The 72,089-nt window shown below is 47.4% G+C and overlaps 2 protein-coding genes across 2 annotated transcripts; both read left to right on the top strand.

Annotated features, from left to right (window-relative positions):
• The first annotated feature begins 7,473 nt into the window (after window positions 1-7,473).
• On the top strand, window positions 7,474-11,362 carry LOC123070973 (WD repeat-containing protein 13). Its single transcript, XM_044494413.1, has 12 exons — window positions 7,474-7,733; window positions 7,835-7,935; window positions 8,158-8,218; window positions 8,317-8,461; window positions 8,560-8,697; window positions 9,305-9,444; window positions 9,620-9,667; window positions 9,928-10,038; window positions 10,118-10,296; window positions 10,373-10,494; window positions 10,709-10,785; window positions 10,870-11,362. The coding sequence occupies exons 1-12, from the start codon at window positions 7,512-7,514 to the stop codon at window positions 10,978-10,980; spliced, it is 1,455 nt and encodes a 484-aa protein (XP_044350348.1). The 5' UTR covers window positions 7,474-7,511; the 3' UTR covers window positions 10,981-11,362.
• Window positions 11,363-36,205: 24,843 nt separating this feature from the next.
• Window positions 36,206-37,726, top strand: LOC123065757 (BTB/POZ and MATH domain-containing protein 1-like). The gene has a single exon (XM_044488978.1). The coding sequence runs from the start codon at window positions 36,374-36,376 to the stop codon at window positions 37,463-37,465; it is 1,092 nt and encodes a 363-aa protein (XP_044344913.1). The 5' UTR covers window positions 36,206-36,373; the 3' UTR covers window positions 37,466-37,726.
• The last annotated feature ends 34,363 nt before the right edge of the window (window positions 37,727-72,089 follow it).

The raw sequence follows: 72,089 nt of genomic DNA, 5'->3' as shown, positions 1-72,089 counted from the left end.
GGCGCGAGCCTCGGGAGTTTCTCCTGCGATGGGAGTATGCAGGGCATCCATGTTCCGACGATGAAGATCTTCCCTCTACACGGAAGTGAGCGGCTCAGGCTGATATTCCTCGTGGACCTGCGCGGGGTCGCCTCCACCGTCTATCCCGTCGGTGCGGGGGAAGCCAGGAGGGCTACAAGGACCGTTGACCATCAGAACCTCCACCGCCGGATCACTGCTGTCGCACTCGGATGCAGTCTCTATGGAGCCAGTCGACAGATCGAACAGGAAGTAGAGAGATTCGTCGGGCTCGATTGCCGCGACCTGGGTGATGGCCGATTGGCGAGCCACTACGTGTCTCACCCACCGCTGAAGCCTCGACCGACCAGAGCGCTTGCGCTGGCGGGCGACAGGAAGGGAGGACGACACGGGAGTCGACCAATACGGAGTCGACGGTTGCCGCAGTAGGACGCCGCGGACACACGCCCGAAAATGCGTCGCACCGCGGACGGGGAGCGCGTCGATGTCGAGTGGAGCCTCCTAGAGCCAAGCGGAGTCGTCGGCGATGAAAGTGAGCGCGCCGAAACGGATCTCGCGGCCCTCGACCAGAACTCCAGCAGAAACCATGATGAAGGCAATCGGAACAATTGTAACTTCTCCAAAAATCACTAAGACACCTGCCCCACGGTGGGCGCCAACTGTCGTGGTTCTAAGTCTGACAGTAGAATGGGGGTAGGTATGGAGAGGCAAGATCCTAGCTATGGAGCAGTTGTACAGACAAGGGATTTATGAGTTCAGGCCCTTCTCGGAGGAAGTAACAGCCCTACGTCTCGGAGCCCAGAGGCGGTCGACTAGATTATGTGTGCGTAGGTTACAGGAGTGCGAAAACCCCTTACACTGAGGAGGGGGGTGGCTTATATAGTGTCTGCCAGACCCCTCCGGCCCTCAGTTATGCTGGGTTTAAAGTACATAAAGGATGGGCGTTACTGGTAACGTCCTACATAAAGTGTCATCATGACCATAAAGACTACTTAATTACAGACCGTTTGGTTACAGTGTGGCTCTTGATCTCCTAGTGGTCGAGTGAGTCTTTATGGTCGAGTGTCTTCGAGTCCGTCGAGTGGATTCCCTCTTGGTCGACTGGAAGGCGGTAACGCCCCGGATTCGATGCGCCAGGTGTCCGCTAGTTATTCGCCGTCGTTGCCATGCCATCTTTTCAGGGGTGTTAACCATGTATTTTTGTGAGTTGTGTGCTGAGTGAATCAAGCTTGTTAAGTAGGGTAGTTGCTGTTGCTGTTTTCCTGACAGATTCTGTTATATTTTGTTTCTATGTTAACATGCTTCCACTAATCATTCTATGCATAATCTGGAGATGTCCTATAAACATGTTTTGATCTACATGTCATGCTCTATCCATTCATGCCCTTGGTTGCAATTATAGCCTGCTGGAACATGTTGTAATCTTGCTCCAAAGTTGCTTGAAAATGTTGTTTGTCAGCCTGTTAACATTAAGTTCACTTGTTCCCATGTGTTTTCCTAGTGATCCATGCACCCTATGACCTTGCTCTTGCCATGCTTAGCTTCATAAACATGCCTTCTTACTGTTGGTTGCCTTGCCATGCCATGTATTGCTCTATAGTGAGTGGTTCGAGCTCATGAACATGCCTACTTATCGTTGTATCTGCCATGTTCAAATCTGTAATATAACTTGCCATGTTTACATGGGTGCCATCATATTTTCCGTGCCCTTTTGGCTCATGGTCAGTAAGGGACTTTTGATATACTCTATTAGTAGATTCATGCCATGCCTTTGTTTGCCATGATAAGTTCCTGTAACATGTTGTTTGATAGCTCTAAACATTGCAACCTGATGTTATTTCTGCTAAAGTTCGAAACTGTTATTATTTGCAATATCTCCATGTCCTTTTGAGCATGTTCTAGTTGTTTCTGGAGATAGCTCAGTGTTCATGTTTTGTTATGCTTTACGTGTACTTCATGCCCATGCCTTTTGTTCTTATGTTGGGGTGCTGTAGCATGTTGTCTTGATGCTTGTAAGATGCCTAGTTGCTGTTATGGACAGATTGTTGCTATGACTTGTAGTGTGCATGTGTTGCCCCGTTGCTCCGTTTTGAGTGTGCTTTATATGAAACTTGCTTGTTTTTGCATGTAGCTTCATATTATCATGTTGCATCCTTGTTTTGAGGTGTTTGCTTGATGTTTGTATGCATTTTGCATCAATGCCATGTTTAACTTGTTTTGCTCATATCTTCTAGGCCGTAGCCCCGAATCTAATGAACTTTATATGTAACTTGACTAGAATTTCGTGTAGATCCTCTTGGTGCTCTTTAACTTGCTGTTTAACAACTTCAACATAATGTTTATTCAGTTCTGGACCAATTTCGAAATTTGCATATGAGGACTTACCGAAATTGTTATATGTTGTTCCCGGCCTCATTTAAACTTGCCTTGATGTGTTGTTCTTGTTTGCGTCTTCTCTTGCCATGAATAGCTTCATGTAGCTTGGTCATGCATCATGCTTGTTGTGCATCATGTCTTGTTCATGTGTGGTGTGTTTACCATGTTGTGTGCTTCTTCTCGATAGTTCCCGTTTCGTTGCGATCGTGAGGATTCGTTCGTCTACGATTGGTTCGGCTTCATCCGTTCGTCTTCTTCATGGACTCGTTCTTCTTCCTTGCGGGATTTCAGGCAAGATGATCGCTACCCTGGATCTCACTACTATCATTGCTATGCTAGTTGCTTCGTTCTATCGCTATGCCGCGCTACCTATTTACCTATTTATCCAGCCATCCCATATTGCCATGAACATCTAATCCTTTGACACCTTTCCTATGAAAACCGTTGTTTGGCCATGTTACCGCTTTGCTCAGCCCCTCTTATAGCGTTGCTAGTTGCAGGTGAAGTTGAAGATTTCTCCATGGTGGACAGGATTTTGGTTGGGATATCACAATATCTCTTATATTATTAATGCACCTATATATTTGGTAAAGGGTGGAAGGCTCGGCCTTATGCCTGGTATTTTGTTCCACTCTTGCCGCCCTAGTTTCCGTCATACCGGTGTTATGTTCCCGGATTTTGCGTTCCTAACGCGGTCGGGTGATTTATGGGACCCCCCTGACAGTTCGCTTTGAATAAAACTTGTCCAGCAAGGCCCAACCTTGGTTTTACCATTTGCCTCACCACCACCTATACTTTTCCCTTGGGAGTCGCTCTCTCGAGGGTCATCTTTATTTTAGCCCCCCCGGGCCAGTGCTTGTCTAAGTGCTGGTTCGAACCGAGTAGACTGCGGGGGCCCCTCGGGGCAACTCGAGGTCTGGTTTTACTCGTAGGATGTCTCATCGGTGTTGCCCTGAGAACGAGATATGTGCAGCTCCTATCGGGATTGTCGGCACATCGGGCGGCTTTGCTGGTCTTGTTTTACCATTGTCAAAATGTCTTGATGTACCGGGATTCCGAGACTGATCGGGTCTTCCTGGGTGAAGGTCTATTCCTTCGATGATCGCGAGAGCTTGTCATGGGCTAAGTTGGGACACCCCTGCAGGGTTTAAACTTTCGAGAGCCATGCCCGCGGTTATGTGGCAGATGGGAATTTGTTAATGTCCGGTTGTAGACAACTCGACACCAGATCCGAATTAAAACGCATCAACCGTGTGTGTAGCCGTGATGGTCCCTTCTCGGCGGAGTCCGGGAAGTGAACACGGTTTTTGGGTTATGTTTGACGTAAGTAGGTGTTCAGGATCACCTCTTGATCATTGCTAGCTTCACGACCGTTCCGCTTGTTCTCTTCTCGCTCTTCTTTGCGTATGTTAGCCACCATACTTGCTTAGTCGCTGCTGCAACCTCACCACTTTACCCCTTCCTTTCCCATTAAGCTTTGCTAGTCTTGATACCCATGGTAATGGGATTGCTGAGTCCTCGTGGCTCACCAGATACTTCCAAAACCAGTTTGTAGGTGCCTATGTTACCGAGAAGGTGACGCAACCAAGCTCGAGGAGGAGCTCGATGAAGATCTTGCCCTTTGTGTTGTTTCGCTCTAGTTGATCAGTAGTGGAGCCCAGTTGGGGTCGATCGAGGACTTTTGTCGCATTTGGGGTTCTTCTTTTATTTTGGTTCTGTAGTCGGACCTTGATTGTATCTGGATGATGTAATGCTTTATTCATGTAATTGTGTGAAGTGGCGATTGTAAGCCAACTATGTATCTCTTTCCCTTATGTATTACTTGGGTTGTGTGAAGATTACCTCACTTGCGACATTGCTTTCAATGCGGTTATGCCTCTAAGTCGTGCTTCGACACGTGGGAGATATAGCCGCATCGAGGGCGTTACAAGTTGGTATCAGAGCCGACCCTCGCGGTTACACGGATGGTTGCGGACAGGTGTGCGGTCATGTTGTTCATGACGTTTGTGACCCGTCGTGGCACACGGCATGGCACATGTACCGGACTGGATGCACAGACGGTTGTGCCAAGAGGGAACGTTCCTGTGGCCCGACGAGGACGTCGGTTCCTCTGAGTGTGGGTGTATGTGATATCCTAGCTTATTAGGGATGATAGACTACTCATATCAATAAGGAATTCCTTCTTTTCCGGGAGCCCATTCGGACAGAACTCCAAAGTTAAGCGTGCTCAGCTTGGAGTAGTTTCAGGATGGGTGACCGACCGGGAAGTTGCTCCCGGGTGCGCACGAGTGAGGACAAAGTGCGCAGAAAAGACTAGTATTGATCTGTGGGGCCAGTCTAGATTCCGCCAGGAGTAACGACCACCGGCGGGTGTGTCCGGGGTGTTACAAAGGCAGCTTCTTCTAAAGATGTCCTTGGGGAGGGTACCTTGGACAGAGTCATGACCCTACCCTAGGTACATGACTTCATCACCCCCTAATCCAGGACTCCCTCACCGGGATCTGTCGTTCCGTCATATGCCTCTATGTTCACGAGTTTGAAACCCTGTTGAAATTCGTGGTCCAGTACCTCTTCGGTGAAGCACAGAGGGTGAGCAGCTCCTCTGTATCTGTACATGTTGTGGCATGCTGTCGACTGTTGTTGTGTCCGGTGTTTATTCCGAACTGGTACTCGAGTAGTATGATCGTTTTGGTGACCATAATCCTTCGCCGGAGCGTGTCCTCTAGATCCGTAGATGGACCCGGTCGCGCCGGCCTTTTTGTCCAGTAGCTCGCGTAAATCGTGTGCGGCGTCAGTGACTACTTTGTTGCGGTTATGAAGTGGTTTGTCCGGCCTACTGGCCATATTGTTCTTCGGTGGAACGGCCTCATCGTCGAATTCTGGCAGCAGCTTATGCTTTGGATAGCTCTTTGTGTGGCGATCGTCGCCATATTTTTCTTTAGTGTCTAGCACTGTATTCCATCTGCGATTGAGCATTTCCTGGGCGGCCTTAAGCCTTTGCTTCTGCTTCTTTAGACTTCTCGCGGTGGCCATGAGCTTTCTGTGGAGGTTATCTCGTTCCAAATGTGTTTTCGGGATGATGAATGCATCGTCGTCCGGACTGTGCTCCTCTCCCGGGGCGGGTTAATGGGTTCGGCCCTCGGTATCACTATGATCGGGCGTCTGATCCGGGCTGTTTTCAGCGTGACCTGGCCCATCCTGCTCCATTGCTGGGTCCATATGGTCGTTGTTGCCTTTGGAGTTGTCTGGGGTGTCGATCCTTCAAGCGCTGTTATCGCTGTTTTTACTGTGGCTGGACTTAGAGCGGCGTCTGCGCCATCGTTTTGGCTTTTGTCCGGGGCTTTTATCCTCCGTTTTATCGCCATCGTCCTCCTTAGGCGTGTCCACCATGTATATATATCGTATGATGAGGTGGCAGTCCAGCGCCCCGTGGGTGGTGGTTCTGAATCGTCTCCTGCGCCGATGTCCATGCCGTCGGTGTCATCAGAGTCGAAGTCAAGCATGTCTGTTACGTCGTCGATAGTGGCTATGAAGTGGGTGGTGGGTGGGTAACGAATTTCTTCGTCGCCTTCTTCCCCCTTGAGCCGGACATAGTTCGGCCAAGAGTCTTCTGACAAAAAGAGAGACTTTAGTGAGTTCAGCATGTCGCCAAAGGGCGAGTGCTGGAAGATATCCGCAGCGGCAAATTCCATTACCGGAGCCTGGCCAGAATCGGCGGGCTCGGGGGCGCGCGGTCTGGGACCTACAACCGGACACAAGTCCAGGGGTCCGGAGACACAGGCTTCCTTGGGGATGAAGTCTCTGTTCGGCTCTTCTGCCGATGAGTGTGCGGCCTCCGGGGCGGAGTCCATCCACCCATCCTTGGACGACGCAATCTGCCCCGGATTTAGGTCCGGAGCTCCTGCGGGCGCGATATCCCGAGTATTGTCCGACAGCACGTCTAAGCCGTGCTCATCGTGACTGTTCGGCGCTCCTGGCGTAGGCCCGAATCCATCGAAGATCAAGTCTCCGCGGACTTCGGCCGTGTAGTTCAAGTTTCCGAATCTGACCTGATGGCCGGGGGCGTAGCTGTCGATCTGCTCCAGATGGCCAAGCGAATTGGCCCGTAGAGCAAAGCTGCCGAACACGAAGATCTGTCCGGGGAGAAAAGTCTCACTCTGGACCGCGTTGTTGTTGATGATTGAAGGAGCCATCGAGCCTTGCAGCGACGACACAGAGGAACTCTCAATGAAAGCACCAATGTCGGTGTCAAAACTGGGGATCTCGGGTAGGGGTCCCGATCTGTGCGTCTAAGGCTAATGGTAACAGGAGGCAAGGGACACAATGTCTTACCCAGATTCGGGCCCTCTCGATGGAGGTAAACCCTACTTCCTGCTTGATTGATCTTGATGATATAAGTATTACAAGAGTTGATCTACCACGAGATCGTAGAGGCTAAACCCTAGAAGCTAGCCTATGATGATTATGATTGTCCCTCTAAGGAATAAACCCTCCGGTTTATATAGACACCGGAGGGGGTTAGGGTTTACACAGAGTCGGTTACAAAGAAGGAAATATAATATCCGGATCGCCGAGCTTGTCTTCCACGCAAAGGAGAGTCCCATCCGGACATGGGACGAAGTCTTGAGTCTTGTATCTTCACGGTCCATTAGTCCGGCCAAAGTATATAGTCCGGCTGTCCGGATACCCCCAAATCCAGGACTCCCTCAGTCGTCGCTAGGTTGTCTATGGATCTGGATGTAGTTTTTATTATTTGTGAATTTCATTGTTCTGACATGATTTTTTTGAACCGTTGTACTGTCATGATTGAAAATGAATAGATCGAATTTTTTTTAAAAAAATAGACTTAGTATTGACACTCATGTTGTATTGGATTTATTTCTGTTTTTCCTGCGAATGTTAATGTTGAAGACCAGGTTTGGACAGGAGCACGAGCCGGACACTCCCAACGCCGGTGTGCTCACGGACAAGAAAAATAGGAAAAAGAAGTGAAAAAAAAACACTTTGCCAGCTCAGGCCCCGTACGCCCGCCCGAGATCCAAAGCCCCCCTTTCCCTGATCTCTCCCCGTCGCGCGCGCCAGCTCGCCGGCGCGCACGCACGCACGCGGCCGTGGAAATGGCGGACGACTCTACGGCCACCGCCTCCGCCTCCGCCCCCGCCCCCGCCCCGGCGTCGCCGTGCCCGGCCCCCTCCCGGCCCACGGACCCCGACTTCCTCAGCTGCGTCCTCCAGCCCCCGACCCCCTCCTCCTCAACCTCCCGCCCCGACCCCGACTACGCCGCCCTCCGCCGCCTCCTCCTCCGCCGCAAGTCCTCCTCCGCGCTCAACCACCGCATGGTACCCGCCCCTAGATCCCTCCTCCTGCCATTGGCATCATGTTCGTTTTCATGCGTCGGGGACAATGTATGATTGGATGGATTGCTATGGGGATGCTGCAGGAGTGGCGGTGCAACGGCAAGGGCTACATCGCCTACCGGAACTTCCTCCTCCGCCGTATCGACGCCGCCTCAAGCAGCGCCCACAGCACGCCCAGCAACAGGTGACGCCTCTGATTGCTCTGTGCTTCAGTCGCCTGACACGCCCCTACCTTAGACGAAACGAGACCAAAACGTTGCTAAGTTTGTGTACGGTGCTGTAATTAATGTAATTTCGAAGTACTGCTCATGCTTGTCAGCTAGTTTCTTCTCAAGCCCAATCGTTTAAGCATGAAGTGATAGTACGAAAGGTGAAATCTAACATCTTGGGCTTTCTGATTGACCAGTGGGAGGTGGTTTGCTAGCCCTACTACATTTTCTGAAGCAGACAGCTGGAGTTCTATCAGGGTTTGTTCTTCTAGTTTTTCACATGAAGCTTGTTCTGTTCCTGAAGAAGTGTGTGTACACATGTTGCCGTGAAGTCTGATGTTACTTCTTTGCCGCAGGACCTCAGAAGTAACAGCGGTAAGTTAAGCCGCACCTTGAGTGTCAGCTCAAAGCATAGTGAACCTGAGCGCCATGTCAGATTCGCCGAACCTGCATACTCGTTTGTTGGAATGCATTGCATCTTTGACAACTGCAAAGCATCAGGTTATTTGCTCGTAGTCATGCTAGACAGTGTCTTCTGTGTCAATGATGAAGTATTCTCCTATGAGCTAATTGAATAGTATCGATTTTACCCTTGGCAGTTACCGTATTGCAATTTGGCCGCACGAATTCAGATCTGCTTGCTTATGGTTCATCCGATGGCAGTTTGACGGTTTGCCAGGTTTCTGAGCCACCCTCTGTTCTTCAAAAATTAACAGGACATTCAAAAGATATCACAGGTTAGACCACTTAATCGTATTTGTAAAACTATCTCTTTTTTTTGTATATCTACCTTCACTTTTACTTTCAACAAATTATTTGGTTTCAAGGGTTAAGAAAACTGAGATCTCCACCTAGTAGCATACATTCCTATGTGCATAAAATCTGCATAGGACCATGTCCCTTGTGTCATGCCATCTCCTGGTGTTTATGGGCTCAGTAACCAAGAACTACTTACTTAGGCCATGTAATGTTACAAAATAACTTTGTAGTTCTCATGCAAGTTAATGAAGGCTTGCTATGCATGCCCAAAGCTTTTGGTTCCCACTGCTGTCACATTTAGCAAACATACTGATTCGTTAATTGTGGTTTCCTGTTATAAATAATACATTCCGCTCTGGTCAAGAGGACAAACCCTAGTGCTGAGCATATAGAATCATTATGCACAGAAGTAATACTATAACTAAATGAATTTGGGCTTGTGATAGCTAAAATGGTAGTGCAAGACTAGAAAAGATATGATATTGTATGTACTTTGTGAATGTAAGCGAAGCATGATCAATTCAACCTGTACTTTCCTGTCTATTCCCGTATCTTGAGTTTATTATTATTCTAACGGCATTACAGATTTTGATTTTTCATCTAATAACCAGTACATAGCTTCATGCTCCATGGATAAAACTGTGAGAGTGTGGGAGATCTCTAAAGGCACTTGTATCAGAGTCGTATATGGAGTTTCTTCCCAGCTATGCATCTGCTTTCATCCCGTAAGTCCAAACTTAGCAGAAAAGTATGATTGTTATTTTTTCCTATTCCTTTCACCAATGATTTTTGCTTGCATCTGCAGTGCTAATAAGTCACTATTCCTTTTACAATAACCAACATAAATTATCTCTCGTATCATATATTTACTGGTGGTTCCTTTCAAACACTTTATTGCAGGTGAACAATAATTTGCTGTTAGTTGGCAATGCAAACAGGGAAATCAATGTAAACTTCCTGCTCTGTCGCTCTTACAATCTATATACAATAGTATGCTTTTGCATATGTTGCTTGTTGGCTGGTCCTCTGATCAATTTTCTGTTGTACAATAATAAGAAAAATGATGTTTGTCTGTTCTGGTATTTATCAGTGAAAATGATGTACCTGTTGTCCGTTAAATAATTTTAAATCACATCAACCTTTGTAATCAGAAACATTTCCATCAATTGCTTTAACGGCCGTGTGATCCAATTTTCTTTCCAATCTAGGCAATTAATTTTAGTACTGGGAGAGTAATCAGCAAACTCACCTGTGACAATGCGGTTACAGCGTTGGATATCGACCACACTGGTCAGCTTATTTTTGCTGGTGATGCGCAGGTATCAAATAATTTGATTTGCTAAATATTAATGTGGAATTTAAATTTCATAGTTTTGAATTGGTGCTTGAAATGTGCAGGGTTACATATACACTATTAGTGTGAACTCTCACACAGGGTCTTTATCTAGAACTCATAAGAACAAGAGTTGTAAGAGCAAATCTTCCATTACAACCATCCAGTACCGTACCTTCTCTCTCGTAGCACGTTGTCCAGTACTTCTCTCTTGTGCTCAAGATGGAAACCTGTATTTCTTCAGGTGTGTACTTTATTACAGTCCATCCTGTTGTGGCTTCCACTTTTATCTCACCAGTATTCTGTTATTGGCATTTCAGCATTGCAACAAATTCCCATGGATACTTGACTCTCATATGCTCTCTAAAATTGGCTTCACCAGTGCAGAATATCCGTGCTTCTTTCTGTCCACTTCTTTCCCTTGAGAAAGGGGAATTCATAGGTGAGTTGGAACTGTTTGTAGTTGCTTTTTTCCGAGAAACCATAGTTCTTGGCTCTGGTTAGCTGAAACTTAAGCGGTTTGCACCGAAATACACCATCTGTCATTCACCAGTCGCAACCCTTTTGTCTACCGCCTATAAGACAAATGCATTCCTGAACTTTTGAAAATTAAATAAATAAATGTAGCTGACTTGTATTTTCTTCTGACTATGAAGTTACTGGCAGCGGAGATTCGAATGTTTACTTCTATGATTTGGCTCGGCCAAAGAATTCATGTGTAAATAAACTGCAGGTATGCTTAGTGTCCCTATACTTTTTGCATCTTAAAATTTGGTTACAAGTTGAGGTATTGATGAAGCCATTTACATCCCTGAAGGGACACGGCTCTCCAGTAATGGGAGTAGCCTGGAATCACGGGGAAAATTTGCTCGCCTCATCCGATTCAGACGGTACAGTTATTGTATGGAAACGAGCAAAAACTAATTAGAGTGAACGCCACATCTCGAGGATGCTTGTATACAGCAATTGTAGAGGCTGATACATTGTCCCAACAGAGGCATTGCCTAGCGCGCATTGTACCCGCCACCATGTTGTTTGTAACATACCACAAGGCCTGGGCAAGAAGATGGACCGGCCTTCGATTATATTTACAGAAGTATAGGTCTCCCAGTAGAGTGTAAATCATTTTTTCCCCGGTGTATCTTGTATCATTTCATGCTTTTGCCCCCAATTACATTGATTTTGTTGTTCAATACTGAAAGGTATAGTGGAAATAGTACCCTGGGTTTTCAAATCCGTTTGGTGCATCATGATGTTGCTCTTCAAAACAAAGTTTATGAACTGAAATGGATTTGCTGCATTATTCGACATGTTCAGCATTACCGAGTTCCATTCTGATGGTTGCGATTTACTCAGTATAATTCAAGTTACCAACACATCTAACATATGTATGTACCGTTCACAAATTGGCACGTTTAGTAGGATAAAGTTACGTACTCCCTCCGTTCCAAATTACTCGTCGTGGTTTTAGTTTACTTCCTTCGGTTTCACTTTTTGGGTCCTTGCAAAGGACCCTCTAGCCACCACTGCCTGCGCGTGATGGAGCAGGCTTTTTCATAAACAGTTTTGCTAAGTCTCAATCGACTAAGACTTCGTTAATTCTTAGTCGATGCTATATCCATAAGATTTACATTGAGATGCATGCTATTTTTTTTTCAATTTTTCTTTATCTCTTTTGCATGTTATGTCACTTGACCGAGACTGTTAAATCTCAGTCGACTGAGACCTAGCCACACCCTTTCATAAAAGGAACGAGAGCACCGGCATGGCCTGCGCTTTGGTGCCTTAAGGCACCTGGCTTTGTGCCTAGACATGTGGGCCCAACAAGTGGCTAGCCCACGTGTCAGGGACCCAAAGGCAGGTGCCTTTATGGCACTGAAGCTGCGTCGCACCTGCATGGGTATGATCCCTGTCTCTGGTACACTAGCCCATGTAACTTTTAATTTGACCGTTGAACTCAGATCCGTTTTCATCATTAGCCCATGTAACTTTTAATTTGACCGTGGGAATTCAAATTTGTTTTTATCATTAGATTATTTGTGGCGAGTTCTTCAAAACTACTTCCTCCGTTCCTAAATATAAGTCTTATATTTAGGAACGGAGAGAGTAGATCCCACATGGGTATGTTTTGATTTTTTTCTCAAGAACAACTTTGGTGCTATGGCGGCAATTTCTTTTTTAAGGGAAAAGCAACACTTTATTTCATCACAAACAAGGAGTCGTCTATTACATCCGAAATAATAAAACTAGGGGAGTATCAACCTAGAAAACAGTAGAGTAGAAGTAAAAAAGCATGTCTAGCCAACTTGTCGTGCCGTCGACGACAAGGCGGAGTGCGGCGCACTGATGGTCCTGGGGAGGGAAGGGGCGAGGCCCGCGAGCCTATGAGCTAGGGCACGGCCCCTTCTCTCTCTCTCTCTCTCTCTCTCTCTCTCTCTCTCTCTCTCTTCCGTTTGTATGGGGAAGGAACAAAGGAATCGACAAATCAGACGGTTACATGGTGCAGGATCAACAATGGAGAAGGTGACCGATCTGGGCACCCCATCGATTGGCCGATGCTGAGTATTGCGCTCTCTCTTTTTTGAGAATGCTGCTCTTTTTGTTTACGGAAATGTTAACGCCCACACGTGTGGGCGTTAACCACTCCGTCCACACGCAAGCATCGCCGTTGGTTTCGTTTTGCACGAATCTTGGAGCAAAAGGGCTGGTTTTCGGCGCCACGTAGGATGATTCTAGTATGCGGTGTGCGAGTGGGTTCGCCCGCACGGTAGTTGCCATCTCGCGGTCAGCGGTTGCCACTGAGGGGCGTGCGGTGGAACTGCCATGCGCCCGCACGGCACGGTCCGACCGCAGTTGACGTCAAACACGTCGCACACCCCTCCACCCTCTCCCTCACGGTTCCATTCACTCCCCCCCGCGTCGCATTTACTGGCACAACCCACTCGCATTACAGTCCACTGGAGGAGAAGGCGAGGGGAGAAGGCGACGGCGGAGGCGGGACAGTCGACGGTGTTCGCGGGCGTTGGTGGTGCTCGTCGGAGCGGAGCGGCGTCGCCGAAACGCGTGCGGGTCGAAGGTAATGCTCGCTTCATCTATCGCATACCCTCCCTGATTTTGTTCCCCTCTTTCCTCCCTGTTCGATTTCTAGATCCATTCCTATAAATTCCGGCGATTCGGCGGTGCGCCGGCGTTCCCGCCGCTGCGGCGGTGCGCCATAGTTGTGTGCCTGCCGTTGCTTCGTGGGAGTGGGCAGTTTCGTTGCCGCCGCTACGGCGACATCGTCGGTGAGGCTATGCCTGCTCGTAGGCAACGCATTAGTCTTGCATTTGGATTTTGAGAGTTGTCCGCCGGGTTGTTTTGGTGCGGATTGGTTCGAAATTTGGGGTTGCAGCCATTTCGCGCGTGAATTGTAAGGGTGATTTTGAGGTTGAAGCAGTTGCCATTGAAACCTAGATCTAGTCTAGTTTTGGGGTTGAAACTGCAGACTGTGGTGAAATTGGCAGTATGATTGAACGTGAACAAATGTGCGGCAACTAAACTACCTGAAGAAACGTGGTAGTTGCCACAAACGTGTTCTCCCATGTGGCAACAGATTTCCGAAAATGACTGTCATAGTTGCCACCCCAAAACGAGGTGGCAACTATTTTCATTGAACTCCTGTGGCAGTTGCCACACGCATGCTCTTCCCATGTGACAAATTTTAATTCTGCTGAACTTGTACGATAAGTAACCAGAAAAAATATGCTTTCTGAATGTGGCAACTATGGCAGTATGACCGAACGTGAACAGGTGTGTGGCAACTAGACTACATGAACAAATGTGGCAGTTGCCACAAATGTGTTCTCTTCTGCGGCAACATATTTTCTGAAACTGACTGTCATAGTTGCCACAAATGTGTTCAAGCTCACACACAAGGGGGGCAACTAAATTTTACTGAATGAATGAGATAGTTGCTCTTTTAACGAGGCAAACTGTTTTTTTGCTTAATTTACATAATAGTAACCTCAAACATTCTTTTTCATTTGTGAGACTTGTTTTTTTTCTGAATTATTTGCGACAGTTTCCATACTTTGATAGTTGCCACAATCGGTAGCACTGGACGGAATTAATGTGCACATCGAGTGGGCGTGTTTGCCACTTGGATTTTGTATAATCATGTTGCAATACAGTATGTGAACACAATGTCTGTTGCCACAACACAGATATGACAATGTGGCAAACTGGCTGCATAGTATGGCAACCACATTTGCATTCAAATAGTTAACATTTTTTCTGTTAGGTGGCAACTGCTTACCCATTGCATTTTACATTTTCGCCATTAACAATTTGGTCTATTCCTACATCAGCAGAATGGCTCGTGGCGATCATCAAAGTGATGATGACGATTTCATGGATCCACCTCAACGTAACCGGGCAACTGGACGGAGAAAAGAGGGCAATGAGGTAACTGTCCGCACACCCGCCCCCCTCCTCCTGATTTATGTTATTTGTTGGCACCTAGATCTTTTTTATAGTCGTCCATCATGAACTAAATTTTCATAACATTGCAAAAACATGGCAACAACTCAACACTTCTGTGTTTGTTTTTTGCAGAAGAAGAAACGTATTCGCAACAGAGCCTCCCAGGAACGTCTGACCGTGTTGATTGACAAATTCACTGACGATCAAAAGGGAGCTGCTGCTGAGATGGGTATGCAGGTTCTGATGGATGTCCGGTGCACGAACCTTGTCAACCCGGTATGCGACTGGCTTGGTGAGATATACGATCCCGCCTCCAGGGAATTCGTGATCCCGGGACGGGGAAGACTCTCACTGAATGAGGAATCCGTGTTCTGCACTTTGGGTGTGCCTCGGGGACATATCAAAGTCCCGTACAAGGTTAATAATGAGATCGAGGAAGAGCTGTTCGCCCGTTTGTTTCCTGGGTTGGAGGCAATGCCGAACACGTCTGTACTGGCAGATTCTCTGCAGGCCATGACGACGCACGGAGAAGTTTTCAAGATGAAGCTACTCATGTACCTCATATCAGCTGTTTTCGTGCCGACCACTTCTCTTCGCCCAAGCAACAAATGTTTCCCCATCCTGGTGAATGATCCATGCTTACTACTGCCAGTGTTTTCGTTGCGTTTCTTTCCGTTTGATTTCTGACGCGGCAAACTTTTTTGCCCTGAAAATTTTGTGTGGTGCAGGCGAATCTGAAAAACGTGAAGAATATGAACTGGTGTAAGTTCATTGCCGACTTTCTCCACGATGCTTTCAAAAACAAGATGTACCAGAAGGGTTGTCGCCTGCATTTAATGGTATTTATTTTTACCAGGTCTCTGTGTGAACTCTTTGTTTATAACGCACTTTCATTCATGCATGACAATCTGGTCACAACAAGATGGCAACTGCCATAGCGACAATGTGGCAACTGCCATAATGACAACGTGGCAACTGTCATACTGACAATGTGGCAACTGCCTTCATATTAGCATGGCAACTGCCATCACAGTAGGATGGCAACTGCCATCACACTTTGATGGCAACTACCACATACATATTATCGTTGGATCATACATTATCCTGCTCTCTTTTTTAAACTACAAATTACCCATGATGGCAACTGATATTTTCTTTTCTTTGCAAAATTGTTTTTAAATCAGCTTATGTATGTCGACTGTCTTGATCTGTCCACCGTGGATTTCACTGGGGTAGGAGGCCCGCCGCCTACGCACAAGTTTGCTGTTTCTGCGTGGACCATCAGCGCTGTCAAGGCTGTGCTTGCTGCAGACAGGGCAACTGATGGCACGTATGGAAAACTACAGGTTAGTTTTTGTTTATGTCTTTTTTTCACACGGCATGCTTACAAATTTGACACGACGCAACCGTCCATGGTTTATAAGGCATGCTTACAATTTCTTTTTTTGTTTTTCATAGCTGATGGCCAAGCATGCTATAGACTACAGCGTGTTTGGGGGGCCTCAAAAATTTGAAAAGTGGATGGACGTGCACTCAGCTCCGTCTTGCCCTTCTGAGGTAATCAAAATGTCCACATCCATGGTTTGCCGTGGATTACATGTTGATGTTGCGGAAGTGACTTCAATACGGGTTGTTTGTTGATGCTTCTTGTTTTCGTGGACAGGCGAGGGCACCAGTTGAGCATCTAATTAGGCAGTTTGCTTCCGGAATGACCGGATTGCTCGGGAAGTTGGTCGAGGGGTGGACATCCCTCAGTGCCTCTGACAGCGACGCGGTTGCGAGGCACTTCACTTCATTTGTCCCAGAATGTACACACCGGCCAACCGGTTGTCGTGGCCGATACGACTACAACAGTTCCCAAGAGCCCGGCGACACACAAGATGATGTAGACGGAGACGCTGGCCTCAGCAAGGATGACGACGACGACATGGACAATGTGCATCAGGACACGGATGACGATGAACAAGCTGAAGTTCGCAGAGGCGGCAACAGGGGCAAGGATGCAACAGATGCCCCACCACCGGAGAAATTGAAAGAACAGACGGCTGCGAGAGGCCAGGGGGTGTTGCCATCAAGGAGGGGGAGGGCTCCAGATGATGTTGGGCAGGGTTCTCATGGCAAGAAGTCCAAGACGGATCCCATAGCTGCCAGGAGGAGGTTCGACTTTCAATTTTTAGTTTTCCGATGTGTCTATTTTCTTGGAACAATCTCATCCAATTTTCTTTGCACTTTTCTGTTGTCAAGCGCGGCAACGGGTTTGTTGTCTGACATTTGCCACCTTGCCTTTTTCCCTCCATCTGTTATTTTTGCAGCGAGCCGACCGCTGGTGGACGAGCAGTTACAAAGAAACAGGCGCCAAAGCCAACCCGTGCTTCTGATCGCTTGAACAAAGGTGCCCCCATTGCTGGTGACACCCCTTCCACCAGGTTGTCTCCTCGTACGACGACGACCAACACCGGGGATCCTGTTGTGTTGCCAGACATGAGGAAGCCAGTCAAGAAGTATGTTAATCAATGTGCTTTCATTTTCATATTGTTTTTTTCCCTTCAATTTTCCAATTCTTTTTTGTTCAGCTTTGTCACATGATCTTCTTTCACCGTCACCCACGCGGCAACCTCTCTTCCCCCAAATGATTTCTTCCTTCAATTCTTTTTTTAGTTTTACGGCAACTCATATTTGGTCTTCACATGGCAACTGGCATCTAGTGCAACTGGCATCTAACCCTCTACCTCATGGGCAACTGCCATTTTTTACCTATGGCCTTGTGAGCTCATCCCATACACAGTTTTCAAATTGCATTCCTGACAGAACATACATCAGTTTTTCATTCTTCAATTTTTGCTAACATGGCAACTACTGCTGAATGGCAACTGCTAACCAGGACACATGGCAACTCAAGTTCCCATTACATGGCAACTACCAACTTTCCACTTGTTTTTCATTCACTTTAAGGTTTCTACCATTTTTGCAAAACATATTTTTGCTCATTTTTTTCAAACCTTTCTCATGTGATTTTTTTCTTTTTGCAGGGTTAAGAAGACTACTACGCGCGGGGCCAAGCATAGGATAAATGATCCGCTTGAACGACTACATTCAAAGTTGTCAACTGGGGGCAACTCAAATGTACATGAGGCACCCGTCGACAATACTGCTGCTGCACCGATGACTGCTTCCACCAACCCTGATGCGAGTGGCCGACCATCTCCGCCGGCTGCGGATGCCCAGGCTAGAACAACAGGCATCCGTACATCGGGAAGTGATGAGTCCATATTGTTGGGGAACGTAGTAATTTCAAAAAAAATCCTACGCACACGCAAGATCATGGTGATGATATAGCAACGAGAGGGGAGAGTGTTGTCTACGTACCCTCGTAGACCGAAGCGGAAGCGTTGACGCAACGTAGAGGAAGTAGTTGTACGTCTTCCCGGTCCAACTAATCCAAGCACCGTTACTCCGGCACCTCCGAGTTCTTGACACACGTACAACTCGATGACGCACCCCGATCTCCGATCCAGCAGAGGTGCGGGGAGGAGTTCCGTCAGCACGACGGCGTGGTGACGATCTTGATGTTCTACTGTCGCAGGGCTTCGCCTAAGCACCGCTACAATATGCCCGAGGTGTAATCTTGTGGAGGGGGGCACCGCACACGGCTAAGGAACGATCTCAATGATCAACTTATGTGTCTAGGGTGCCCCCCTACCCCCGTATATAAAGGAGGGAGGGGGAGGCCGGCCGGCCCCCTTGGGGCGCGCCAAGGGAGGAGGAATCCTCCTCCTAGTAGGAGTAGGATTCCCCCTTTCCTACTCCTACTAGGAGGGGGAAGGAAGGGGGAGAGGGGGGAAAGGAAAGGGGGGCGCCGCCCCCCCTCCTAGTCCAATTCGGACTAGAGGGAGAGGGGGCGCGCGGCCCACCCTGGCCGCCCCTCTCTCTTCCCTTCTTGGCCCATGTGGCCCATTAACTCTCCCGGGGGGTTCCGGTAACCCCCCGGCACTCCGGTTTTCTCCGGAAACTTCCGGAACCTTTCTGGTGTCCGAATATAGTCGTCCAATATATCAATATTTATGTCTCGACCATTTCGAGACTCCTCGTCATGTCCGTGATCACATCCGGGACTCCGAACAACCTTCGGTACATCAAAATACATAAACTCATAATATAACTGTCATCGAAACCTTAAGCGTGCGGACCCTACGGTTCGAGAACAATGTAGACATGACCGAGACACGTCTCCGGTCAATAACCAATAGCAGGACCTGGATGCCCATATTGGTTCCTACATATTCTACGAAGATCTTTATCGGTCAGACCGCATAACAACATATGTTGTTCCCTTTGTCATCGGTATGTTACTTGCCCGAGATTCGATCGTCGGTATCCAATACCTAGTTCAATCTCGTTACCGACAAGTCTCTTTACTCGTTCCGTAATACATCATCTCACAACTAACTCATTAGTTGAAATGCTTGCAAGGCTTAAGTGATGTGCATTACCGAGAGGGCCCAGAGATACCTCTCCGACATTCGGAGTGACAAATCCTAATCTCGAAATACGCCAACTCAACAAGTACCTTCGGAGACACCTGTAGAGCACCTTTATAATCACCCAGTTACGTTGTGACGTTTGGTAGCACACAAAGTGTTCCTCTGGTAAACGGGAGTTGCATAATCTCATAGTCATAGGAACATGTATAAGTCATGAAGAAAGCAATAGCAACATACTAAACGACCGGGTGCTAAGCTAACTGAATGGGTCATGTCAATCAGATCATTCAACTAATGATGTGATCCCATTAATCAAATAACAACTCTTTGTCCATGGTTAGGAAACATAACCATCTTTGATTAACAATCAAGCTAGTCAAGTAGAGGCATACTAGTGACACTCTATTTGTCTATATATTCACACACGTATTATGTTTCCGGTTAATACAATTCTAGCATGAATAATAAACATTTATCATGAAATAAGGAAATAAATAATAACTTTATTATTGCCTCTAGGGCATATTTCCTTCAGTCTCCCACTTGCACTAGAGTCAATAATCTAGATCACATCACAATGTGATTAACATCGATAGTTCACATCATCATGCGATTAACACCCATAGTTCACATCGCCATGTGACCAACACCCAAAGGGTTTACTAGATTCAGTAATCTAGTTCACATTGCTATGTGATTAACACCCAAAGAGTACTAAGGTGTGATCATGTTTTTCTTGTGAGAGAATCTTAGTCAACGGGTCTTACACATTCGGATCCGTTATGTATTTTGCAATCTTCTATGTCTACAATGCTCTACACGGAGCTACTCTAGCTAATTGCTCCCACTTTCAATATGTATCTAGATCGAGACTTAGAGTCATCCAGATCGGTGTCAAAACTTACATCGACGTAACCCTTTACGACGAACCTTTTGTCACTTCCATAATCGAGAAACATATCCTTATTCCACTAAGGATAATTTTGACCGCTGTCCAGTGATCCACTCCTAGATCACTATTGTACTCCCTTGCCAAACTCAGTGTAGGGTATACAATAGATCAGGTACACAGCATGGCATACTTTATAGAACCTATGGCCAAGGCATAGTGAATGACTTTCATTCTCTTTCTATCTTCTGCCGTGGTCGGATTTTGAGTCTTACTCAATTTCACACCTTGTAACACAGGCAAGAACTCTTTCTTTGACTGTTCCATTTTGAACTACTTCAAAATCTTGTCAAGGTATGTACTCATTGAAAAAACTTATCAAGCGTCTTGATCTATCTCTATAGATCTTGATGCTCAATATGTAAGTAGCTTCACCGAGGTCTTTCTTTCAAAAACTCCTTTCAAACACTCCTTTATGCTTTGCAGAATAATTCTACATCATTTCCGATCTACAATATGTCATTCACATATACTTATCAGAAATGCTGTAGTGCTCCCACTCACTTTCTAGTAAATACAGGCTTCACTGCAAGTCTGTAAAACTACATGCTTTGATCAACTTATCAAAGCGTATATTCCAACTCCGAGATGCTTGCACCAGTCCATAGATGGATCGCTGGAGCTTGCACATTTTGTTAGCACCTTTAGGATTGACAAAACCTTCTGGTTGCATCATATACAACTCTTCTTTAATAAACCCATTAAGAAATGCAGTTTTGACATCCTTTTGCCAGATTTCAAAAAATGTGGCAATTGCTAACATGATTCGGACAGACTTTTAAGCATCAATACGAGTGAGAAAATCTCATTGTATTCAACATCTTGAACTTTGTCAAAAACCTTTTTCGACAAGTCTAGCTTTGTAGATAGTAACACTACTATCAGCGTCTGTATTCCTCTTGAAGATCCATTTATTTTCTATGGCTTGCCGATCATCGGGCAACTCCACCAAAGTCCACACTTTGTTCTCATACATGGATCTCATCTCAGATTTCATGGCCTCAAGCCATTTCGCGGAATCTGGGCTCATCATCGCTTCCTCATAGTTCATAGGTTTGTCATGGTCAAGTAACATGGCCTCCAGAACAGGATTACCGTACCACTCTGGTGCGGATCTCACTCCTTTTTACCTACGAGGTTCGGTAGTAACTTGATCTGAAGTTACATGATCATCATCATTAGCTTCCTCACTAATTGGTATAGTAGTCACAAGAACAGATTTCTGTGATGAACTACTTTCCAATAAGGGAACAGGTATAGTTACCTCATCAAGTTCTACTTTCCTCCCACTCACTTCTTTCGAGAGAAACTCCTTCTCTAGAAAGGATCCATTATTAGCAACGAATGTTTTGCCTTCGGATCTGTGATAGAAGGTGTACCCAACAATTTCCTTTGGGTATTCTATGAAGACGCACTTCTCCGATTTGGGTTCGAGCTTGTCAGGATGAAACTTTTTCACATAAGCATCGCAGCCCCAAACTTTAAGAAATGACAACTTGGGTTTCTTGCTAAACCACAGTTCATATGGTGTCGTCTCAACGGATTTAGATGGTGCCCTTTTAACGTGAATGCAGCTGTCTCTAATGCATAACCCAAAAACTATAGTGGTAAATTCGGTAAGAAATATCATAGATTGTACCATATCCAATAAAGTACGGTTATGACGCTCGGACACACCATTATGATGTGGTGTTCCAGGTGGCATGAATTTGTGAAACTATTCCACATTGTTTTAATTGAAGACCAAACTCGTAACTCAAATATTTGTCTCCGCGATCAGATCGCAGAAACTTTATTTTCTTGTTACGATGATTTTTCCACTTCACTCTGAAATTCTTTGAACCTTTCAATTATTTCAGACTTATGTTTCATCAAGTAGATATAACCATATCTTCTCAAATCATCTTGTGAAGGTCAGAAAATAACGATACTTGCCACGAGCATCAACACTCATTGGATCGCATACATCGGTATGTATTATTTCCAATAAGTCAGTAGCTTGTTCCATTGTTCCGGAGAATGGAGTTTTAGTCATCTTGCCTAAAAGGCACGGTTCGCAAGCATCAAATGATTCATAACCAAGTGATTCTGAAAATCCATCTTTATGGAGTTTCTTCATGCGCTTTACACCTATATGACCCAAACGGCAGTGCCACAAATAAGTTGCACTATCATTATTAACTTTGCATCTTTTGGTTTCAATATTATGAATATGTGTATCACTACGATCGAGATCCAATGAACCATTTTCATTGGATGTGTAACCATATAAGGTTTTATTCATGTAAACAGAACAACAGTTTATTCTCTTACTTCAGTGAATAACCGTATTGCAATAAACACGATCAAATCATATTCATGCTCAACGCAAACACCAAATAACATTTATTTAGGTTCAACACTAATCCCGAAAGTATAGTGAGTGTGCGATGATGATCATATCAATCTTGAAACTACTTTCAACAAACATCGTCACTTCACCCTTAACTAGTTTCTGTTTATTCTGCAACTCCCGTTTCGAGTTACTACTCTTAGCAACTGAACCAGTACCAAATACCGAGGGGTTGCTATAAACACTAGTAAAGTACACGTCAATAACATGTATATCAAATATACCTTTGTTCACTTTGCCATCCTTCTTATCCGCCAAATACTTGGGGTAGTTCTGCTTTAAGTGACCAGTCCCTTTGTAGTAGAAGCACTTAGTCTCAGGCTTAGGTCCAGACTTGGGCTTCTTCACTTGAGCAGCAACTTGCTTGCCATTCTTTTGAAGTTCCTTTCTATCCCTTTGCCCTTTTCTTGAAACTAGTGGTCTTGTTAACCATCAACACTTGATGTTCTTTCTTGATTTCTACCTTCATCGATTTCATCATCATGAAAAACTCGGGAATCATTTTCATCATCCCTTGCATACTATAGTTCATCACGAAGTTCTACTAACTTGGTGATGGTGACTAGAGAATTCTGTCAATCACTATCTTATCTGGAAGATTAACTCCCACTTGATTCAAGCGATTGTAGTACCCAGACAATCTGAGCACATGCTCACTAGTTGAGCGATTCTCCTCCATCTTTTAGCTATAGAACTTGTTGGAGACTTCATATCTCTCAACTCGGGTATTTGCTTGAAATATTAACTTCAACTCCTGGAACATCTCACATGGTCCATGATGTTTAAAACAGCTTTGAAGTCCCGATTCTAAGCCATAAGGCATGGTGCACAAAACTATCAAGTAGTCATCATATTGAGCTAGCCAAACGTTCATAACGTCTGCATCTGCTCCTGCAATAGGTCTGTCACCTAGCGGTGCATTAAGGACATAATTCTTCTGTGCAGCAATGAGGATAAACCTCAGATTGCGGATCAAATCCGCATCATTGCTACTAACATTTTTCAACACAATTTTCTCTAGGAACATATCAAAATAAACATATGAAAGCAACAACGCAAGCTATTGATCTTACAACATAATTTGCAAAATACTACCAGGACTAAGTTCATGATAAATTTAAGTTCAATTAATCATATTACTTAAGAACTCCCACTTAGACAGACATCTCTCTAGTCATCTAAGTGATCACGTGATCCAAATCAACTAAACCATAACTGATCATCACGTGAGATGGAGTAGTTTTTCAATGGTGAACATCACTATGTTGATCATATCTACTATATGATTCACGCTCGACCTTTCGGTCTCCGTGCTCCGAGGCCATATCTGCATATGCTAGGCTCGTCAAGTTTAACCTGAGTATTCTGCGTGTGCAAAACTGGCTTGCACCCGTTGTAGATGGACGTAGAGCTTATCACACCCGATCATCACGTGGTGTCTGGGCACGACGAACTTTGGCAACGGTGCATACTCAAGGAGAACACTACTTGATAATTTTAGTGAGAGATCATCTTAAAATGCTACCGTCAATCAAAGCAAGATAAGATGCATAAAGGATAAACATCACATGCAATCAATATAAGTGATATGATATGGCCATCATCATCTTGTGCTTGTGATCTCCATCTCCGAAGCACCATCATGATCACCATCGTCACCGGCGCGACACCTTGATCTCCATCGTAGCATCGTTGTCGTTTACGCCATCTATTGCTTCTACGACTATCGCTACCGCTTAGTGATAAAGTAAAGCAATTACAGGGCGTTTGCATTTCATACAATAAAGCGACAACCATATGGCTCCTGCCAGTTGCCGATAACTTCGGTTACAAAACATGATCATCTCATACAATAAAATATAGCATCATGTCTTGGCCATATCACATCACAACATGCCCTGCAAAAACAAGTTAGACGTCCTCTACTTTGTTGTTGCAAGTTTTACGTGGTTGCTACGGGCTTAAGCAAGAACCAATCTCACCTACGCATCAAAACCACAACGATAGTTTGTTAAGTTGATGCTGTTTTAACCTTCGCAAGGACCGGGCGTAGCCACACTCGGTTCAACTAAAGTTGGAGAAACTGGCACCCGCTAGTCACCTGTGTGCAAAGCACGGCGGTAAAACCAGTCTCGCGTAAGCATACGCGTAATGTCGGTCCGGGCCGCTTCATCCAACAATACCGCCGAACCAAAGTATGACATGCTGGTAAGCAGTATGACTTATATCGCCCACAACTCACTTGTGTTCTACTCGTGCATATAACATCAAACCATAAAAACCTAGGCTCTGATACCACTGTTGGGGAACGTAGTAATTTCAAAAAATTTCCTACGCACACGCAAGATCATGGTGATGATATAGCAATGAGAGGGGAGAGTGTTGTCTACGTACCCTCGTAGACCGAAGCAGAAGCGTTGACGCAACGTAGAGGAAGTAGTTGTATGTCTTCCCGGTCCAACCGATCCAAGCACCGTTACTCCGGCACCTCCGAGTTCTTGACACACGTACAACTCGATGACGCACCCCGATCTCCGATCCAGCAGAGGTGCGGGGAGGAGTTCCGTCAGCACGACGGCGTGGTGACGATCTTGATGTTCTACTGTCGCAGGGCTTCGCCTAAGCACCGCTACAATATGACCGAGGTGTAATCTTGTGGAGGGGGGCACCGCACACGGCTAAGGAACGATCTCAATGATCAACTTATGTGTCTAGGGTGCCCCCTACCCCCGTATATAAAGGAGGGAGGGGGAGGCCTGCCGGCCCCCTTGGGGCGCGCCAAGGGAGGAGGAATCCTCCTCCTAGTAGGAGTAGGATTCCCCCTTTCCTACTCCTACTAGGAGGGGGAAGGAAGGGGGAGAGGGGGGAAAGGAAAGGGGGGCGCCGCCCCCCCTCCTAGTCCAATTCGGACTGGAGGGAGAGGGGGCGCGCGGCCCACCCTGGCCACCCCTCTCTCTTCCCTTCTTGGCCCATGTGGCCCATTAACTCTCCCGGGGGGTTCCGGTAACCCCCCCGGCACTCCGGTTTTCTCCGGAAACTTCCGGAATCTTTCCGGTGTCCGAATATAGTCGTCCAATATATCAATATTTATGTCTCGACCATTTCGAGACTCCTCGTCATGTCTGTGATCACATCCGGGACTCCGAACAACCTTCGGTACATCAAAATACATAAACTCATAATATAACTGTCATCGAAACCTTAAGCGTGCGGACCCAATGGTTCGAGAACAATGTAGACATGACCGAGACACGTCTCCGGTCAATAACCAATAGCGGGACCTGGATGCCCATATTGGTTCCTACATATTCTATGAAGATCTTTATCGGTCAGACCGCATAACAACATACGTTGTTCCCTTTGTCATCGGTATGTTACTTGCCCGAGATTCGATTGTCGGTATCCAATACCTAGTTCAATATCGTTACCAGCAAGTCTCTTTACTCGTTCCGTAACACATCATCTCACAACTAACTCATTAGTTGAAATGCTTGCAAGGCTTAAGTGATGTGCATTACCGAGAGGGCCCAGAGATACCTCTCCGACATTCGGAGTGACAAATCCTAATCTCGAAATACGCCAACTCAACAAGTACCTTCGGAGACACCTGTAGAGCACCTTTATAATCACCCAGTTACGTTGTGACGTTTGGTAGCACACAAAGTGTTCCTCCGGTAAACGGGAGTTGCATAATCTCATAGTCATAGGAACATTTATAAGTCATGAAGAAAGCAATAGCAACATACTAAACGATCGGGTGCTAAGCTAACTGAATGGGTCATGTCAATCAGATCATTCAACTAATGATGTGATCCCGTTAATCAAATAACAACTCTTTGTCCATGGTTAGGAAACATAACCATCTTTGATTAACAAGCTAGTCAAGTAGAGGCATACTAGTGACACTCTATTTGTCTATATATTCATACATGTATTATGTTTCCGGTTAATACAATTCTAGCATGAATAATAAACATTTATCATGAAATAAGGAAATAAATAATAACTTTATTATTGCCTCTAGGGCATATTTCCTTCACATATCTGCCAGGACAGCTGAAATATTGCCAACCCTTCTGGCAATGAAGGAAGCCGCAGTGAGCCACGCCACCCCATCAGCAAGTGTTGAAGTGGACGCTCCCGAGACGAACATAGGCAAGGAAGATTCCCGCTCTTCAGACACTGACTCCAAGGGCGTGCGTGATGGCACACCTGTGTCCACGACAGAAGCCGCTGAGGCGGCTGTTCATAAGGATATGCCATCTTCAGGAGAGAGTCCTGGCACAACAGCTCCAGCCCCTATCGGTGCAGATACTGCTAAGGTTACCGTGGCGCGTGCTGGTCTTCCACCTAGGCGTCACAGCCCCCGTAAGCAACCAACAGTCGTACCCAATGCACCGGCTGTACCTAGTAGTAGGAGAGATGAGTCTGGGTATGTTCCTGCATCCACACTGTTCCCGCCAACCGCCCAAAGCAATGTGATGGAGAACCCGCAAGACCGGAGCAAAACTGAGGCAGTTGTCAAGGCTGGCACGAGTGACGCAGGTGAACGGCCGGAGCAGACTGCGCCTTTACCCGCAGTGGAAATCCCCAACATAAATCTGCGCACTTCCAGGCTGCCAGTCAATGTTGGTGTCCCCTACAGCCCAAACAAGAAGATTGCCATGAAAGCTGCTGCTGATACCGCTGACAAGACGCCCCGCCCTGCAAACAAGCCCGAACATTCTGTAGCGGCTGATTCAGATATGTTTGTTGATCTTTCACCATTGGATTCTGCCCCGCAAATCGTTCGTGGTCCGGCCAGTAGGAATGAGAGGCACCCAATGGCATTTACCCCACCGAGCTTCAGCCTTGGCATAAGTCAAGACCAAGCGGTGGTGCATGATCCTATTCCAGTTGCCTTTGCTTTTCCAGGAGGCACGGCGGCAATGATGGCGCAGCCAATGGTCGAGGGCAGGAAGGCTGTCAAGTTCGCAGAGCCAATTGTGCAAGGTACACTTGTCATGTCCTTACGATTTTCGTGTGCACATATTTTGTAGTTTGAATTTTGTCCCAATCATATTCCTTTCGGGGGTGTTCTCACCTGCGGTGGCAATGGCGGTGTGATGACATGGCAAGTTGATTTTTGATGCACCATAGCCTACATTTTTTTTGGTTGTTGCCATGCTGCATTTTGACATTTGGGTAAACACATGGCAACTGAAGTTGATTCATCATGGCAACTGTATTTGCTGACACATGGCAACTATAGTTTATTACATATGGCAACTGGATTTGCCACACCATGTCACCTGCATTTTGTTTGGTTACCATTCTGCATTTTTTCTATACGGTAATCACATGGCAAGTGGAGTTGACACAACATGGCAACTGCATTTGATGTGACATGGCAACCACAGGCCATCTGAACGGTAATACATCACAACTGCATGGCAACTGCAGTTGCGATGACATGGCCATTGTATTTCCCCACTTTTCGCCACTTTTCATCACAACTGTAGTTGCACCACACATGGCAATTTCCCCACTTTTTCCTACCTGCATCTCACATCATACACCCCATTTCCTCACAATCCATATGTTTTCTGACTTTCTCCTCATCCTAACACACTTTTTTATTTTTTCTTCTCGAATCATCGCAGGCACCCCTGAGGAAATTTCACCGTCACTTGACGAAGCTTACCGCAAGATTGAGGAGGCAGCATTGCAGAGGAGGACATCCCGAGGACAAGGGCAATCAAGTTCCAACTTGACTGCGGAGATGGCAACTGAGGATACCATCAGAAGCGCGACCCCTGGTTCTGTGAGACAGCAGAGGGTAGTTCACGCACCTCCCGCGGAAGACTACGAGCCCGAATTCAGGGCCACTAAGGAACAGACCCAGCTGTATGACATCATCAAGCGGTTTGGAAATGCGAGGGCCAGCAGCAAGCATATGAAGGAGTTGAAAGCGTAAATGACCACATCCTACAATCACTCATTTTGCTTTGTTCTTTTTTTAGCATTTTCATCTTTTTCTTTTTTGCACTCCCTATACATGATGCGCTTACGTTTTAGTTCTTTCATATATCTCTTTACTTAGCAGGCATGATTCTTCCGTGTTATGTCGTTTTATTACAGCTCATGTTTGGACAGAACCAAAGTCATTCAATGCGGAGCGACGTACGTCGACCTGGGTGATCTCGCCGAGTCTGTGAGGCCAAACGGGAAAATGTCGACGAATGTGATTGCATCGGGATCGACTACATCAACAATCACATCGATATGTGTGCCGACAAGGTCATCATGCATTACATCGTGACATGCAAAATATGGGATGGTGACTTCCACCACAAAATTCTGAGGAAGAATTTCACTCAGCACGGTGAATTCAAGCTAACACTGAAGAAATATGTGAGTACTCCTCCCCTGTCTGCACTTTTTTTTACATGGTGTGGTTTTTTGCCATCTTCTGCACTTTTGTGATTGTGTGTCAGATGTTTTTTTCATGTGGCAACAGTTGCCATGCATTTTTTTCTTCTTTTTTGTTTTGGGCATTCCCCGTGCGAACCACGTGGCAATTTTTGATTTTGCGAAATGCACGGCAAATCTTGTACATACATGGATGGCAACTTTCCTCAACTACCCCCACCCATAACCAAAAAAACATCCTACATGATTCTAATTTTTTTGTCCCTCTGCTGTTTTTTTATGTGAACTCTGCTTCTCATTTCTTCACTTTTTAAATGCAGGTCATGTTCCCCATGTTCCAGGAGCTTGCACCACATGCCCAACAAGACAAGTGTGGTCACCACTACGCGATCTATCTGGACCTGAAGAACCAACGCTTCGAGGTGCTTGATTCAATCCGTTCGGGAGCTGATTCAGAGCTTACTACGCATGCTGAATTCTTCATCAACAACCTCAAAGAGACATGGAACCGTCACTACGAAAATTCAAAGGTCCAGATCAGACATTTCCCGATTGAGTATGTGGCGACTGTGAAGCAAGGGAACACGTAATTTCTTTTTCCCCTCCTTTTTATGTGCCGTTTACATCAATTGCAAACCCCTTTTTTTTTGCCACATGTGAATTGAAGTCTATGTTTTGCTATGTCTGTCCTTTTTTTGTGTGTTCATTTGAGTCTTTTTCTCGTGTAGTACGGACTGCGGCTTTCACGCGCTGGAATACTTTGCAAAGTGGGAAGGCAGAATCGTCCCCGCCATCACAGCTGCAATGATTGTTGAGCTCCGGAAAATCCACACGTGGAACTGGTTGACGAACGAAGATTTCAACAAGCGGTCTGGAGCACGCGAGTTCGTGGAGGAAGTTGTCAAGAAAATCAACAAGAAGTACAAGTGGTCATGTGGTGTTAGACGCCGGACGCATACCTTACATTCTGTTGCTGAGGAATGTAAGGTACTTATCTATCTTGTTATTGTCGAAAACTATGTTTGTGTGCTATGTTACGACTGCAACCCAGCGTATGCCACTATGCAGTGGTGGTGTGTGAGCAACATTTTTTAGTAGTTCTGTAATATATGTGTGGATGTGAACCTATTTTTTTAGTCGTTAATGCACATATGTTTTTATGTTTTTATCATTATTACAATGGTTTCAGTCGCACACATCACCAGTTTTTGCTGTTTGGATTGCGTCTATGATGTTTTAAAACAGATGGCAAATGTAGTTCAACATACGTGGGGTATCACCGGCTAGCATTGGGGGGCAGGGTTGATCATGCAGCCACAACCCTGGCTGCGATTTATGCATGTTCCGCCTTTGTCCAACTTGATTTTCCATACATTGCGCACAACACAATATGTTTCTCTAAACCGTGTGGTATTTGTCATGGAAATATACGTCATGCACAGTCATTTCAAATACCATGTCATATTTTAAGCACAGCTAACATGGCAATTACAGTTCAAAACAACATGGCAGATCAAGCATACTTGACATGGCAGATACAGTTCAACTAACATGGCAGATACAGTACAACTAACATGGCAGATCCAGTACAAAAAGCATGGCATATTTAGTACAAAGTAACATGGCATATTTTTAGTATAAGGTAGCATGGCATATTTTTAGTACACACTACATGGCAGATTTAATACACATAACATGGCAGATTTAATACACATAACATGGCAGATTTAATACACATAACATGGCAGATTTAATACACATAACATGGCAACTGCATTTCTGCAGTCAATGAATTTTGTCCCTTTTCTTTTCTGATGTTCCTCAATAGTTATTCTCCCAATTTTAAAAACAAAAAATCTCATCGTATAGGGGTACAAAACAAAATGTCCACAAGGACCATGATGCAACGCCCCAATTTCTGCTCATGGATTGCCCGCCGCTTTCTTCGTTTTCTTGTGTTTTGCTTGAATCTCCAATCCTGACTTGTACCTTATCTCTCTCGGGCGACCCTTTGTGATGGAACGTGGTGGGTTCCTAACCTGCGTTTGTGTGCTTGCTGTTCCAGATCCTATGTCCGAGTTTTCAGATGATGGCCCGGTCGATGAAGGCATACTTGATGTGCGGGGGAACCGGTGTAAGGCTTCCTCAGCTTTCCGCTTCTTGATCTCATCAAGCTCTCTTTTTAGTGCCTTCCTGTGTTTTTCTGCGACTCTTGCTGTCTCATCACTTTTGCACGCTTCATCAATTAGATCAGCATAGTTCTTTGTCAGCACTACGTGCCTCACGGCTTCCATGGTGGACTCTGGTCTCTCGTCATGCACAGCCAGAACCGTGTGTGTTGTCTGCGGCGCCAACGCGTCGTCAGCGTCCCAAGTCCATCGTCGCCTTATGAAATGGCGGGGCATCCGTGTCACAGCGTTCATGTCCATCACTTTTAGTATGTGACAACACACAATGCCGTCCCGTTCGAACTTGCAGCATTGGCAGTAGTACTCGCCTTCGCCTATCGAGGCTTTCACGAAGTAGTTCCTTCCTTTGTCTGGGTCTTCAGGTTCTGAATCCGACATGCCCAAAATAGAACACACCTTGAACGTATGTTCATCCATCTGGAAAGCCGTGAACATGCTGGCACGCTTTATTTCTTCTTGGAATCTGCAAGTTTTGTGTGCTTTATGTTAATCCATCGTGCGATCCTTTTTTTTGTAGCACGTTATGATGTCAAGGGAATAGAAATATATTTTTGTTTTTGAATATGGCAATCATAGTATACTGAACATGGAAAACATAGCACACTGAACATGGCAACTGCAGTACACCAGACATGGCAACTGCATTACAACAGACATGGCAACTGCAGTACACCAGACATGGCAACTGCAGTACACTCAACATGGCAACTGCAGTACACCAGACATGGCAACTGCAGTACACCAGACATGGTAACTGTATTACATTTTCAACTAGCCATCGCCGTTTCCACACCAATGTTTTCCAAAATGGAAGCACATTGCATCAAACATGGGCATCTACATTTCAGTAAACATGGGAATTGCATTTTCAACAAACATGGCAGTTGCATTTATTAGACATTGCAATTTGTACATTCAGCATACGTGTTGACAGTATGACATTTTTTCAGTTGACATTGGCATCCGCATACCAAAACATGGCAACTGCAGCTGAGTAAGCATTGTAAACAGATAATTTCATCAAAACATGGCAACTGCAGCTGAGTAAGCATGGCAAACAGTATTCCATTAAACATGGCAACTGCATATCATGGCAACTGCATTTGCAAATCTATATGGCAACTACTGCCCTAGTGCTTTTTGTGCAAACAAGACCCATAACGCAACTGACTTACTTGTTAAAGATCTTGTTTGTGTATATCTTGCTCATTTGCCTCTCCATTGGTAAGTACGTTAGCAATTTCGGCTGCTTTAGTGTGGTGGTAGTTTCTTGCTGCAGCTCAGATCCCAGAATTTTTTGTTGCGGAGCTGTGTACTGCTTGGCAAACTGTAACAATGAGTTGCCAGGGCTCACGTATCGCTTCAACAGCATTGAACCCCTCGCTGCGCTGCGTAGTCTGTAGAAAAGGGAAGAAGCACTGCATGAAGTAGGCGGGCACCCAGTACATTCGCTTTTCCCACAGATTAGCAAGCGTCTCGTTGTCTTGGACTTGATGTGTTTCAACCATGGCCATCCAGCTCCTTTCAAACTCCTCGACCGTCAAGCTGTGGTCCACGCACAGCTCGAATGCCTTGTGCAGCTCTGGACGGTCAGCAAAGAACGGTCCTAGCGTCTCCTCGGCCTTCTTTATTATGTGCCACCTACAGTGCCTGTGCACTGCCAACGGAAAGACCTCCTCTATGCCTGCACGCATGCTAAAATCCTGGTCTGTTATTATGTTCATCGGAGCAAGTCCATCCATGCACTCCAAGAAGGTCTTGAACAACCAGACGTACCCATCCGTGTCTTCGTTCCGAACGAGCCCGCAACCGAACTGCAACGACTGATTGTGGTTATTTATTCCTATGAACGGAGCGCATGGCATCTTGTACATATTGGTGAGGTACGTCGCGTCGAACGAAATGCAATCTCGGAAATGTTTGTAGGCTCTCCTTGCAGCACCATCCACCCAATACATGTTCCTGACACGGTCCTCATCATCCAACCTTATCCTGTAGAAGAAATCTGGATCTTCCTTTGCTTTCTCATCGAAGTAGGCAATTGTAGCCTCTATGTCAGCTAGCCTGCTCTCTCTACGGTACCTGGCCTGTAGGTTTGTGACATCAGCCGGTATGTAGGGCATGCTACTCAGTTTCCCCTTTTTGTTGTGGATGAGTGATAGTATCTGGACCATTCTGGATGGACCGACGTTACAGTCATGTAGCAGCTTTACGAATTGTTTTTCGACTTGGGTGAATCCTCTGTGGGCAGTCAGAAATTTGACCAGGTCGAGCTTCTTTATGAGACTGTGGTTGTGCTCGTCAAAATATTCAGTGACCACATACTGTGTTCCATCTACGTTTAGCTTACACCGGACAGGGCATCCTGTCTTGAGAATGATTCCTCTTTCTCGTTCTGGAACGACAGGCGCAGCACCTTTCACCTTCTTGTTCCTCCGTGCCTTGTGGCACCTCATCTCACCTCTGCTGTACTCATTAGTTTTCTTAATTTTTCTATGGTACTCGGTGTTGACCGCAAATCCATGGAACTTTGCATATGTCTGGTAGTATTCCTTTGCTTCCTCGAACGATTCAAATCTCTGCCCAATGTACGGTGGCTGAGGTACTACAATCTCTGATTGCCCACCATCTTCATCATCTTCTGCCTCGTCGTCACTTTCATCATTCACTTCAGTATCGGCGGTAGTTCCTTCTACTTGAGTGTTGTCAGTGTGTGTGTTCAAAGGGGTGCTTGTCTGTATTGCTGGAATGATTGCCTTTCCCGACCGTGACTCGAAATTGTCTGCGGCATGAGTGTTTGCTGGCTGGTGGAACGCGTCTTCCGTGCGCTCAGAGCTCCCCGCAGTTGATGTCGCTGCGCTGCCGCTAACTGTAGTTGTAGGCCCTGCGATAGGGAAAACAGGTACGAGATTTAAGTTTTATGTTTGAATAACATGTGTATCACAACGGACCACACCATCTACGAGTGACTTTGCACGGCATCATTTTTCAAACAGCAAGCCGCGAGTATGTGTGTGGGCATGCACGGCAGCTATAGCTGTCCAGTGATGGCAGCCATTGTTTCAACAAACACGGCAACTAGTTTGTTTTTGCATGCAAATAACTTCAAGTATCAAAGGTACTGTTTGTTTTACTGGTTCAGATTTTTTTCCCTTACCTTGGTGCGTTGCATTCGACCTTCCCGTGTTGCCTGGGACACCAGAATGGTTCCCCCCACCTGCAATTAGCGAAGGCTTCCACGAGACGTTTGCCGGGGTACCACCAGCGTAATAACCTGCGTGCATAGCAGTGGTTGGTCAAATTCATGGCTACTGTATTTTTTGCGCTAGCACGGCAACTGCAGTTGCCCCTGATGTGGCAACTGCAATTTTATTTGGCAAAGCAAATGTATTTTGCATCGGCATGGCAACCGCAATTGTTCCTCCATGGCAGCTGCAGTGCCATGACATGGCAAATGTAGTTGTAATGGCATGGCAACTGCAGTTGTTCTCCCCTGGCAACTATATTTGTCCATGGACGGCAACAACAGACGTGCAGGGATGTCAAATGTAGTTTGCTAATACATGGCAACTGTAGATGACCAGTCATGGCAATTTTGCATTTGCCACCTATGCTCCTTCTGCTAATTGATCATCCTCAACTTCACCTTATTTTTATGGACTGACCTGTGTATGACGTCGACGGCAGGTACATTGGCGGTGCCTGATGCCACGTGCTGCACGAAGGCTCTGCATTTTCACACCGCGGTAAGTCGTGAGTCCTTTTGCTAGATTTTTTTGCATGTTCATTTTTCATGTCCACCGCAATATGCGCTCTTTTTTTTCGTGTTTACATTACCTTGACTGTCCATACAAGCTAGTTGAAGTTTGCTGCCCGTACATTTGTCAGTGATAGCTCCTTGCGAGTGAACTTGCCACGGGGCCCCGCTAATTGTGTTTTGGTCATAAGAACCTGCTAAAAAATGGCAATGCACGACAAAAGTAGAATGTCATCTTCATCGTCGCGGAGATGGCAACTGTTCTCTTCTCTTTGTTAGCACGCATCATACCTACGTCTGCATACTGTTCCAGTAGTGGCAGCAACGGCCCTGAAGAGATGAGCTGACTGTACTCTGTTGCATCCCAAGGGGCTGTTTCTGGCCTTTGAGAACCCCAATCACCAGCGCCACCTTCGTGATTCATTCTTACCGTGTCTCCCTTCTTTTCCAATGTGTTCTCAATCTCTGCATGAACGAGAAGGCATCAACAACCCACAAGAATAGCATTCTTCTGCTGCTTGCACACAGAAGATATGGATGGCAATCGACGGGTCATAATAGGTGGCAGCTAACGACAACGGAAGGTGGCAACTGTCGTTATACACAAGTGGCAATTAATTTCTTCCAACCCTCTCCATTCCAAAATTTTGCCCCTACCGTCCTATTTTTTCGTACCCAACTACTTGCGTCACTTAAACTAGGAAATTAAGTCAATTTCAAACGTTAGTACATGGCAGATCTGGTGCACTCTGCCTGGCAATTGCAACTACACACTGGACCATGTAGTGTTCTACCCCTACAGCATAGTTCCAGCACAAGATCGGGAGATTTTTCAGCTTTTAAGGGTGAGAAGGTTCAGATCGGGGAGATTCTCACCTGGGTTTTACATGATCGTCTTCGGATGGCCTGGTTGGAGTTTGGGGCCGGGGTGGGGGAGGGTTTGGGGTGTGGTTTTGAGGTGGGAGTGCCTTACGGATCTGCTCTGGTTGCCATGGCATCCAGAGATGGCCGGCGACGGAGGTCGGGGTTCGTGAGGTGGGGGACGATGGCGGCAGACGAGGGAGGGGATGGATCGGAGACCGAGGACTGGTTGGTCGTGCGGGCAGCGGATCGGCTTGCCCGGACGTGGCAGTGCGGGCGGGGTTGGCACGGAACGAACGTGCGGGCCGCGCGTTTGTGCGCGCGGACGTGGTCGTGCGGGCCTGTTCACGTCCATGCCACACGAGGCGTGCGGGCGGGGTACCGTCGACGCCACACGTGTGGCAGTTATTCGGTCCCTTTGTTTATGATGCCACTCCGTATACTCGACGTTGTTTCCCAATTACGGATGAACACGAGGAATTGCAGAACGGGGAGGAAGCTGAAAACAGCTAGATGTTCAAATCTGACCGGGTTTAAATCGGAAAAGGTAGAACAAGGACGGACTGCTGTGCCCGAATCGGAAAAAGCCACGCGCAATAATGAGTACAAAAGCCTTCCAAGTAGTACAAAGCAGAAGCCCCACACGAATCGTCAAATCTTAACAGCTCAAACAACACAAAACAAAAAGCTCACAAATCGCCTTGCCGCGCCGCCGTTACCCACCTCCCGAATCGCCCCACCGCCGCCCGCCGTTCCCCTCCTCCGGCCCGGTCCGGATCGCCTCATCCTGGTTCTCCTTTCCCGCTGCGCCAGTAGAACAATGTCCGCATCCCGGGCCCAACGGACGATGTCGGCGTCAGCCTGCGCCCCGGAGACCGCGCAGGGCACGCACCTGTTCAAGATCGACGGCTACAGCCTGTGCAGGGGCCTCGGCGTCGGCAAGTCCATCCAGTCCGCCGTCTTCCGCGTCGGCGGCCACGACTGGTGCGTCTACTTCTACCCCGACGGCATCAGGGAGGACAGCAAGGACTACGTCTCAGTCTTCCTCGAGCTCAAGACCCAGAACGCAGAGGCGAGGGCGCTCTACCATCTGAGGGTGGTCGACCAGGCCTGGCCGCCGCCACCTTTCACGTGGCCGATCCCCAGCCAGTACGAGCCGCTGGTGTTTAACTCCACCGACGATGACCGCTGCTGGGGCTACACCCATTTCATGAGGAAGACCAAGCTGTGGTCGTACGTTCTGGAGGACACCCTTATCCTCGAGTGCAATCTTGCCGTCATCGAGCTGAAGGACGCACAAGAGGCTAATGTCAAGATTAGCTTTGAGGCCCAGGCGCCACTGTCCGAATTGGTTCATAACCTTAGCAGCTTGCTGGAGGCTACGGAGGGATCTGATGTGTCTTTCAAGGTCAAGGAGGAGGTTTTCCCAGCCCATAAGATCATCCTCGCAATGCGGTCGCCGGTCTTCAAGGTGAAGTTCTACGGCTCGATGAGGGACGAGAGTAGCCGCAGCATAACCGTTGAAGACATGCAGCCCGCTGTTTTCAGAGGACTGCTTCACTTCATCTACACTGATTCGTTACCTCCATTGGATTACCTAGATGACGATGAGTATGAAGAAATGGTCAGGCATTTGCTCGTGGCCGCAGATAGGTACGCCATGGAAAGGATGAAGTACATGTGCGAGATCAAACTTTGTGAGCTTCTTCATACCGGGACTGTTGCAACCACCTTAGCTTTAGCCGACCAGCATCATTGCAGCAAGCTCAAAGATGCCTGCATTGGATTTATCAACTCTTCAAATAGAATGGTTGGTGTGATGGAAAGTAAAGGGTATGAGTCCCTGAAAAGGACATGTCCTTTTGTCATTGCTGATATATTGGAGAAAGCAGTTAAGACTCGCAGAATTTAGTATGCTGACCGTAGATTAACTTGAGACCATAGCAATCTGGGATTAGTCTGCCTATTTCTTGTGTTCTCAGAGATCTTTTGTAAAAGGGTAAGTTTCGCAAAATGTACGTCTTCGATGTCATAATGGGTCACCCTATATATGTAGCTATGCTAGATAAGTAGCGTCGTTATGTTCTGTTGACTAGAAGCACATTTACTGTTTTTCGAATTTTCCCTTTATTCGGTCAATCCATTTCTCAAAGTAGTGAGTAACTAGCTACGATGACCACATCTACTGTGAAATGTGATGAAACGTCAGAAATAGAAACAACAAGTTATTTGGCAAAATAACTGATCGGTTCTGAATTCTTATATTGTCGATTAATACACCATGTTCATCGTGTGTGTTTCTTACAATACCAACATCTTTGATTTTCTCATCATTGCCCCCCCCCCCCCCCCAAAAAAACTTTATTACAATCCATCCTGTTGTGGCTTCTTCTCTTATCTCACCAGTATTCTGTTATTGGCATTTCAACATTGCAACAGATTCCTATGGATACTTGACTCATATGCTCTCTAAAATTGGCTTTTTTGGAACGAAGACGCCAGATGCGTCCGGCTTTAACTTAATAAAGCCCCCAATAGGCAGCGTAACACGACACAAAGTCTTAGTACAGCACCAAAAGCCATTCCGGCCCTCGCAAGGATGAAAACCAATGAAGTTCAGGCGAAAGTTAAGCAAGCCACTAGCGGATTACAAGGCAAAAGCCCGTACAGAACGCGCAGGCTCGTCAAGCAGCAAAAGGTACCACGTCCTAGACCGTAGTCGAAGGCTCCCTAACCAACACATACACTTGCATCAGACGGTCTTGGGCAGTCTTGAGCATCTCAGCATCCCTGCGCCTCCCCAACGGACTCCACTGCTGCAAGAAGAGGTTGCATTTGTAGATAATATTAGCCGGGTGTGTTGGAAAAAATCCCTCGATAGTAAGTTTGTTTCTAGTTAGTCACAAAGCCCAGAGGAGTGCCCCTACACAACTCCACATAACCCGTTTCGCAGGTCCCTGAATCGCATCTAATAGCTGGATAAGCTCTGCAGCCGATCTAGGGTCCCATTGGACACCTGCCGCGGTCCGGACCGCGCTCCACGCAAACCTCGCTAGAGGGCACCGAAAGAACACGTGATTGGCATCCTCTGGTGCCCCGCACAGCGCACAAGGGCCGGTGGCCGGTCCGTTGCGTTTGGCCATGTTCAAGGAGGTAGGAAGTTTATCACGGAATATTTGCTAGAGGAAGAGTTTGATCTTCAAAGGCAGCCGCGCTTTCCATAGCCCTTTGATCACAAGCTGCGACGGCCCTCGGCACATCTTGTGATATAACGATTTAACCGTGAACATGCCCGAGCTGGTGAGCGCCCAACTCACCGTGTCTGGCTGGCCCGATAGGCCTATTGGGCCAATCAACTGAAGCAAGGCCGCAAGGCTAGATTGCTCTTGCTCGCTAAGTTACTCGTTTAAAGTGTATCTCCGGTGGTGTTAACGCGAGCGCATCCGCCACCGTCATTGCCGGTTCGACAACAATAGCATACAAATACCAAAATTTGGCCCACAAGGGTTGGGCACTGATCCAGTGGTCCGTCCAAACGCGAGCTGAACGGCCATTCCCAATCGAGAATTTTGCCCCCATGGCGAATGCCGGTTTGATCGCTTGCAAGTCATTCCAGAAGGGGGAACCCCTTGTCCTCCCTTCAAAGAAATTCCCGTTAGGAAAATATTTGGCCCTATGGAGATCGACCCACAACCCGGTTGCCCCCGGGCAATTTTCCAGATCCATTTACACATCAACGCGATATTTAGGATCCTCGAGTTAGTGATCCCAAGGCCCCCCAAGGCTTTGGGTCGACACACCCAGGCCCACTTAACCATATGATATTTATGGTTCGGGCCCGTTCCTTCCCAAAAAGAACTTGGCGCGGGGTGTGTCCATCTTTGCATGAACCCCTTCTGCGAGCAGAAACAGGCCCATAGCAAACATGGGCAATGAGGAGAGGCTCGAGTTCGTGAGGACGAGCCTTGCAGCTTTCGAAAGGAATTTACCCCTCCAAGGACAGACCCTTCCCCTCACCTTGGCACACAGAGGTTCCCAATCCTCTATCGTGGGTCGGTTGGTGTCCACTGGTAGGCCGAGGTACGTAAACGGAAATTTACCCACTTTGCAGTTGAGCAAATCAGCTATGCGTCTTCCCTCCTCCGGTGCTAACCCCATAGAGAGCACCTCACATTTATGGAAGTTTATTTTGAGCCCCGACATGAGCTCAAAACTAAGAAGAATCGCCTTGACCGTAGCTATGCTATGTTGGTCCGGACGAAATAGCAGTAACGTGTCATCCGCGTACTGCAAATGAGTCACTCCCCCTGGAATGAGATGGCCTACCAACCCTTTGATATGACCAGCCGCGGCCGCCTTCCGAAGCATAGCAGACAGCGCGTCGACAACAAAGTTGAACATAAGCGGGGACATCGAGTCACCCCGCCTGAGTCCGCTTTGTTCTGAAGAAGTGCCCTACTTCTCTGTTCACCGAGACCGCGGTCTGGCCTCTCGAGACCAACTGCATTACGCGGTGCACCCAAACAGCTGAGAAACCACGGCTAATAAGCACCTGACGCAGGAAATCCCAATTTACCATGTCGTAAGCCTTCTCGAAGTCTAGCTTCATCAGAATGGTCGGTTCCTTCGTGCGTTTGAGTTCGTGAACAAACTCCTTGAGGGCAAGCGGGCCCTCCAAAATGTTGTGACCGCGAATGAATGCGGATTGGTTGTGATGAATCGAGCGATGAGCAATCGGTCCTAGGCGTGTGGCACAAGCTTTAGCGCAAATCTTAAAAGGAACGTTGATGAGTGCAATTGGGTGGAATTGTCTAATGTTGTCGGCCCCGTGGACCTTCGGAATAAGTAAGACTCCAAAATTAAGTCGAGCTATATCTACCGTCCCTCGCATAAATCTGTTGCAGATCTCAAAAGATTGGGCCTCTAAGAAGTGGCCAAAATCGCTTGAACATAGCCACTGGACACCCGTCCGGGCCCGGAGCCGTGTTCGATTTCATACCCATCAGGGCGGTGTCAATTTCTTCTAGGAGGAAAGCGAGCCCCAGCTCGGCATTCTCACACTCCAGGATGCGTTGTGAGGTTCCCGACACGTCCACACGAAGGCCAGCCCCCTGGGCCTCGCAAGACCCCATCAAGTTGATGTAAAACTCATAAATGTGGCGTGAGATGTCCTCTTGTCGCAACAACAACCCTTGTTCCGATTGCAACCTGAGGATTGCGCATTTTCTACGACGGCCGTTTGCGCAGGCGTGGAAGTACTTGGTATTGGCGTCGCCTTTAAGTGTCCACTTCAGACCACCACGACAGCACCAATATTCTTCCTCTACGCGCAGTAACGCCTTGACCTGCCCCTCTAGAGCATATCGGTGAGCCCATTCCTGCTCCAAGAAGGCTCGCGCATCAGCCTCCACTTCAATCCTCGCAATCTCCTCGAGGATGAAGCACTGAGCACTTTGTCATTCCTCCCTAGGGTTGGCGCCCCACCCCTTGAGGCTAGCCCAAAGCCGTCCCCCGACCGCGTTCGAGAACTCCATCGGGCCCCGCTGGGGCCAACCTAGTTAATGCACGCCCACCATTTCTCCTTGAAGATCTCCTCGAAACCAGGCGTTTCAAACCAGGCCGTCTCAAAGAAAAAACGTGGGCTATGTCACAGTCTATCCTCCCCCGAGGAGTAGATTAGCGGAACATGATCAGAACCGATGCGGGTTTCCGCAATCAGTGAACAAAGAGGGTATCCAATTTCCCACTCCAGAGACATGAACACCCGATCCAGCACCAAGCGGACCGGGCCGAGTTGCTTGTTTGTCCATATAAATCTCACGCCCGACCTGGCCACTTCCCTTAGGGCCATGGAGGCAATGGCAGTATTAAACATGGACACCCGAGGCCAGTTTATGTTACTGTTATTTTTGTCCGCTCCCGAACGGATCAGGTTGAAATCCCCTCCCACAAGGACAGGAGCGCAGCTGCAGTCACCGTGGTGACTTTGGCTTGGAGTTCTCCCAAGAACTTCGCCGATCGAGAGTGATCGGCCGGACCATAGACCTGTATGACAACTAGCTCGCGTAGAGATGCACGAATGCGGAAGTGCGCATCAATGAAAAACAGCCCAATATCCCTAGCGATAATATCATACAAGGCGCGACTTAAACCCATAAGCATGCCACCCGAGTGCCCAACCGCGGGAACATGCTGCCACTCAAAACGCTCAAGCAGGTCTATAGAAAGCAGCTCATGGAAGCGGAAGTCCGCATTGATCGTTTCTTGTAAACCTACGATATCGACGTCCTCTTTGCGCATGTAATCCTTAAGCTGGGTTCGCCGCCCCGCGTGGCCGAAACCACGAACATTCCAGAACAGGTCTCGCATCTAGGTCACGCGGTTACATAGTCGAACACCTCTCAAGGTGACCGCTTTTGCCACGCGCCTCGCCTTGCCCCTGCTAGGCGAGGGAGAGGGGGCAACCCCTGTTGCTTGACCCCGCCCCCCTCTTCGGGCACAGAGAGAGCAGCGACGACCCCTCCCTCAGGGTCCCCCATCCTCTGTTTGGCACGCGCTGCAGCTGCAGCTGCAAGCGCTGCCTGTGCTACCTCCTTGGTGCGAACAAGTGATATCAGCTCGCGAGCCCCACCCACACATAAGGGGTCAACTCCGCTCGTATCCAACACCTCATGCAAATGTTCATCCGAGAAAGAATCTAAAACTGTGAAGTGAGGGGGTGGATTACCTGAAATCTCCATGTTCTTCTGCGCTTGCAGAAGCTGCGCCCGCTGTAGGGACGACATGTTGCCCTTGGCCCCCTTGGAGCGTGAGCTGGTGCGTACCGGCACCGCCGGCACCGTCTTGGTATGCTTGGCCTTGGAGATCATCGCCGTCTTGGAGGCCTCCTGCAGCAGCGGGTCGACGGAGGGAGACGCGATCGGGGCCGCCATCGCCATGATGGACTGTCGTGGGGTGGGAGGCGCGCCCAGCGGCTCCATCGCGCGCACCGCCTCCATGCTGACCTTGGGCAACGCCGTCTTCTTCATCTGCTTCACCGAGCCACTCAGGGAGGTGCCGCAGCCGCCTGAGGCAGGGGACCGGGCAGGGAGGAGACGCGAGGGGCTTGGGGAGAGGGCGAGCGGGGAACGACCACCGCACGCACCCGCAACCGCAGCAGGGGCCGAGCACCTGGGTGGTGAAGACACCGAGCCCAAGTTGGACACGTACTGGTTGGGGATCGAGAGCGCCACCCCTGCAGAGCCCATCTCCTCAAATGCCCGCGGTGTCGCCGCCCCCTCCGCCGGCGCAGCAGGGCCCGGCACAGAGATCCCGAGCTTATCCCACGCTGATGTGTCAATTGAGTCATCTTCCTCCATGCTAGCATCATGGTCTCGGTCCTTGTCCTTGTCTTGGTCGTCCGGGCCCCTACCGTTGGAAGGAGGAGGTGGAGGTGGGAGGGCAGGGGCCGCCTGGCGTGGGTGGTCCAACTCAGGCTTGAGCTTGACGTTGCAATCCTCGCCGTTCAACCAAATCTGCACCGATCCACGCAGCTTGGCCGGCGCATGGCATGCAAAGCGCATGCGCACCGGACCCGAGCGAATCAGAGAGAGCTCGTCCACCACCAGAGGCCGGCCAATCATGGTCCTGGCCGCCATCAACCGCTCCACGCGCCTCTGCTTTGGAGGGATGCCCCACATCTTCACCCACACTTCAGGCATGGACAACGCCTTGGGCTCGGCGAGGACCGCGTCACGGATATCTGCCATGATGTTGTTGAAGGAAAGAAAGATATTGCCACTGCGCATCACCATCCGCAACATGATTGGGTCAGGGAAGGCCACTAAGAAGCAACCAGTGTCGAAAGGGGCCACCTGCTAGTCCCACTCGCCCTCGAAGAGATGAGGCAGCTCCGCCTCCAGGATCTCCATGGACAACACACCGGGCGCCGCCAAAACCAGAGCCGCGTTGGCACCCAGCAAGCCCGCCGGCGCCGCATCCGCCTCCTCGGGGTACTGCAAGCAGAAGAACCCTCCACCAGCAAACGCGTGGCCCATGGACTGCAGCATCAGGCTTGCCCTGCGTGGGGCAGTAGGCCGAGGCGTGACCCTCTTGGCTGCAGAGCATGCATAGCTGCTTGAAGGTGCAGTGGATCTGGTAGTGGCCCGTGCGCCCGCACTTGAAGCACTTAGTCCCGTCCGCCTCCTAATAACCCACAAGTATAGGAGATCGCAATAGTTTTCGAGGGTAGAGTATTCTGCCCAAATTTATTGATTTGACACAAGGGGAGCTAAAGAATATTCTCAAGTATTAGCAGTTGAGTTGTCAATTCAACCACACCTGGATAACTTAGTATCTGCAGCAAGGTATTTAGTAGCAAAGTAGTATGATAGTAATGGTAACAGTGGCGAAAGTAACGATAGCAGTTTTGTAGTAGTCGTAACAGTAGCAACGGAAAAGTAAATAAGCAAAGCACAATATGTGAAAAGCTCGTAGGCATTGGATGAGTGATGGATAATTATGTCGGATGCGATTCCTCATGTAATAGTTATAACATAGGGTGACACAGAACTAGCTCCAATTCATCAATGTAATGTAGGCATGTATTCTGAATATAGTCATACGTGCTTATGGAAAAGAACTTGCATGACATCTTTTGTCCTACCCTCCCATGGCAGCGGGGTCCTAATGGAAACTAAGGGATATTAAGGCCTTCTTTTAATAGAGTACCAGACCAAAGCATTAGCACTTAGTGAATACATGAACTCCTCAAACTACGGTCATCACCGAGAAGTATCCTGATTATTGTCACTTCGGGGTTGTCAGATCATAACACATAATAGGTGACTATAGACTTGCAAGATAGGATCAACAACTCACATATATTCATGAAAACATAATAGGTTCAGATCTGAAATCATGGCACTCGGGCCCTAGTGACAAGAATTGAGCATAGCAAAGCCATAGCAACATCAATCTCAGAACATAGTGGATATTAGGGATCAAACCCTAACAAAACTAACTTGATTACATGGTAAATCTCATCCAACCCATTAGCATCCAGCAAGCCTACGATGGAAGTACTCATGCACAGTGGTGAGCATCATGAAATTGGTGATGGAGGATGGTTGATGATGACGACAGCGACGAATCCCCCTCTCTGGAACCCCGAACGGACTCCAGATCAGCCCTCCCGAGAGAGATTAGGGCTTGGCGGCGGCTCCGTATCGTAAGACGCGATGAAACTTTTTCTCTAATTTTTTTCTCCGTGAAACGGAATATATAGAGTTGGAGTTGAGGTCGGTGGAGCATCAGGGGGCCCACGAGACAGGGGGGCGCGCCTAGGGGGAGGGGGCGCACCCCCACCCTCGTGGACAGGGTGTGGGCCCCCTGGCCTTGATTCTTTCGCCAGTATTTTTTATATTTTCCAAAAGTTATCTCTGTGGATTAGGGCACAACCCCACCCTCGTGGACAGGGTGTGGGCCCCCTGGCCTTGATTCTTTCGCCAGTATTTTTTATATTTTCCAAAAGTTATCTCTGTGGATTTTCAGGTCATTCCGAGAACTTTTGTTTTCTACACAATAAACAACACCATGGCAGTTGTGCTGAAAACAACGTCAGTCCGGGTTAGTTTCATTCAAATCATGCAAGTTAGAGTCCAAAACAAGGGCAAAAGTGTTTGGAAAAGTAGATACGTTCGAGACGTATCAACTCCCCCAAGCTTAAACCTTTGCTTGTCCTCAAGCAATTCAGCTGATAAACTGAAAGTGATAAAGAAAAACTTTTACAAACTCTGTTTGCTCTTGTTGTTGTAAATATGTAAAGCCATCATTCAAGTTTTCAGCAAAGATTATGAACTAACCATATTCACAATAATACTTAGGTCTCAGGTTTACTCATATCAATGGCATAATCAACTAGCGAACAATAATAATAAATCTCGGATGACAACACTTTCTCAAAACAATCTTAATATGATATAACAAGATGGTATCTCGCTAGCCCTTTTTGAGACCGCAAAACATAAATGCAGAGCATCTTTAAAGATCAAGGACTGGCTAAACATTGTAATTCATGGTAAAAGAGATCCAGTCAAGTCATACCCAATATAAACTAATAGTAATGCATGCAAATGACAGTGTGCTCTCCAGCGGATGCTTTTTAATAAGAAGGTGATGACTCAACATAAAAGTAAATAGATAGGCCCTTCGTAGAGGGAAGCAGGGATTTGTAGAGGTGCCCGAGCTCGATTTTAAAATAGAGATGAAAAACATTTTGAGCGGTATACTTTCACTGTCAACGCAACAACTATGAGATGGCGATATCTTCCATGCTACATACATTATAGGCGGTTCCCAAACAGAATGGTAAATTTTATACTACCCCACCACCAACAAGCACACTCCACGGCCATCCGAAATAACGGGGTACCGTCCATACCAACAACAATCCTCGGGGAGTTTTGTTTTAATTATTTTGTTTTGCTCTGATCTTTTTTATCATGGGACTGGGTATCCCGATTACCGGCCATTTTCTCGTGAATGAGGAGCGGAGTCCACTCCTCTTCAGAATAACCCACCTAGCATGGAAGATACAGACAACCCTAGTTGAAACATGAGCTGCTCGAGCATACAAAATAGAATTTCATTTGAAGGTTTGGAGTTTGGCACATACAAATTTACTTGGAACGGCAGGTAGATACCGCATATAGGAAGGTATGGTGGACTCATATGGAATAACTTTGGGATTCATGGAGTTTGGATGCACAAGCAGTATTCCCGCTTAGTACAGGTGAAGGCTAGCAAAATACTGGGAAGCGACCAACTGAGAGAGCGGCAACAGTCATGAACATGCATTAAAATTAATCTACACCAGGTGCAAACATGAGTAGGATATAATCCACCATGAACATAAATATCGTGAAGGCTATGTTGATTTTGTTTCAACTACATGCGTGAACATGTGCCAAGTCAAGTCACTCGAATCATTCAAAGGAGGATACCATCCTAACATACCACATCACAACCATTCTAATAGCATGTTGGCATGCAAGGTAAATCATTATAAGCTCCTAGCTAATTAAGCATGGCATAAGCAACTATAATCTCTAAATGTCATTGCAAACATGTTTATTCATAATAGGCTGAATCAGGAACGATGAACTCATCATATTTACAAAAACAAAAGAGGTCGAGTTCATACCAGCTTCTCTCATCTCAATCAGTCTATCATATATCGTCATTATTGCCTTTCACTTGCACGACCGAACGGTGTGTATAATAATAATAGTGCACGTGCATTGGACTAAGCTGGAATCTGCAAGCATTCAATTCAAGAGAGAAGACAAAGTAATATGGGCTCTAAGTTAAATCAACAATCATGCATATGAGAGCCACTAAGCATTTTCAATATGGTCTTCTACTCTCGACCCCCAAAGGAAAGAAAAGAAATAAAACTATTTACACGAGAAAGCTCCCAACAAGCAAAAGAAGAATGAGAAATATTTTTGGGTTTTCATTTTAATTATTACTACAAGCATGGAAATTAAACTAACTAAGTTTTTTGGTTTTCTTAAGGTTTATCAAACACACAAGAAGAAAGCTAGAAAAAAAAACTAGCATGGATAGTACAATGAAAAAGTATGAGCACCGACAACTAGAATAGTGTGTGAACATGAATGTAAATTCGGTGAGAAATACATACTCCCCCAAGCTTAGGCTTTTGGCCTAAGTTGGTCTAATGCCAAAGGTAACCTGGCTGATATCCGAAGTTATAAGCAGGGTCGTACTGAGATGCAGCAGCCAATGCCTCCTGAGTTGCGGCATATTGGCGAGCCGCCTCCGCTCTCCTCTCGTGTTCGGCTGCTTCCTCCCTGGTGACAACATATCTTCGTTTTGCCTGGTAATCAAAAAGGGAAGAAGCAGGGAGAGTAACATGGATAGCGCGACGTCTGTCAAAGATTAGTCAATACTGGAGGAATTGTTCATTCCTCACAAGAAAACGGTGCCTGACCATAGCGTCAAAATCTAAATAAGCAGTAGGCAACTCTATGTCACCCTCACGTGGAGATATACCAAGATAATTAGCAACACGGGTCGCATAAATCCCCCCAAATAAATCTCTAGATATACCATTATTATGCAACCTACATGCAACTATTGCTCCCAAGTCATAATCGTTATTACCTAATACAGCACTCTTGAGGACACAAAGATTAGGGACACACATGTGACATGCTTCATCTTTACCGTTAATGCATCTACAAATGAAGAGAGCAAAATAATGTATAGCAGGAAAATGAATGCTCCCTATGGTAGCTTGTGCTATATCCCTAGATTCTCCCACAGTGATACTAGCTAGAAAATCTTTATATTCAGATTTGTGGGGTTCATTAACATTACCCCACTGTGGGAGTTTGCAAGCAGTTGTAAAATCTTCTAAGTCCATAGTATAAGATTGATCATAAATATCAAACAGGACATTATGAGAATTACACGAAGATGTATATTTAAACCTTCTTACGAATGAATCAGTAAATTGGTAGTATTAAGGACACTTATCTTGTATGAAGTCCTCAAGCTCTTCATTACGCACATATGCGTCAAATTCATCCTTGATGCCTGCATTGACCGCCATTCACCATACCGCACCTCAGCGTCTCTTGGTGGTTCATCGTCTTGCTCACGCATAGCACGCCTAGGTCCTCCCTTTGTTGAGGAACCACCTTGGTACATTCTCCTGGACATATTTCTTCCTCTGAAAAATTTCTGAAATTTTTAGTAACTTCAAAATAAAAGTGAATCAAAATAAACAAGATTGATAGCAACCACTCCCACAAGTGCCTACAGCCTATATCATGCATTAGAATTACTTGGGACCACATAAATTTGACATGCAAGCTCAAGAATAGGGTCACCTATGCAGCAAAAATTTGCAATGAATAAAGCACTAGAACAAAGACTAATTGGACCAATGGAGGAGTCACATACCAAGCAACAATCTCCCAAAGCAGTTTTGTGAATGGAGCTTTGAGCAAGGAGATCAAAAATCACAGCAAAATGAGCTAGAACTCGTGCTTGAGCTGGATGGGGATTTTTTTGGCAGGAAGATGGAGTGTGTGGGTGCAGGAATAAGTGGAGGGGGGCCATCGTGGGCCCACGAGACAGGGGGGCGCCCAGGGGGAGTGGGCGCGCCCTCCACCCTCGTGGCCAGGTGCTTGCCCCCCTGCTGTGTTTTCAGTGCCTAAAATCCTCAAATATTCCATAAAAAATCATACTAAATTTGTAGGGCATTTGGAGCACTTTTATTTTCAGGATTTTTTTTATTGCATGGATCAGAAAACAGACGGATAATACTATTTTTTCTTTATTTATTCTAAATAACAGAAAGTAAAAAGAGGGTACAGAAGGTTGTGCCTTCTAGTTTCATCCATCTCATGATCATCAAAAGGAATCCACTAACAAGGTTGATCAAGTCTTGTTAACAAACTCATTCCGAATAGCATGGAACCGGAGAAATTTTGAATAACACTAGGTTACCTCAACGGGGATATGAACATCCCCAACAATAAGAATATCATACTTTTTCTTGACAGTAGGAAGAGGAAATTCAAAACCTCCAATAATGATAGTTGGAACTTTTCCAATAGAATTGATGCTATGAACTTGAGGTTGTTTCCTCGGAAAGTATACCGTATGCTCATTACCATTAACATGAAAAGTGACATTGCCTTTGTTGCAATCAATAACAGCCCTGCAGTATTCAAAAATGGTCTACCAAGGATAATCGACATACTATCGCCCTCGGGAATATCAAGAATAACAAAGTCCGTTAAGATAGTGACATTTGCAACCACAACAGGCACATCCTCACAAATACCGACAGGTATAGCAGTTGATTTATCAGCCATTTGCAAAGATATTTCAGTAGGTGTCAACTTATTCAATTCAAGTCTAGGATATAAAGAGAGAGGCATAACACTAACACCGGCTCCAAGATCACATAAGGCAGTTTTAACATAGTTTCTTTTGATCGAGCATGGTATAGTTGGTACTCCTAGATCTCCAAGTTTCTTTGGTATTCCACCTTTAAAAGTATAATTAACAAGCATGGTGGAAATTTCAGCTTCCGGTATCTTTATTTTATTTGTAATGATATCCTTCATATATTTAGCATAAGGGTTTACTTTAAGCATATCAGTTAAGCGCATACATAAGAAGATAGGTCTAATCATTTCAGCAAAGCGCTCAAAATCCTCATCATCCTTTGTCTTGGATGGTTTAGGAGGAAAAGGCATGGGTTTCTGAACCCATGGTTCTCTTTCTTTACCGTGCTTCCTAGCAACAAAATCTCTTTTATCATAACGTTGATTCTTTGATTGTGGGTTATCAAGATCAACAACAGGTTCAATCTCTACATCATTATTATTGCTAGGTTGGGCATCATCATGAACATTATCATTAACATTATCACTAGGTTCATGTTCATCACCTGATTGTGTTTTAGCATCAGAAATAGAAATATCATTGGGATTCTCAGGTGTGTCTACAGCAGGTTCACTAGAAGCATGCAAAGTCCTATCATTTTTCTTTTTGTTCTTTTTAGAAGGACTAGGTGCATCTAAATTATTTCTCTGAGAATCCTGCTCGATTCTCTTAGGGTGGCCTTCAGGATACAAAGGTTCCTGAGTCATTCTACCAGTTCTAGTAGCCACCCTAATAGCAAAATCATGTTTATTATTTAATTCATCGAGAAAATCACTTTGAGCTTTAAGTACTTGCTCTGCTTGAGTGGTAACCATAGAAGCATATTTGCTAATGAGTTTAAGTTCACCTTTAACTCTAGCCATATAATCACTCAAGCGTCCAATCTCAAAAGCATTATTCATCAACTCTCTACCAACATAAGCATTAAAACTTTCTTGCCTAGCCATAAAGTCATCAAATTCATCTAAGCATTGGCTATGAAATTTAGTAGACGGGATTTCAACTTTATCATATCTATGGAGAGAATTTACCTTTACTACCTGTGTCGGGTTATCAAGACAATGTGTTTCTTCGACAGGCGGTAAATTAAGACCATGTATTTCTTCAATAGGAGGTAAATTATTAACATCTTTAGCTTTAATACCTTTTTCTTTCATAGATTCCTTTGCCTCTTGCATATCTTCAGGACTGAGAAATAGAACACCCCTCTTCTTTAGAGTTGGTTTAGGAATAGGCTTAGGAGCTGGCTCAATTGGCTCAAGAATTGGCTCAGGAATTGGCTCAGGAAGAGTCCAATTATTTTCATTAGTTAACATATTATTCAATAAAAATTCAGCTTGGTCGACTATTCTTTCCCTGAAAACACAACCAGCACAACCATCAAAGTGGTCCTTGGAAGCATCGGTTAGTCCATCATAAAAGATATCAAGTATTTCATTTTTCTTAAGAGGATGATCAGGCAAAGCATTAAGTAATCGGAGAAGCCTCCCCCAAGCTTGTGGGAGACTCTCGCACAAAATTATATATTTCCCGCAAGGCAGCTTGTTTCTTATGAGCAGGGAAATATTTAGCAGACAAGTAATAAATCATATCCTGGGGACTACGCACACAACCAGGATCAAGAGAATTAAACCAAGTTTTAGCATCACCCTTTAATGAGAATGGAAATATCTTAAGGATATAATAATAGCGAGACTTCTCATCATTAGTAAACAGGGTGGCTATATCATTTAACTTGGTAAAATGTGCCACAACAGTTTCAGATTCATAGCCATAAAAAGGATCAGATTCAACCAAAGTAATTATCTCAGGATCAACAGAGAATTCATAATCCTTATCAGTAACAAAGAAGGTGAAGTAGCAAAAGCAGGGTCATATTTCATTCTAGCATTCAGAGTTTTCTGTTTAAGTTTAGCTAGTAATTTCTTAAGATCAGATCTATCATTGCAAGCAAAAAGATCTCTAGCAGTTTCTTCATCCACAACATAACCCTCAGGAACAACAGGCAATTCATACTTAGGGGGAGAACCTTCATCATCACTATCATTAATAATTTCATTCTCTCTAACCCTAGCAAGTTGTTCATCTAGGAATTCACCTAATGGCAAAGTAGTATCAAGCACAGAAGTAGTTTCATCATAAGTATCATGCATAGCAGAAGTGGCATCATCAATAACATGCGACATATCAGAATTCATAGCAGTAGCTGGTTTAGGCGTCGTAAGCTTACTCATAACAGAAGGAGAATCTAGTGCAGAGCTAGATGGTAGTTCCTTACCTCCCCTCGTAGTTGAGGGAAAAATCTTAGTTTTTGCGTCTTTCAAGTTCTTCATAGTGATCAACAGATATAAATCCCAAGTGACTCAAAGAATAGAGCTATGCTCCCCGGCAACGGCGCCAGAAAATAGTCTTGATAACCCACAAGTATAGGGGATCGCAACAGTTTTCGAGGGTAGAGTATTCAACCCATATTTATTGATTCGACACAAGGGGAGCCAAAAAATATTCTCAAGTATTAGCAGTTAAGTTGTCAATTCAACCACACCTGGATAACTTAGTTTCTTCAGCAAGGTATTTAGTAGCAAAGTAGTATGATAGTAATGGTAACAGTGGCGAAAGTAACGATAGCAGTTTTGTAGTAGTTGTAACAGTAGCAACGGAAAAGTAAATAAGCAAAGCACAATATGTGAAAAACTCGTAGGCATTGGATCAGTGATGGATAATTATGTCGGATGTGATTCCTCATGTAATAGTTATAACATAGGGTGACACAGAACTAGCTCCAATTCATCAATGTAATGTAGGATGTATTCCGAATATAGTCATACATGCTTATGGAAAAGAACTTGCATGACATGTTTTGTCCTACCCTCCCATGGCAGCGGGGTCCTAATGGAAACTAAGGGATATTAAGGCCTCCTTTTACTAGAGTATCGGACCAAAGCATTAGCACTTAGTGAATACATGAACTCCTCAAACTACGGTTATCACTGAGAAGTATCTCGATTATTGTCACTTCGGGGTTGTCGGATCATAACACATAATAGGTGACTATAGACTTGCAGGTTCAGATCTGAAATCATGGCACTCGGGCCCTAGTGCAAGCATTAAGCATAGCAAAGTCATAGCAACATCAATCTCAGAACATAGTGGATACTAGGGATCAAACCCTAACAAAACTAACTTGATTACATGGTAAATCTCATCCAATTCCCATCGTCCAGCAAGCCTACGATGGAATTACTCACGCACGGCGGTGAGCATCATGAAATTGGTGATGGAGGATGAATGATGATGATGACGGCGACGAATCCCCCTCTCCGGAGCCATGAACGGATTCCAGATCAGCCCTCCCGAGAGAGATTAGGGCTTGGCGGCGGCTCCTTATCGTAAAACGCAATGAAACTTTTTCTCTATTTTTTTTCTCCGCGGAACGGAATATATAGAGTTGGAGTTGAGGTTGGTGGAGCATCAGGGGGCCCACGAGACAGGGGGGCGCGCCCAGGGGGAGGGGGCGCCCCCCCACCCTCGTGGACAGGGTGTGGCCCCCCTGGCCTTGATTCTTTCGCCAGTATTTTTTATATTTTCCAAAAGTTATCTCCATGGATATTCAGGTCATTCCGAGAACTTTTGTTTTCTGCACAATAAACAACACCATGGCAGTTCTGCTAAAAACAACGTCAATCTGGGTTAGTTTCATTCAAATCATGCAAGTTAGAGTCCAAAAGAAGGGCAAAAGTGTTTGGAAAAGCAGATACGTTGGAGACGTATCACCTCCTCAATGGGGATGGGCTCCGCCGCCATACCCTAGGAAGAGGAGGGCTTGGAGGCCGTCGGCATCGCCGCCTTGTGCTTCTTCTGCTTCTGCTTGGAGAAGGGGTCACCGACGCGGTCGCGCAGTGGGGGTGGAGCGCATCCTTGCGCTTGAGCTCGAAACCCCGCTTCTTGTGCTCCTCCTTCTTCTTTTTCGTGCGCTCTTGTTCCTTCAGCCACCAGGGAGGGGGAGGCCCCCAGCCACCCTTCTCGCCGGCGCACTCCTCCGCTCACATCTTCACCTGAGCTCGAAGATCTCGCTCGCGACGTCGCTCCGCCCGCTTGTCCGCATGCCGATCCGCCTTGGATCCCATGGCCACGACCTCGGCGAAGGAGCGCACGAGGGGTGGGGGATGGGAAGGAGGGGAGAAGGACCGTGTGGATCCGCCGAAGCACCGCACCTCAGAGAGAGTGGCTGGAAACCCTAGAGAGCAATCTAGGGTGCCCCGACGGATCCAGAGCCACTTAAGTACCGGGCACGCCGAATGTGGGCCATAGGAACCAAGCCTGGGCCGAGCCGCACAGCCCACAGCCTCTTGAACCACACACACCAAGGGGGGCCCGCATCCTAGGCCGAACTCGGCTCGCACGGGTCGGTGCGGCCCACGACCAGAGTCTAGCCCAGCGGCCCAACCAGGCCAACCAAGCCAACCCTAGGCCAGGGCTCGGGCACCTCCGCAGCCGCCGCCCGCAGCATCGAAGATGCCGCCGCCCCAGGCGCCTCCACCAACGCCGATGCAGACATTAGGGCACGCAGGGGAGAAGCAGCAGACGACGAGGCCACCGCTCCGCCCACCGCATCCTGCGCCGGCTGCGCCCGCGACGCCTCTGTCGCGCCCTGCTGCGATATTCGGCACGACACCCCTGGTCGGCTAGCACCCCGACCGCCGGGCGCGAACGCGCTGCGCCGGCCGGCTTTGAGAGAGCCCCCAAGCTCCTCAGCCCGGTCCACGAACGCGCCGACCGACAGCAACACTCCGTCACCACACCTAGCTATACCCTCGCCGTCCTCCGCCTCCGAATCCTCGCTGTCACTTACCTCGGCCAGCACCCAGAATCTACTCCCCACCCAGCTCGGAGACGCAGCCACGCCCGAGGACGCCACAGGGGGCATGCGCGCCGGCCGTCCCGTCGCTCGCACCTCCGACCAGGCCTCCGATTCGCCGGGGCAAGGGGTCAACACCGCGTCGCCAACCCCATCGCCTCCCGAATCGCCAGGCCGTAGCAGAGCCACCAGTGCAGAATATCTGTGCTTCTTTCTGTCCACTTCTTTCCCTTGAGAAAGGGGAATTCATGGGTGAGTTGGAATTGTTTGTAGTTGCTTTTTTCCGAGAAACCATAGTTCTTTTTTTGAGGGGAAGGCCTTCATGGCTGCTTTATTAACTTATAATAAACTTACATCGTTTGCTAAAGCATTCAAAATGAAAGAGGGGGGATGTCACACCCTAGCTAGTCATGCATTAGAGTGTTGCATCATGTTTATTCTTTCATCAGAAACTTGAAATGGGGATGACAGAACCCCCAGTTCCCTCTGAAACCAATTAGGGTTACTAAAATAATTCTTCAATGAACCTGAAATGCCCTTCTAAAATGTCCATCATTTTAGCCTTGGTTCAGAACCTCTGCCAAAAATGGTGCACACTTTTCTAGGCCATCCTAGGGTTTTTGAGTTAAATCATAACTAGTTGAATTTGGGCATTTAAAATAATATAAAATATTTAAATGCTCAAATATCTCCAAACTAAAATGTTTCATGTTGGAAATATTCCAACTATGGACCAGGAGTAGTTTGGTGATTTTTGGAGTTGTCTAGGTATTTTATTTAATTCAACAAAGTTGCAGAAATATTAAATAAAACAGAAAACAGAAAAAAACTAAAAGGGAGAAGCTTACCTGGGCTCCTCCCTGTTCAGCCCAGCCAGCTGGCCGGCCCAGCCCAGCACTGTAGCTCCCCGTCGTCTTCCTCCCCACGCCCCGAAGCTGCTGCGTGCTCGCGCGCGCGCGGCCGCGCGGCCACCTCCTGCTTGCCGACGCCCCCCTGGCCGCGTGGACGACGCCCGCAGCCGTCCCGATCCCCCCTGCTCTCGCTCACTCTCCCCCGTTTCTCCCTCGCTCTCTCTCGCTCTCGGCCGAACACCACCGTCGCCGCCGTTCGCCGTAGCCACTGACTCCGGCCACCCCTCGCTCCCCCGAGTAGCTCAGAAGCTCCGCCTCGACTCCCTCTTCCTCCCCACCGCTCCACGAGTCCCCGGAAGCCCTGCATCGCCGCCACGTCGCCGTTCCCCTCTTCGGACTCCGACCACCGTCGCCGACGAATTCGCCGTCTCCAGCGCGTCCCCGAGCCCGCTTCGACGCCCACTGCAACCGCGGTGAGCCCCCGAGCCGTTTCCCCCTCTCCTTCCCCTCGTTCCCTCACCGTAGCTGCATCCCCACCTCGGCCGAACCTCCGCCGTCGCCGAGCTCGCCGTCGACGCAGCTCCGGTGACCATTTGGTCACCCCGGCGAGTCCAACGCGTTCACAGAACCCAGTAGAGCATCCCTAGCGCCTCACCTTGCTCGACTTCGAGCTCCAGCACCACTCCCGTGCACGACCGAACCCCGGCGGCCGCAGCCGAGCTCGCCGCCGTCGACTCCGGCCACCCCGACCCCAACGGACTCCGCCAAGAGCCGCGGGTCGTCCTCAGCTTCACTCCGGTGGTCGCCACGTTCCATTTGGTGGCCGAAACGACCAAAACCACTACCGCCGCCGCACTGTTGGTCGCCGCCGGCCAGAACTCCGGCGAGCTGACGTGGCCTAGTTGATTAACCACTAACCTGCCACCTACAGACGCTGACAAGTGGGCCCCAGGGGTTAGTCAAAGCTAACCAGCCCGGGGTCAACGCGGGATTAGCCCCTGTGACACTGACGTGTGGACCCCACACGTCAGGTTTGACCCGAGCCAGCTCTGTTGACCTGCTGATGTCACTGTGACGTCAGGCTGACGCAGTAAATGATATTTCTGGATTTAAATTTAATCAGGAAATTCCAGAATATTAATTAAACTTCAAAAATTCATAACTTTTATTCTGTAACTCCAAACTGGACAAATAATATATGAAAAATGATCAGAAAAATCCAATCTATCCATCTGTACCATTTTCATGCATGATCAAACAAGTTAAGCTGATGTTTTAATCAGAACAAGAAAAGGCACTTTAAAAGGCCATATTTGAATTTGGAATTTGAATCTTTGATTCAAATTTGCTCAAACACTTCTGGTTTTAGTTGCATTAGCCCAACACACCCATATTGCCATGTTTCATGCATGCATCATATTGTTGCACATTGTTTGGTGATGCCTGTGTATCGTTATCCTTTGCGACAGGATCTGTCCCCGAGGAGTACCGTGATTACCCTAACGAGGAATCGTATCCGTGCAACGAACCATCAGGCAAGCAACCAACCATTTGATCATATCGATACAATCCCATGTTCTCGCTCCTGCTCTCTTTTACTGCATTAAGACAACGCGATTCAAACTGCTGTGTGCTACGGTAGTTGAACCCATTTCCTCTGCATGACCTGTCATTGCCACAGTAACTAGATGAAACCCACTAGCATGTGTAGGAGTTGATTGAGCCATATGTATGTGTTGTTCCTACCTTGCTATGCCTGCTATGCTTAGAGTTGTGTCAGGTCTGGTTCATCTGGGTGATGGGCTAGAGTGAAATGATTATGTCGGTAATGAGAGTGGTGTAGTGAACACGATTTGGTAAAGGTATCGATGAGAGGCCATGTAGGAGTACATGGTGGGTTGTTTCATTGAAGCCGACCTTAAGCACTGAGATCTGTATGTGTGATTTAAGAATCAGCTACTACCATGCATTGGGCCCGAAACCAATGGACCCTCTCGACTTCTTATTCACCCTAGTTCTCCGTCCAGGAGTTGCAAGTAGTTTCTGGTGTTTGTAGCCTACTGGAGGCCGTGGACAGCGCTGACCGTAGGGGTGGGCTGTGATGCGGTAGGTACGTGGCACGGTGTACCGAATACCCGTTAGGTATCTCGGGAACCCTGTTCACATCGTTCGGGGCCGTATGGGAAACCTCGGCCGGACTCCCTGCGGATGGAACCTGAATAGGCGATAAACCTGGACTGGAGGCTTAGGTGATTAGGTAGGTCGTGGCCGACACCCACGTTGGGCTTCCGCTTGAAGGTTGCCGAGTACATGTCGTGTAAACGACGGTAAGTGGTGAGAGCGTGTATGAAGAAGTACTCCCTGCAGGGTTATCATGATCTATTCGAATAGCCACGTCCGCGGTAAAGGACTACTTGGTTGCCTATACATTTCATAGACAAGTAAATGGAAACTATTAAAAGCCTCAAGATAAGTGTGAGTGCCGAGGATGGCTCTTCCGTAGGAAGACGGAGGTGGATCCTCGGTAGTGTATTGAAGTGGTGAATAGTGGACTCGAGTGCGCAAAACTATTTCAAATGGAGTATCGTAGGATAGTCTAGCCAGGAGTCAAAGCTGGCTTGCTGCAATAACTCCACCAACCCTTCTTGATACTATGCATGTATGTAGGATCTGATGTAAGTCTTGCTGAGTACCTTTGTACTCATGTTGCTATAATCTACATTTTTACAGAAGACGCTGCAACCCTTTCTGATGGGTTCTATGTAGACGTTGACATCAACGAGTAGGCTAAAGACCCAGGTGGTGACCCTGAGCTTGTGATGGACCACATAGTATAGTTAGGCTTCCAAGCCTCTTTTATTTTACTAGTTGTATGTACTCAGACAAGTTACTTCCGCTGTTGGCTTGTATGACTGTATGACTTGTATGTTGGGTCGTGTGACCCGTACCTGTGTGTATGATATGTATGGCTCCCTGAGCCTTAAATAAAGTACTTGTGTCATAGAGTCATGTTGTGATGCTTCGTTGTATTTGCACATATCGAGCATATTGTGTGTATGTTTGGAATGCTTGGTATGTGTGGGATCTGACTATCTAGTTGTTTATCTTTAGTAGCCTCTCTTACCGGGAAATGTCTCCTAGTGTTACCGCTGAGCCATGGTAGCTTGCTACTGCTCTGGAACACTTAGGCTGGCCGGCATGTGTCCTTCTTCGTTCCTGTGTCTGTCCCTTCGGGGAAATGTCACGCTTTGAGTACCGGAGTCCTGCTAGCCCAGTGCTACAGCCCGGACCCACTTGCTGATGACCGACACGTTCGAAGCTGGGTCATGGATGCCTGTCCCTGTAAGTCTGTGCCACTTTGGGTTTACGACTAGTCATGTCAGCCCGGGCTCTTTATCATATGGATGCTAGCGACACTATCATATACGTGAGCCAAAAGGCGCAAATGGTCCCGGGAAAAGGTAAGACGACACCCGTGGGGATACCGTGCGTGAGGCCGCAAAGTGATATGAGGTGTTACCAGCTAGATCGATGTCACACCCTAGCTAGTCATGCATTAGAGTGTTGCATCATGTTTACTTTTCATCAGAAACTTGAAATGGGGATGACAGAACCCCCAGTCCCCTCTGAAACCAACTAGGGTTACTAAAATAATTTTTCAATGAACCTGAAATGCCCTTCTAAAATGTCCATCATTTTAGCCTTGGTTCAGAACCTCTGACAAAAGTGGTGCACATTTTTCTAGGCCATCATAGGGTCTTTGAATTAAATCATAGATATTTGAATTTGGGCATTTAAAATAATATAAAATATTTAAATGCTCAAATATCTCCAAACTGAAATGTTTCATGTTGGAAATATTCCAACTATGGACCAGGAGTAGTTTGGTGATTTTTGGAATTGACTAGGTATTTTATTTAATTCAACAAAGTTGCAGAAATATTAAATAAAACAGAAAACAGAAAAGAGAGGGAAGACTTACCTGTGCGGCCCAGCCAGCTGGCCGGCCCAGCTAGCCAGCCCAGCACTGTAGCTCCCCGTCGTCTTCCTCCCCACGCCCCGAAGCTGCTGCGTGCTCGCGCGCGCGCGGCCGCGCGGCCACCTCCTGCTTGCCGACGCCCTCCTGGCCGCGTGGACGACGTCCGCAGCCCGTCCCGATCCCCCCTGCTCTCGCTCACTCTCCCCCGTTTCTCCCTCGCTCTCTCTCGCTCTCGGCCGAAGCACACCGTCGCCGCCGTTCGCCGTAGCCACTGTCTCCGGCCACCCCTCGCTCCCCCGAGTAGCTCAGAAGCTCCGCCACAACTCCCTCTTCCTCCCCACCGCTCCACGAGTCCCCGGAAGCCCTGCATCGCCGCCACGTCGCCGTTCCCCTCTTCGGGCTCCGATCACCGTCGCCGACGAATTCGCCGTCTCCAGCGCGTCCCCGAGCCCGCTTCGACGCCCACTACAACCGCGGTGAGCCCCCTAGCCGTTTCCCCCTCTCCTTCCCCTCGTTCCCTCACCATAGCTGCATCTCCACCACGGCCGAACCTCCGCCGTCGCCGAGCTTGCCGTCGACGCAGCTCCGGTGACCATTTGGTCACCCCGGCGAGTCCAACGCGTTCACAGAACCCAGTAGAGCATCCCTAGCGCCTCACTTTGCTCGACTTCGAGCTCCAGCACCAATCCCGCGCACGACCGAAACCCGGCGGCCGCAGCCGAGCTCACCGCCGTCAACTCCGGCCACCCCGACCCCAACGGACTCCGCCAAGAGCCGCGGGTCGTCCTCAGCTTCACTCCGGTGGTCGCCGCGTTCCATTTGGTGGCCGAAACGACCAAAACCACTATCGCCGCCGCACTGTTGGTCGCCGCCGGCCAGAACTCCGGCGAGCTGACGTGGCCCAGTTAATTAGCCACTAACCCACCACCTACTGACGCTGACAAGTGGGCCCCAGGGCTTAGTCAAAGCTAACCAGCCCGGGGTCAACGCGGGATTAGCCCTGTGACACTGACGTGTGGACCCCACACGTCAGGTTTGACCCGAGCCAGCCCTGTTGACCTGCTGATGTCACTGTGATGTCAGGCTGGCGCAGTAATTGAATTTCTGGATTTAAATTAAATCAGGAAATTCCAAAATATTATTTAAACTTCAAAAACTCATAACTTTTATTCTGTAACTCCAAATTGGACAAATAATACATGAAAAATGATCAGAAAAATCCAATCTATCCATCTGTACTATTCTCATGCATGATCAAACAAGTTAACTTGATGTTTTAATCAGAACAAGAAAAGGCACTTTAAAAGGCCATATTTGAATTTGGAATTTGAATCTTTGATTCAAATTTGCTCAAACACATCTGGTTTTAGTTGCATTAGCCCAACACACTCATATTGCCATGTTTCATGCATGCATCATATTGTTGCACATTGTTTGGTGATGCCTGTGTATCGTTACCCTTTGCGACAGGATCTGTCCCCGAGGAGTACCGTGATTACCCTAACGAAGAATCGTATCCGTGCAACGAACCATCAGGCAAGCAACCAACCATTTGATCATATCGATCCAATCCCATGTTCTCGCTCCTGCTCTCTTTTACTGCATTAAGACAACGCGATTCAAACTGCTGTGTGCTACGGTAGTTGAACCCATTTCCTCTGCATGACCTGTCATTGCCACAGTAACTAGATGAAACCCACTAGCATGTGTAGGAGTTGATTGAGCCATATGTATGTGTTGTTCCTACCTTGCTATGCCTGCTATGCTTAGAGTTGTGTCAGGTCTGGTTCATCTGGGTGATGGGCTAGAGTGAAATGATTATGTCGGTAATAAGAGTGGTGTGGTGAACACGATTTGGTAAAGGTATCGATGAGAGGCCATGTAGGAGTACATGGTGGGTTGTTTCATTGAAGCCGACCTTAAGCACTGAGATCTGTATGTGTGATTTAAGATACAGCTACTACCATGCATTGGGCCCTGAAATATGACCCCGCTCGACTTCTTATTCACCCTAGCTCTCTGTCTAGGAGTTGCAAGTAGTTTCTGGTGTTTGTAGCCTATTGGAGGCCGTGGACAGCGCTGACCGTAGGGGTGGGCTGTGATGCGGTAGGTACGTGGCACGGTGTACCGAATACCCGTTAGGTATCTCGGGAACCCTGTTCACATCGTTCGGGGCCGTATGGGAAACCTCGGCCGGACTCCCTGCGGATGGAACCTGAATAGGCGATAAACCTGGACTAGAGGCTTAAGTGTTTAGGTAGGTCGTGGTCTACACCCACGTCGGCTTTCGCTTGAAGTCTGCCGAGCACATGTCGTGTGCAGACGCTAAGTGGTGGAAACATGTATGAAGAAGTACACCCCTGCAGGGTTAACATGATCTATTCGAATAGCCGCGTCCGCGGTAAAGGACTACTTGGTTGCCTATACAGTTCATAGACAATGTAAATGGATACTATTAAAAGCCTCAAGATAAGTGTGAGTGCCGAGGATGGCTCTTCCGTAGGAAGACGGAGGTGGATCCTCGGTAGTGTATTGAAGTGGTGAGTAGTGGACTCGTGTGCGCAAAACATTTTCAACTTGGAGTATCGTAGGATAGCCTAGCCAAGAGTCAAAGCTGGCTTGCTGCAATAACTCCACCAACCCTTCTTGATACTATGCATGTATGTAGGATCTGATGTAAGTCTTGCTGAGTACCTTTGTACTCATGTTGCTATAATCTACATTTTTACAGAAGACGCTGCAACCCCTTCTGATGGGTTCTATGTAGACGTTGACATCAACGAGTAGGCTAAAGACCCAGGTGGTGACCCTGAGCTTGTGAAGGACCACGTAGTATAGCTAGGCTTTCCAAGCCTCTTTTATTTTACTAGTTGTCTGTACCCAGACAAAGTACTTCCGCTGTTGGCTTGTATGACTGTATGACTTGTATGTGGGGTCGTGAGACCCGTACCTGTGTGTATGATATGTATGGCTCCCTGAGCCTTAAATAAAGTACTTGTGTCATAGAGTCATGTTGTGATGCTTCGTTGTATTTGCACATATCGAGCATATTGTGTGTATGATTGAAATGCTTGGTATGTGTGGGATCTGACCATCTAGTTGTTTATCTTTAGTAGCCTCTCTTACCGGGAAATGTCTCCTAGTGTTACCGCTGAGCCATGGTAGCTTGCTACTGCTCTGGAACACTTAGGCTGGCCGGCATGTGTCCTTCTTCGTTCCTGTGTCTGTCCCTTCGGGGAAATGTCACGCTTTGAGTACCGGAGTCCTGTTAGCCCGCTACAGCCCGGTTTACCGGAGTCCTGCTAGCCCAGTGCTACAGCCCGGACCCACTTGCTGATGACCGACACGTTCGAAGCTGGGTCATGGATGCCTGTCCCTGTAAGTCTGTGCCACTTCGGGTTTACGACTAGTCATGTCAGCCCGGGCTCTTTATCATATGGATGCTAGCGACACTATCATATACGTGAGCCAAAAGGCGCAAACGGTCCCGGGCAAAGGTAAGGCGACACCCGTGGGAATACCGTGCGTGAGGCCGCAAAGTGATATGAAGTGTTACCGGCTAGATCGATGTGACATCGAGTCGGGGTCCTGACAGCGTTGGCATCAGAGCCGGACTGCCTGTAGGTTCTTCAAGCCAAACTGGTCGATGTTGAGTCTAGAAATTCTTTAGTTATATGTAGGGGAATTGTTTGTGGGTTGGAACGTAAGGCTCTTTTTACTCCTTATATCTTATGACTTTCTGATCTGAGTCAGTCCATTCTTCCACCGGGGGTTAAGGAATTAGGATCTGCTCTCTCTATCAGGATCACGAGTTACTAATCAGTAGTACCTTATAAGTTTGATGGTTACAAGCCTAGTTCAGTTCTACTACCACATTATGTTGTAAGAATGGCTTCAAGACTTGATATGATGATGTTGAGTGTGTACAAAATCCTTGGTCAAATGTCTCAATATCCTTTTTGAGCATTTACAGCTGTTATGCTGCCGAAATTTTGCTAGAAATTCTAATGCCTTTGCATTATAATTGTGCTTTCAGATGGCCACTCGCGACCTCAATCAAGTGGTTCGCCTGACTCGGTGCCTAGATGTACCCGGCCATACTGCTAAGTTGGTCAGGGTAATGACTGAGGCTGGATACCGCTGGTATCCTGAGTACACGGTCGAAGAGCAATTCCGAGACTTTAATCAAAGCCAGTATCTCTGCACTGTCAGAATATTTCCATCTTATCCTGGATCCACTGAGCCTCTTCACTGCTCCTATGGACTCGGGGTTACTGTCGAGATGGCTGTGCAGGATGCCGCCTACTCTATGATGACCATTATGCGAGTCAGATCTGGTCTATTTCGGGACTCTGATTTCCGGTATATGCCAGGATCACTTCCGGGAGCACAAGGATATTTTCAGGCTATATATGCTGACTCCACTCAGGAGGATTCACGGACTCGCACCACTGCTGAGATGCTCGAGGATAAGGACCGTGAAAACCGGGCTTTAAGGTTAGAGCTCTTCAATACCCGTGCTGACCACTGGGCCACTTTGACTCGGTTCGCACCGGCGGTGCAAGCTGGATATTCAGATATGCGCGATCTCTATCCTGTGAGATCTGCTCTGCCAGACGTGATGGTTTGGCGTGATGTAGGAGGCATCACCCCACCTCGCGGTCCCCGCAGGCCACCGTTTGCTGGTCCAAGACCTCACCCTAGTCCCTATGGTCCACAAGCTCCGCGAGACCGTCTGTTTCCGGATGATCATGTTGAACTTCCGGGCTATGGAGGTGACTTCTACGAGGACTACTACGGATCGGTTTGAGTTAGTAGTAGTATCACTAGTTCGCACTAGCTGTGTCGTCTATTGTCCTGCGTGTCTCGTGGGTTATGACCTAGTTTGTACTCTTTCCGGAGATGTAGAAAAATAATGTATAGGAGCTTGAGATGCCTCCGATGAGATGTAATCCTCTTCCACCGTAATAGTACTTTGTTTGGTCTCGTACTAAACCTTGTATGGTGTGTATGACGATGGAATAAAGAAGCAGTTTCTGTATCTACCATGTCATACGGATGATCATCTTGCATTCCGAGTTATTCCTTGCATTATGTATCCTATGTCGGAATTTTATCATTCTGACTAAATCATTGCCTTGTCTACCTAGGATGGTCAACACGCGCGCCAACCCTGCTTCCCAAGAGCAGGCCGAAGGCAGTGAAGCCAGGGATGTAAATCTGCCTCATCCTCCCTCACTAGCCGAGGTGATGATGGAAGCTGAGAGAAACAAGCGGGAGACAAACCGTTTGTTAGAGCGTATTGAACAGAACACAGCACACCATCAGAGGGCTAACGTGGTGTCACTCAGTGATTTTATCAAATTGCATCCACCCACGTTCCACCACTCCGTCGAGCCTCTCGACGCTGATGACTGGCTTCGCAGTATCTCTCACAAGCTGCGTTCCGCGCTGGTAGCTGAGGCTGACAAGGTCACCTTTGCTGCATATCACCTTGAAGGCCCCGCCAGTCTATGGTGGGAGAATTATGGAACTATGCGCCCAGCGGGCCATGTCACAACTTGGGCTGAATTCAGTGAGGCTTTCCGTGAACACCACATTCCGGAGGGTCTCATGGACCGTAAGCGTGAAGAATTTTGCAATTTCACCCAAGGCCGACTTTCTGTGGATGTCTATAGCAGGGAGTTTGGTAACCTTGCACGATATGCAACTGAGGAAGTTTCTACTGACGCCAAGAAGCAAGCAAGGTTCCGTAAGGGCCTTAGTCCTGAGCTTCGTCGCGACCTCCGTCTGCATGAGTGCACATCTTTTTCGAAACTTGTCAACAAAGCCATCAGTGCTGAAACTGGTCAGACTGATTATGACGCAACACGCAAGCATGGACGTGATACGGGCTCCTCATCCGGTGCTGGTCCTCAGAAGCGCCGCGTGTGGGTACCCAACACCGCCCTGCCACCCAGGTTCACACCGAGGCCATCTTTCCAGACGCCTCGCCCTGCTCAACAGTCTGCTCCAGCCAAGCCCTATGGGGGTCCATCCAATAATGCTCCTCCACGTACCAGTTCCGTGACTTGTTTCAAGTGTGGGGAATCTGGTCATTATATGCGTGAGTGTCCCCAGACCAACCCCAATCAATCTGCTAAAGCTGTTGGCCGTGGCAAGCCGACAGGGAAGGTGTTCCATGCCAAACCGGTCACCGCTTCACGTGGCCATGTCAACTGTATCTCTGCCGAAGAAGCTCAAGAAGATCCCAACGTCGTTCTCGGTACGCTTCTTGTTAATTGCCACCCGGCATCTGTTCTTTTCGATACAGGAGCCTCTCATTCTTTTATATCTGAAAATTATGCTCGTTTGCATAACGTTGCATTCTGTGACCTGCCATCCTCCATGGTAATTCAAACTCCGGGATCCAAATGGCAAACTTCTAGAGTAAGCCATGGAAATGAAATCCAAGTCGATAGACTTGTTTTCCTCGCATCTTTGATAGCCCTTAAATCTTCAGATATTAATATCATTTTGGGTATGGACTGGATGTCAGCTCATCAAGCCAAAATTGATTGTTTCTCTAGGACCGTTCAACTCACCCATCCTTCGGGGAAGATAGTCAATGTTTTGACTCGAATAGCCAAGCGACAATTATATTCTCTTAACGCCAGCCCTTTGCCAGACCTTGAGGACGTTCCGGTAGTTCGTGATTTTCCGGATGTCTTTCCAGAAGAATTGCCAGGGGTTCCACCTGACAGGGATGTTGAGTTCGTAATAGACCTCATTCCAGGAACCGTTCCGATTGCTAGAAGACCTTATAAGATGGCACCCCTAGAACTAGCCGAGCTTAAGAAACAACTCGATGAATCCTTGAAAAAGGGTTTCATCCGCCCTAGTTCATCTCCGTGGGCTTGCCCCGTCCTATTCGTTAAGAAGAAGGATGGTACGGACCGAATGGTTGTAGATTACCGGCCGGTCAATTTGGTCACAATCAAGAACAAATACCCGCTTCCCAGGATCAACGATCTGTATGATCAGCTTGCTGGATCCTCAGTCTTCTCCAAGATGGATTTGAGGTTGGGCTACCATCAAATCAAAATCAGAAACGGGGACATTCCTAAAACGGCCTTTGTTACTCGTTACGGCCAATACGAGTACACCGTCATGTCCTTCGGTTTAACCAACGCTCCAGCCACTTTTTCTCGGTTAATGAACTCAATCTTCATGGAGTATTTGGATAAATTCGTCGTAGTTTATCTCGATGATATACTCATATACTCCAAGAACGAGGAAGAACATGCCGAACATCTAAGGCTAGTGTTGCAGAAACTTCGAGAGCATCGCCTTTATGCCAAATTTTCTAAATGTGAATTCTGGTTGCCAGAAGTGACCTATCTGGGTCATGTAATATCTGGTAAAGGTATTGCTGTTAACCCTGAGCGAGTTCAAGCTGTCCTTGACTGGACTCCACCCGAATCGGTCAAGCAAGTTCGGAGTTTTCTAGGCTTAGCGAGCTATTGCCGTCGCTTTGTCGAGAACTTCTCCAAAGTTGCTAAACCTCTAACCGAACTCCTCAAGAAAGATAAGAAGTTCGAATGGACCCCACAATGCGAGCACAGCTTTCAGGAACTGAAAAGACGCCTGACTTCTGCTCCCATGCTGGTACCACCAGACTTCTCCAAAGACTTTGTTATCTACTGCGACGCCTCGCGACAAGGACTAGGTTGCATTCTCATGCAAGATCGACACGTAATTGCTTACGCTTCACGGCAATTGCACCCACATGAGGAGAATTATCCTACTCATGATCTGGAACTCGCAGCCGTAGTCTATGCCCTTAAGACCTGGCGACATTACCTCCTCGGTAATCGTTGCGAAATATTCACTGATCACCAAAGTCTGAAGTACATCTTCACCCAACCGGATTTGAATCTTAGGCAAAGACGTTGGGTTGAATTGATCACAGACTTCGACCTAGGAATAACCTATACCCCAGGGAAAGCCAACGTCATGGCTGATGCGCTAAGTCGTAAATCTTATTGTAACAACCTGATGTTACAACAAAGTCAACCGCTTCTCCATGAGGAATTTCGGAAGCTTAACCTTCACATTGTACCTCAAGGTTTTCTCTCCACCTTGGTGGCAAAACCTACCCTTACGGATCAAATCATCAAAGCACAGAAGGTAGATCCGGGAATCTCCCGCATCAAGAGGAACATTCAGAAAGGAATTGCGAATTGTTTCTCCGTTAATGATCAAGGAGTCGTGTACTTCGGGGATCGATTAGTAGTTCCCAAAGTGCGCAACCTAAGGCGATTAATCCTTAAGGAAGCCCATGAATCTCCTCTCACCATTCATCCCGGTAGTACTAAAATGTATCAGGACCTACGCCAGAGGTTCTGGTGGACTAGGATGAAGAGAGAAATTGCTCAGTATATTGCAAATTGCGACGTCTGTTGTCGTGTAAAAGCAGAGCATCAACGGCCTGCTGGCACCCTTCAACCCTTAGCTATTCCTGAATGGAAATGGGATAAAATTGGTATGGATTTCATTACCGGTTTTCCCAGGACCAAGAGAGGGAATAATGCTATCTTCGTCGTGGTCGATCGTCTTTCCAAAGTAGCTCATTTCCTACCTGTTCGTGAGAGTATAACCGCTAGTCAGCTAGCAGACTTATACATCTCCCGAATAGTGTCCCTCCATGGTGTTCCTTTGGAAATCAATTCGGATCGAGGAAGTCTTTTCACCTCTCGATTTTGGGAAAGTTTCCAAAATGCTATGGGAACCCGTCTCTCCTTTAGCACCGCTTTCCACCCTCAGTCAAGTGGTCAAGTGGAACGCGTCAACCAAATTCTAGAAGACATGCTTCGAGCCTCTGTTATCTCTTTCGGAATGGACTGGGAGAAGTGCCTTCCATTTGCCGAATTCGCTTACAACAACATCTATCAATCTAGCTTGGGTAAAGCCCCTTTTGAAGTTCTCTATGGACGACGATGTCGAACACCCCTTAACTGGTCAGAGACCGGGGAAAGACAATTCTTTGGCCCGGATATGATTCAGGAAGCAGAAGAACAAGTTCGTATCGTTCGTGAAAAGTTGAAAACAGCCCAATCTCGTCAAAAGAGTCAATATGACCGAAAACATAAGGCTATGACTTTCGAGGTTGACGAGAAGGCTTATCTTCGGGTCACCCCTCTGAAGGGAACCCATCGCTTCGGTATCAAAGGCAAATTGGCTCCTCGTTACATTGGACCTTTTCGCATTCTTGCCAAACGAGGAGAAGTTGCCTACCAATTGGAACTACCTCCGCACCTCTCCAGAGTTCACGATGTCTTCCACGTTTCTCAACTCAGGCGTTGCTTCTCGGATCCTATCCGTGAAGTGGACCATGAAACGCTTGATCTCCAAGATAATCTTACATATCGAGAGTACCCCATTCGTATCCTCGATCAAGCCGAGCGTACCACGCGACGTCATAATATCAAGTTTCTCAAGGTTCAATGGTCGCACCATTCTGAAGATGAAGCAACTTGGGAAAGGGAGGATCGTCTTCGACTTGAGTACCCCGCCTTCTTCTCGGAGGAACCCAAATCTCGGGACGAGATTCTTTTGAGTGGGGGTGAGTTGTCACACCCTAGCTAGTCATGCATTAGAGTGTTGCATCATGTTTATTCTTTCATCAGAAACTTGAAATGGGGATGACAGAACCCCCAGTTCCCTCTGAAACCAATTAGGGTTACTAAAATAATTCTTCAATGAACCTGAAATGCCCTTCTAAAATGTCCATCATTTTAGCCTTGGTTCAGAACCTCTGCCAAAAATGGTGCACACTTTTCTAGGCCATCCTAGGGTTTTTGAGTTAAATCATAACTAGTTGAATTTGGGCATTTAAAATAATATAAAATATTTAAATGCTCAAATATCTCCAAACTAAAATGTTTCATGTTGGAAATATTCCAACTATGGACCAGGAGTAGTTTGGTGATTTTTGGAGTTGTCTAGGTATTTTATTTAATTCAACAAAGTTGCAGAAATATTAAATAAAACAGAAAACAGAAAAAAACTAAAAGGGAGAAGCTTACCTGGGCTCCCCCCTGTTCAGCCCAGCCAGCTGGCCGGCCCAGCCCAGCACTGTAGCTCCCCGTCGTCTTCCTCCCCACGCCCCGAAGCTGCTGCGTGCTCGCGCGCGCGCGGCCGCGCGGCCACCTCCTGCTTGCCGACGCCCCCCTGGCCGCGTGGACGACGCCCGCAGCCGTCCCGATCCCCCCCTGCTCTCGCTCACTCTCCCCCGTTTCTCCCTCGCTCTCTCTCGCTCTCGGCCGAACACCACCGTCGCCGCCGTTTGCCGTAGCCACTGACTCCGGCCACCCCTCGCTCCCCCGAGTAGCTCAGAAGCTCCGCCTCGACTCCCTCTTCCTCCTCACCGCTCCACGAGTCCCCGGAAGCCCTGCATCGCCGCCACGTCGCCGTTCCCCTCTTCGGACTCCGACCACCGTCGCCGACGAATTCGCCGTCTCCAGCGCGTCCCCGAGCCCGCTTCGACGCCCACTGCAACCGCGGTGAGCCCCCGAGCCGTTTCCCCCTCTCCTTCCCCTCGTTCCCTCACCGTAGCTGCATCCCCACCTCGGCCGAACCTCCGCCGTCGCCGAGCTCGCCGTCGACGCAGCTCCGGTGACCATTTGGTCACCCCGGCGAGTCCAACGCGTTCACAGAACCCAGTAGAGCATCCCTAGCGCCTCACCTTGCTCGACTTCGAGCTCCAGCACCACTCCCGTGCACGACCGAACCCCGGCGGCCGCAGCCGAGCTCGCCGCCGTCGACTCCGGCCACCCCGACCCCAACGGACTCCGCCAAGAGCCGCGGGTCGTCCTCAGCTTCACTCCGGTGGTCGCCACGTTCCATTTGGTGGCCGAAACGACCAAAACCACTACCGCCGCCGCACTGTTGGTCGCCGCCGGCCAGAACTCCGGCGAGCTGACGTGGCCTAGTTGATTAACCACTAACCTGCCACCTACAGACGCTGACAAGTGGGCCCCAGGGGTTAGTCAAAGCTAACCAGCCCGGGGTCAACGCGGGATTAGCCCCTGTGACACTGACGTGTGGACCCCACACGTCAGGTTTGACCCGAGCCAGCTCTGTTGACCTGCTGATGTCACTGTGACGTCAGGCTGACGCAGTAAATGATATTTCTGGATTTAAATTTAATCAGGAAATTCCAGAATATTAATTAAACTTCAAAAATTCATAACTTTTATTCTGTAACTCCAAACTGGACAAATAATATATGAAAAATGATCAGAAAAATCCAATCTATCCATCTGTACCATTTTCATGCATGATCAAACAAGTTAAGCTGATGTTTTAATCAGAACAAGAAAAGGCACTTTAAAAGGCCATATTTGAATTTGGAATTTGAATCTTTGATTCAAATTTGCTCAAACACTTCTGGTTTTAGTTGCATTAGCCCAACACACCCATATTGCCATGTTTCATGCATGCATCATATTGTTGCACATTGTTTGGTGATGCCTGTGTATCGTTATCCTTTGCGACAGGATCTGTCCCCGAGGAGTACCGTGATTACCCTAACGAGGAATCGTATCCGTGCAACGAACCATCAGGCAAGCAACCAACCATTTGATCATATCGATACAATCCCATGTTCTCGCTCCTGCTCTCTTTTACTGCATTAAGACAACGCGATTCAAACTGCTGTGTGCTACGGTAGTTGAACCCATTTCCTCTGCATGACCTGTCATTGCCACAGTAACTAGATGAAACCCACTAGCATGTGTAGGAGTTGATTGAGCCATATGTATGTGTTGTTCCTACCTTTCTATGCCTGCTATGCTTAGAGTTGTGTCAGGTCTGGTTCATCTGGGTGATGGGCTAGAGTGAAATGATTATGTCGGTAATGAGAGTGGTGTGGTGAACACGATTTGGTAAAGGTATCGATGAGAGGCCATGTAGGAGTACATGGTGGGTTGTTTCATTGAAGCCGACCTTAAGCACTGAGATCTGTATGTGTGATTTAAGAATCAGCTACTACCATGCATTGGGCCCGAAACCAATGGACCCTCTCGACTTCTTATTCACCCTAGTTCTCCGTCCAGGAGTTGCAAGTAGTTTCTGGTGTTTGTAGCCTACTGGAGGCCGTGGACAGCGCTGACCGTAGGGGTGGGCTGTGATGCGGTAGGTACGTGGCACGGTGTACCGAATACCCGTTAGGTATCTCGGGAACCCTGTTCACATCGTTCGGGGCCGTATGGGAAACCTCGGCCGGACTCCCTGCGGATGGAACCTGAATAGGCGATAAACCTGGACTGGAGGCTTAGGTGATTAGGTAGGTCGTGGCCGACACCCACGTTGGGCTTCCGCTTGAAGGTTGCCGAGTACATGTCGTGTAAACGACGGTAAGTGGTGAGAGCGTGTATGAAGAAGTACTCCCTGCAGGGTTATCATGATCTATTCGAATAGCCGCGTCCGCGGTAAAGGACTACTTGGTTGCCTATACAGTTCATAGACAAGTAAATGGAAACTATTAAAAGCCTCAAGATAAGTGTGAGTGCCGAGGATGGCTCTTCCGTAGGAAGACGGAGGTGGATCCTCGGTAGTGTATTGAAGTGGTGAATAGTGGACTCGAGTGCGCAAAACTATTTCAAATGGAGTATCGTAGGATAGTCTAGCCAGGAGTCAAAGCTGGCTTGCTGCAATAACTCCACCAACCCTTCTTGATACTATGCATGTATGTAGGATCTGATGTAAGTCTTGCTGAGTACCTTTGTACTCATGTTGCTATAATCTACATTTTTACAGAAGACGCTGCAACCCTTTCTGATGGGTTCTATGTAGACGTTGACATCAACGAGTAGGCTAAAGACCCAGGTGGTGACCCTGA

Source organism: Triticum aestivum, chromosome 3B (genome assembly GCF_018294505.1).
Source record: "Triticum aestivum cultivar Chinese Spring chromosome 3B, IWGSC CS RefSeq v2.1, whole genome shotgun sequence".
Lineage (NCBI taxonomy): Eukaryota > Viridiplantae > Streptophyta > Magnoliopsida > Poales > Poaceae > Triticum > Triticum aestivum.
This window is presented reverse-complemented; position numbering and strand designations above follow the sequence as displayed.

Excerpts from the sequence above, each read along its gene's own strand:
- LOC123070973 (XM_044494413.1), top strand. The coding sequence starts at position 7,512 with ATGGCGGACGACTCTACGGCCACCGCCTCCGCCTCCGCCCCCGCCCCC. Across the intron at positions 8,698-9,304 it reads ACATTCAAAAGATATCACAG|ATTTTGATTTTTCATCTAAT; the intron begins GTTAGACCACTT and ends ACGGCATTACAG. Across the intron at positions 10,039-10,117 it reads TTTTTGCTGGTGATGCGCAG|GGTTACATATACACTATTAG; the intron begins GTATCAAATAAT and ends TGAAATGTGCAG.
- LOC123065757 (XM_044488978.1), top strand. The coding sequence starts at position 36,374 with ATGTCCGCATCCCGGGCCCAACGGACGATGTCGGCGTCAGCCTGCGCC.